The sequence below is a fragment of the Cuculus canorus genome, chromosome 4, assembly GCF_017976375.1.
Source record: "Cuculus canorus isolate bCucCan1 chromosome 4, bCucCan1.pri, whole genome shotgun sequence".
NCBI classification, from domain to species: Eukaryota; Metazoa; Chordata; class Aves; order Cuculiformes; family Cuculidae; genus Cuculus; species Cuculus canorus.
Genome location: NC_071404.1, coordinates 29,715,056 through 29,787,144, shown reverse-complemented (window position 1 = coordinate 29,787,144; position 72,089 = coordinate 29,715,056). Strand labels below are relative to the sequence as shown.

The 72,089-nt window shown below is 42.3% G+C and overlaps 1 protein-coding gene across 1 annotated transcript; it reads right to left on the bottom strand.

Moving 5' to 3' along the window:
• Positions 1-34,498: 34,498 nt before the first annotated feature.
• On the bottom strand, positions 34,499-69,007 carry PDGFRA (platelet derived growth factor receptor alpha). Its single transcript, XM_009569848.2, has 23 exons — positions 68,746-69,007; positions 61,662-61,722; positions 59,955-60,269; positions 56,701-56,964; positions 55,858-55,988; positions 54,315-54,486; positions 54,022-54,211; positions 53,398-53,513; positions 52,816-52,942; positions 51,716-51,909; positions 51,164-51,258; positions 50,921-51,053; positions 46,904-47,008; positions 46,093-46,203; positions 45,663-45,816; positions 44,381-44,547; positions 43,151-43,266; positions 42,495-42,617; positions 41,798-41,909; positions 39,921-40,020; positions 39,694-39,799; positions 38,777-39,012; positions 34,499-37,821 (listed from the first exon to the last, which is right to left on the bottom strand). The coding sequence occupies exons 2-23, from the start codon at positions 61,708-61,710 to the stop codon at positions 37,674-37,676; spliced, it is 3,264 nt and encodes a 1,087-aa protein (XP_009568143.2). The 5' UTR covers positions 61,711-61,722; positions 68,746-69,007; the 3' UTR covers positions 34,499-37,673.
• Between the last annotated feature and the right edge of the window lie 3,082 nt (positions 69,008-72,089).

Here is a 72,089-nt window from a genome sequence, read left to right as displayed (position 1 = left end):
ATCTGTTCATCAGATAGCGTTATTTGTGTATCTGTTATCTGGCGTGTTTTCCCTTGTTGCTCTGTGTGGGTCTTTCACACAACAGAAAAGAGAGCTGAAAGAGACTAAAGAAAGAAAAATATAGAGCCTCATAATTTAACAGAAGGGTTCAAAAGGAGGTGAGAAGCCAACAAGCTTAAAATCTGGTTTAATCTCTCTACTGCTTTCATGATACAGGTCTTTAAATAACTTGTGGGCTCAGTGACTTTTTAATTCCAAGATTCTTATCACACCTATATCTCTTTTATTTCAGGGTCCAAATGTTGAAGATCACAGCTGTGTTTTCATAAGAAAAGCTTGAAACTTCTAGCCCTCAGGACATGCCCAACCATGTGGCAAAATACAGCCCTGTTATCCTTTATTCTGAGCCTTCAGGAGACAGACAGCAAAAACTGACAGATGTATTTCAGGGACAAAATATGTCCACATTCCGTCTTTTTTACTTCAGCCACCCCTCACTGAAGGAGAATTTAAATTTCACTTGTTTTGTTACTGCTCTCCACATGCATTTCTTGTATCAGAATTCTGCTTTACCTACACTAGACTCTCTTGGGAACAAGGATCACGTTAGATCATATGCTTGCAGAGCATCAGGCTTGAGGGCTAGTGCGCTATTACTATGGGGAAAAAAATGTTAGGAAGTTAGAGGAAAAGCTGGCTGAAATAGATAGTGAAGGGGAGGGGAGAAGAACGGCCTCTTTTTTGTACTAAGGACACAGGGAAGCAAAGCTTACAGAATCTATATTTGACCTTTAAAAATAAAAAGAAGGGAAAAAATCTGAGATTGTTTGCATGAAACATCAATGCTGGTCTAGAGCAAACTCTCTCTTAGAAACTGAGGATTTGACCTCACTCTGACACACAGTGGAGAAATTTGCAACACTAATAGTCATTTGACTCATAACACACCATGCTGTGTTCACACAGTCAGCCCAGATAAGAGGAAAGTCTCCCTGTCTTATTTCTTGCCTTTTATTCATTCCTTTCATCTTATTTTTCACAAACCTCTCAAGCATTCTTGTGTATTTAACACTAAATGCGCTTCTACCTTTAATAAAATGGGAAAAGGAGCTGCAACAAACTGGGACTGACTTGAAGATGCTGTTTCTATTACACTCATTTAGTCTTTCTTGGAGTGAATGGAATATTCCTATGACAATGTACTCTTTAATCCGCATTAATTTCTTCAGTTACAAAGTAACAGCTGATGCATTGTAGTAATCACTGAAAAATAGACTTGGTTGGAATAGGCAAATTGGGTCTATAACAGAAGGAGAAAAGAAATCTCAAACCAAATAAAATAAAGTCCTAATTCCTGTCTGTGCACCGACAGGATGAACCTGAGCTCAGAACAAAAACATTTCTCTGAATAAGCTGTTTTTGCAAGAACACAGAGCCTGAGACAGAAAAGAGGGAGCCAACTGAGAAATGCTTCCAGAATGAAAAATTCCAGAATTCCAAAGATTGGAGAAGATTCTAAAGCTAAATGGAAAATAAAACTTGTCTGCCCAAATAGTCCTTCATCACTTGCCCAAGTACAGAACGTGCTTCTTGAACTGACCCTAGATGGTCCTCTGACCTCACAACAGTTTACCATATTAAAGAGGAGGAAAACTAAAAGCTAACTGAAATGGACTGTATGAAAATGTAAAATTACTTGTCATTGCAAATGTTTCTCTTCATTTGGCTGTCACAATTGGTTTCAAAAAGTACCTGTATAACTGACTTACTACTTTTATTATGAATAAAGCATAGAATTTCCTTAAAGCCCTAGCAATTAGGCCTCCCAGATCATGTTGGATAGGCCTGAAGTTGCAAAGCATGCTTAAATTAACACGGTTTGGATTATTTTTTATTTGCCTTTTAGGCCTGGTCTGATCTTCTAGGTGAAATCGCTACGTGTTTTGCATTTTTAAAAAAGCTGGAAATGTTATAGAATCTTTATTCCAAGAATGTAAGTTTTAAGAAATGCATAAAAAATCATGAAACTTGAAATTAAAACATGAGACTTGGCAACAGTAGTGAGCAGTAATTCACTCTTCCAAGAACTTCCTCACCCTTTCAAATAGAAATTGCTAATTGTGAGAAAAAAAATCATAAACGCAAATTTGTAAAGCACAGATCAAGCCAGTAACATGTAATTAGTTCTTTTTCTTTTTTTTCTCCACATTTACACCAAATGTAACATTAATTTCACTCATCCATCTTCCATTTCTCAGCACTGGTCTTAAAACACACGTAGAGGACGAGTCCAACTTAGCACCACAATGCCCTTGTCTTGTCCAAATCTGTGTAAGTTCAGCAGCAAGAGATAACCTGCTGTTTGTAGACAAATTGAAGACTATTGACTTCCTTTTCTTTAGTTGTCTCCTATGTATTATGCAAAATTCAACAGGCAAATATTATAATCAGCACATTAGTCACTGAGCAGACACTTCCAATTTCCTTGTAGCCTCCCAAAGTCACATTCTGCTGTTGTTATGAACCTCAAGAATTTTGTGGAGTTGGCATCTCGGTGTATGATGAACCAGGACAAAATGAACATGCTGTGATACAATGGACAACTTCTGCTGATCCTCAGATGCACAGTGTTTAATTTGACCCTTTGCCATCTGCATCAGAGGAGAAGTTGCAGGAGCCCTGCAAAGATTGGAAGGATCATCCTCTCATGGCCAGTTTGGACTGCACCAAATAATAACATTTTCCTGGCCATATACTTCTAGACTTGCTGGCAGTGTGAAAACTCAGAGTCTACCCACAGTTTTCACTGAAGAGTCTTGTTCTGACAGAGCTTAGGGGTGATGGTATCTGAAACTCCGGTGCCTTTGCTGTTACGTAATGCCTGCACAGCACTCACTGGTGACTTTTCAATTGCTTGCTGCTTCAAAAATTTCCTAGAGTAGCCAGGAGAATGGCAGGATCAGGGAAGGAGAGTACTACACTGCAAATTTAGAGGCTGAGCACTCTGGAAATCAGGCAAAGCCCCTCTCTGCTTCTGGCATCAGCTACTGATGCTTCTCACTGAAACGGCAGAAACTTCATCCCATCAGCTGTTTCTGGTACCCACCCAGGGGAAGTCAGTCATCAGACCTACAAGCCAGAGATTTTGGCAGTCAGAAGTAAATCATCATCCATTGGTTGCCCCTGCTTGTTGCACGAATTCAACTGCTTTGCCTTTATGGAGATGCTCTCGAGATGTTAATGGAAGTCTGGTTCCCATGCCTCAGAGATTCTTTTCCTCATCTCCAACTATGTGCTTTCCTGTTGAGAAGAGAAGCAGAGCTGAGTACTGTCCTCCTTTCTGCTTAGAGAAACACTCTGGGAAGTGGTGCCATATGCCAGAATTTGAAGGATTTACCTAGAGGATCATGAGAGTGTGACTAAGCTCCTCAGGGTGTCTAGAAACACCTTGATTTTCTTTTAAATGTTGCAAAACCTGCTGTACTTCCATTTCTGTGCTTGGAGTACATAAGTAGACCAGGGCTGGGGCAGCTGCTCCTGCTCCTGGAGTGTTACTGTGCCTCCAACTTGGGGGGCTGGCATGGATAAGCGAGAGAGCCACCAACCCTCTAGGCAGCCTGGCTGCTTGTGCTGACACACGGGCAGCCACCGTGATATCTCATTTTTCTCATTAATAGGAGAATATTATGTTCTGTTTAAGAATTTCAGTTGATGCATTATCTCAACACTGTTCTGCAGAAGTAGGATTCCTAGGAAACGCTATTAAAACAGCAACGAATGCCCCCTTCATGCTGATTAATCCAACTAAGAGGTTTTTCCAGTGGTTATTCTCTTGTCTAGAGCCCAATCAAAAACACACCAAAACACTCCATTCAGTTTTAATGGGTAAAGGTTAGAGACCTTATCTTTTAAGACAAGCTGAAATACTTATCTTAAGGTTAGCCACACTGATCTGAAACTTCAAGCTTGAGAAATCTGTCTGCAAATCTCTTACATTCAGACTTCATTTTTTTATCTAGATTTCTGATACTTCCTGGTCTATTCAGAGGAAAATACCACCAAATCCACTTCATTTCCCTCTCAGTATGCCTTTGCCATAGCTAATCAAAACTGGGAAGTGTAGAAATGAGAAAATTGCAGTGTGGGGACAGGGAAAGGTGAAATTCTGCTGGGTATGTTCTCATCAAAGGTTCAGAAGTACTCCTTCGTTTTGGTTATCATTATAATTTACAAATTTCCAGAAACTTGTCCTTAGAAAAACTTGTCCTCAAGAATGATCATATTCCATGTTAAAATTATTTTCTGACATCTTCTGTGTAAGAAAACTAACTTCCAGCAGCCTAAAGATGTGAGCATTTTTCCAAGCTTCTTTTTACTGAACTGTAATTACTACAAAACATTTTAAGTTCTTATAAAGATTTATATATTTTCTTTTGACTTCTGCTATATTTTGATAGCATAGATGGCAAAATGTTTTACTGTAGATAAATGTGACTGTGGGTTTGTGACTTTACTAATGATCATGAGTCAATATGTCTCGTGAAACCTACAGTAGTTTGCTAGATAGAGGAATATACTGATGTTTATCTCTCAGTAATGCTGACTGTCCCTCAGTTTTGCATAGTTTAAGTTTATGACAGGTCTGTTTAAAGCTAAATGCAAATCCAGCTGCCAATAGCTGCAACTCATTCCATATTCTCTGCTAAAAAAATCCCTTCTGAAATATCTGGTGCTACTGTTTCACCAATACTAAATATTGCCTGCCAGCTTAATCCTAGAAGTAGTAGAAAAGGAGTGCGAAATTATGTTTTTAGAAAATGTTCCTTTTTTATTTTCTCTTTTCAGAGGCAAAATGTTGACTCTGAAAATCTGCAAAAATGAACTACTGAAGAAAGACAAATGTGCTTTGTTTTATGGATCACCTTGAAGAGAATTATCTTTTAGCTGAAAGAGTTTGAAGGAAGCTGGGAGGAGGAGTTATGGGCCATTAAGTAAACCTAAGCAGCTTATACTACCTTACGTTTATTTAGACATGGATGGGATTAGCTACCAGCTGATTAAAGGAGACTACAGAGAAGGAGGCAGTGGGAGACAGTGTGGGTAAAGGAGGAGGTGCTACAGATCCAGCCATGCTGCAGGAGATTTGAGCAGCACTTAGCTGGGACAAAAGGCTTGTGCATTAGCAGTCCTGCAGTACTGCATGGAAGTCCTGGAAGTGGAGTTGACACTTCTTGGGGTTCGGAAATTGGAGCTGAGAGGTTCCTCCATGTGGCAAAGAAACATTCAGGCTCACCTAGTGCATAAGCCATCTGTGCCTTGGGGAGCAACCTGAGCTTCCTTGGGCTTTCCTAAACAACATGAGGGCTAGGGTTGGGAAGAAGGCCTGAGAGAGCATCAGAAGGCTGGAGGGTGAGTGGTGTGTAGCTGTGCCACCTTAAAAATAACCTAAAAGGAAGGTACCCCTAAAAAAATACATGTGCAGCAGTTACTCAAATTCCTCCTCTGTAATTGGTTCCCAAGGCAATCTGCCTCCCACAGTATGAGAATTTGCATACAGCCCATTTTTTTCCACAATAACCATCTCTCTACTTATTATGCAAATCAGATACCCTGAAGCAAAAAGTACACAACTACTGTCGTGGAGTTACAACTACTGTTATAACTCAGGAAAAGAGGCATCTCTGCATCCGATGAAGTAACTCTGTCACAGTAGGAAGGCAAGGTTTGATGAATGCATCTGCAACCAATTCAGAAAAGGGCCAGCTGGATTCCTAGCAGATCTGCAAAGCCTGAGCAGGGATAGTCCTGTTTCTGCTAGACCAAACTGTGAATCTCCCATGAAATTCATCAGGAATTGCCAATAATGTCATATAAAAGTACATAGGAGAGAAAAAAAAAAAGCAACAAACTTTATTTCTCAGCTGACCAGAAACAAGACTATCTGTTTTTTCATGGAGATTTTTAATAAAATTTTACAGCTGTTTGCTGGGAACTCTCTACTGTTGGTTCATTCTTGAGAATAGCGTTTGTTGTTTATTCAAACTGCTCTGTCTCAGCACTATCCCAAATTATCAGACAGGAGAGCCGACAGGGATGTACCATTGTTTTCTTCTTCCTGAGTTTTCTCTTCTTAAAGACGCACAGCTGAAATATGTCAAAGGAGAAATGTGATGGGCAGCTGAGCTGTTGTACATTTTCCAGGAGCTCTGTTAGTGACTGTCAAAGTGGAATCACCTGTGAGCCAGGGAAAGTGGGCGGAGCAGAACTACCAGCAGTTTCAGAAAGCAGATCTTCAGGCTTAGGAGACCCTGGAAGACAACCTTTCCTCTTGTGATTTCTTTGAATTCTGATTTCTGTAGGCTTGCCTTTGTTTGAGAATTTAAAGGGAGGTAAGACTGGGTTGGACCTTTTTATCTAGAAATCAGAAGCGTTTTGCTCTTGGATACCACATCTCAGTGCATTACTGAGGAGCTACAAGAACACCTCCTCCTCTTCGGATGTGGAACAGTGGTTTTCTGCTGATGATCTTGGTAAATTTTCTAGTGGAAATGCAGATCTCAATAAGCTGAGCATGCCCAGATCAACACATTCCCTATACGAGCTGGCTTTGACTGCTCACATTCGAAACATTTTACTGGTATCCAGGGGTTCACAGATACGTTCAAAGCAAAACCCCACTGTCACAGAGCGAGGTCCTCAGCACAGAAACACAGCCAGTTTTGCTTTGCTAGACAGCAGAGGCTGTGATTTTGGCCATGTTTTCCATTCAGGTGCGCCTGTACCCATTCCTGCACCACCATTTGCTGCACACTCCGCAAAACCCTTTCTCCTTGTGACACCAGAAAACCAGTGACATTTAAAATAAATGGGCAAGGTGGGTTTTGGGAAGTGATTTGTTTCCCAAACACTAGATGGAGCTGGGCAATTGAGGTTCATTTCAAGCCTCTCTGCAGGCTGTGGGTGGTGGAGGAGCAGAGGGAGGCAGTGGGGTTGGCAGTCATTCACCCCACCACCTCCTAAAAGCTGGTTCTAGGGCTCTGTAATAGGGTTTGCTTTTCTTTATTAGTAACAATAGCCTTATACAGCAAGGCTAGCCTCATCATGACATTACATTAAATAGGTCAGTATTTGGACAGACAGATTTATTGTGCAGTTTGCATTTAAGCTCAACGGTTAAAATAAATAGTTCTTTTCTTCCCTTGGGAGCTGATGAGCCAGGCTCACTTCCAAACAACTGAAGACTTCTGTACTTTTTGACGAACACAGTTCTCCAATTAAGAACAGTAAATAGGATTATACAGTCTGAAAAGGCTCTTTATCACTAGAAAGTTTGTATGTGGGAAGTGGGGGTCTCCTTTAGCGTTCATTATAATTCTTTTAAAATACAAACTAATGATTTTGTCACATCCAGAGTTCAGGGTTTTCAAAGGGAAATACTGCTTAAAGGCAGCCAGCCTTCTGAAGGAAGAGATCTGCATCTGTGTGACTAATTCTGTATAATATATGCAGAATTAATATATATTTTTCAATCAAAGTCTTTAAGATGCAATCTTTGCTTTAAGACACACAAAGAAATGAGTCATATTTATTTTTCTTTCAGGAGAGATCTTTATTTTGTGAGGTTGAGATATGTATATATACACACACATATTTGTCTTTAAATCAAAGTGGAATAAGTGACACAGGTCAGAAAAGGCCAAATACTTTCACACATTCAGAACTCAGTGTGATGGCTGTCTGCCAGGTGCTTTAAAGATACCGCAAACTCCGTGCAGAGGAGATAGAAAATAACCTGTTAGTAAGAGAAGTTTGATCCAAAATTCCAGAAGTGAGTACCTGGGTGATACTGTACAACATGAAAGCTTCCATCCTATATCACATGGCTGCAGATGTGCATATCATGTATACAATCATCTAATCTCTCTTGACTCTGAAACATCTGTGACATAGATTAATTATGCATTGTGTAAAGACAAAGCATGATGATTTAATTAGTTTTCTGATTACTGATTTTTGGTTCCATTGGCTCCCTCTCTTGTTCTTGTAATATGAAACAGGATTTAGCAGTTTATTTTCCATTTTTTTTCCTTCCCCTACAACCCAGCTTTCTCACCAGGACCATTTTCTCTGTACTCTTCTCATTTTTGTCACTTCTCTATGTCCCTTCCTTTTCTGCTATTTCTTTGAGATTAAGGGGATAGAAATGTAAATATTAATCTAGGTGGAGGGAATACCATCTGTTTCCAGTTTAGTATCCTTGGCTTTGTTGCATTCCAGATGTAGAATGATGACATGAATTGCAGTATGCAGAAAATACAGTGATGATGTTATTGTAAAACAGGCAAATGATGCCCTGGACTTGCTACAGTATAATGTACACTGACATAAATTGCATTAATGCCCTTTCTATTGGAAAGAAATATCCTTTTTTGTTTTCCTAAGAATTCTTTAGAAGTTCGGGTGATATTTGCAAATTTGTCATTTAGCTACAATTTTGCAAGATTTCTTTTATTCTCCAGTTCTGTTTTTCTCTAGGGACAGATACACCTCTTAGAGCTTGTTATTAGCTGATTTTGCAGCCTCTCACAATTGTAATTTACAGCCAAATTTGAACCATTTTCTTCCGTTTTTGAGGTGCTTCAGGTCTGCTGGGCATTGAGATGACATGGTAATTCTGATCTTTTTCTCCTGCTCCGAATTTCTCCTCTGAAATTGTTTTATGAACCATCACTTTAGTCAAATGATGAGAAATAAAAAGTGAAAAATAAGCTATTAAAAAAAAAAAGTGAATCCAGACACTGTTTAGTTTTGGTATTTATCTACTGCTCTTTGCCTTCTCTACACTTCTGCACAAACAGGGAGGGGTCTGATGAAAGATACTAGGGTCTAAGTACTTTCACGGCTCATTTCACATGTGGGAATACGTACATTTTCAGTGCTGAGCGAAGAATCTGCATATGCTTTAGAAGAGATTGCGTTTTGCATTTTTACTGTAATTCCACAACTTGCTTGTACTTGGAACATGTCCTCTTTCTTAGATAAAGGAGAAAAAACCCAGTCAGTGTAGGAAAGTGGAGCTCAGTGTGGAGTAAGGCACATTGCAGCTGCAGTTGTTGGAAATAGTCTTTTATGGTCCTGGCTTGATGCCCCTGTTTTCTTGGTGCCCAAGGCAGTTTCACACATTTCCTAGCAATCCATCTGTGAAAGAAACGTAGCAACAATGCTCAATGCACAAGCATCACCAAAGACAGAGGAAGAGCCTTTACTCCCAATGACTGAGCCCAGTAAGACACTGAGAAATTCATTCAGTTCGGTTGACACATGCTGCAAAGCAAAAGGATGTTTAGGAAAAAAACCTTTACAACACACTATAAAATACACATCTGCAAGTGACTAATCACTAAGGTACCTCTGTACCAACACAGATTTGTAGAAAACTACGGTTTTGTAAAGGAGGTTGAAGAAAAAGTGGTGGCTGACTGCAGAACAGGTTTTTATTTATAGGTATCAATTGGAACTAGGAAATTACAGAATTGTATTTTGACACTATTAAAAGCCACCACTGCTCTCTTGGAAGGTGAATTTTCAGTACATGTGTCCTCAGTGACTTTCGATTAGAGTATTTCAATTTTACCTAAAGTCTGTGTGGTAAAATATTTATCATTACCCTCAGGGACTTAGGATCTTGTTATTTGAAATAAATAAAAAATGTGGCCTGTTTGCTTAGCACCCAATACTTACTTTAATAGATGAGAAATATCCTTTTCATCTATAATTAATTCCTCTAGTGCCTTTCAGCTTTGAGAAGCATCATCTGTAGAAGAACCGGATGTTGAGTTTAGCTGGGGGATTTTCATGAAAGCAGGGATTATACTAACCAGTACAAGAATGATTTGAAACTACATCTATAGGCTATCTATACTTGAAGGACAGCTTTTTGCTTTTTTTTCCCTATGAGTTTGTTTTTTTCAAACTCTACCTCAAAGGCCACTCAAGGTATACCTATCTATTTCAATGGTATTGACTATTCATTCAGTATTTGGTGTATTCTACCAGAAGCCTGCTGAGGCTAAGACCCCACGTAATAGGGTCAGTGGCTACATTGGGGTTTTTGCTGTGTGCAACACAACGCAACATCCAAAATCCATCGGCTTCTGCTCCCAAAGGAAAGCATTGCCATAAGGGGGCTTCTGCATAAGTCATCAGGGCTGTTACTGTAAACAGCTTTATGGTAAATCATACCCGTCAGTGTAACCCTGCAAAGAGATTCCTTCTGGTGCAGCTCAAACAGGAGATGATACACAGCTACTGAATCATTTCTCGTGGTGCTTCTCCAGCCCTGCCAACCAGTGCAAGGCCCTCCTTTGCAGGGTCTGCCTCTCTGGGCTCTGCAAGGATCTGGTGTTATTCCTACCCAAGGACACAGGAGGAAGATTTGTGACCAAGCAAACGGGGAGCCACTGCAGAGCTGTGAGCACCACCAACCCTCCTTGGATGACACTGCTACACGCAACAAGTTAAGCAGGACTCGGTGGAAAGAGCTCACTGTGTCAGGCAAAAGGCAGAGAAGCAGCCCACACAACCCAAAAGCACTTGCCATAAATCATGCGGCTGGTTTCTGGGACTGAAAAAAAAAAAAACAACAAACTTTATATGCTGAGAGTGCACCTCTGACTTCTGAGCTGGGTGGAAGTGAATGTGAAGTGCCACTTGCCAAAGGGATTGAGATATCGCCTCAGCCTCAAAGTCAGGGTGATATCCGAGGGATGCTTCTTGAAGTGAGCTAGATGTACTTCCAGGTAGAATTCAAGAAGTATGAGTTTCACACGGAAAACACACAGTTAAATAAATGAAGAAAATTTACGAATAGACTTTTCAAGACTTTTATACTTCCATAATCCCAGGGAAGCCTGTTTTGTAGACAGGGAGCCAGATTCTTGTTTGGGCTCCAGGTAGTCAAGATGAACCTTGGTTATTTTAGTGTACTTTAGTGAAGAGTCTTACTGGTAATGGGGCTAAGCTATACAACTCATATATATCATTTGGAAAAACCTATCTTTGCTGATACGAAGGTCATACTCTATTAACACCATGTTTCCATAATGCAGAAAAGCTTAAGGCTGGAAGCACGGGATGGATGGAAATGGGGATGTACCCAACAGTGTACTACCACCCTTGCAACTTTTTCAGACCTCAGCAATGCTGACGCAAAGGCATATCAGAAGACTGAAGTTGTCAGGACAAACACTGAAAACTGACAAATGCTTCCTCTGTTTAAATTAAACCAAGAGATGATCTTCAAGGAGCATTTTCTGATACAACTAGAAGCTTTGTGCTGAAGGAGTGCAGTATTTCAGTTAGGATGGGCAAAAGCTCTTATACAGTGTCCAGCATGAAAATATGACTGAGACTTCGCAGCCATAAGTGAGAGGCAGTATTAATATTGGTGTGTAGGATGCTTTTTAATGTTGCTTCGCATCAAAGGGCCTTGGTTAGATATTCACTACTTGACCATGAAGATCCAGGAATGAGCAGAATATTCAAGATTATTAACTTCACTGAACCCTGAAATGAGAAGTTATTACCTACTTTACAGTCTCTTTCTGAGATGGTAGTGCAGATTTCCCTTATAACTCTTCCCTTCTCTTTGTGATTTTTTGTTGTTTTCCCTTTTTTGCCCCTTCAGATTTCCCTCAATTAAGTAATTCTGCAGTGCCAGTAATTAAAACTTTTCTTGACGAAGTTAATCTTTATCGATGTGGTATAAACGATTGTAAATCAATCTGCATTCATGCTTTTAATACTTGCTACTGTAAGATGCTTCTCAGCAGAAGTAGTAAAGTCATTAACATTACCACCTGGAGTTCCTGAAATATCCGTTTTTCTCCCAGTTCAGAAAATCTTTGCCCTCTGAGGATGGAAGAGAAGGGAAAAATTGGGTTTTCCCATTTGTATTTTTAACAGGCTAGAAAACCCAATGGGTTTATTATAATTGCAATGCATTTAGCGTTTCGTACAGTTATGGCTAATGCTACAAAGTTGACTTAAATTAGAGTTATATTACTGGGATTTATATGTATTTCAGGCCAGGAGTGCAGGAAGGTACAGAGGCCCCATCAGTACTGCTAATATCCAAACCCTTCACTGCCAAACTTTATTTGACTGTGAGGAGGGATATCAGTGTATAGCATGGATTCTCTGAGCTTGACTGTGTGTTCTGAGTGCGTGTATTGCTGCCTATCATTACAGATAGATCTGCCAGTGAAGACAGAGCAGGATGCCAAACTAGCAGCTAATATTGTCTTTAACTTGAGGGTTTGCTGTGACGTCTTAGTTGACAAACATGTTTGTTAGAATACATAGCAGGCAGCAACATCCTAGGAGGGAAGCAAGAACAAGGAAATTAAGACAATTTGCTTGACATGTGAATTACCATCTGAGCTCTAACGAGCTTCTGAAAAACATACACTCTATAAAAATGACACACACAAGAGAATACACAGTAGCCTCATTTTATTTTCAGACAACTGCTGTTCCATTTTTTCATAGCATTTAAGGTAAACTCCGTTCTTTCCTAAGTATATTATTCCGGATTTTCTTTACACACATAAGCTTTTCTCTCCACAGCTGCAATTTTCTGTCTTGTTCTTCTTTTGTTCTTCTTTCTTCTCTTGGGTTGTAATTGATTCTGTAAGGTGTACTTCTTATAGTACTGTAATCTGATATCATGGAAACTCTGGAATCAGTCAAAAGGAAAGTGATTCAGAAGTTGGACCTCATTAAATGGCACAATGGATATTTTCTAGAAACAAAGGTTTTGAAATTTGAGACTTACATGAAGACACAGAAACAAATCTCTATTAAGCAATGTCCAGCACATACACAAGCTGACATTTTCCCTGAGAGTTTTGCAGTGATAGAGGCCTGGACCAAATGCTACCAACTCTGGTAACAAAGTGCTCCCAGGAACTGATATTTCATATTACCTAACACTTAAGCAACTGGGACTATTCAAGGTTAACAAAACTTAGTATGAAAAATATTTGGTTTGGGCTAAATTCTTCATTACTCAACTTTGGGTTGAAGCTGAATTTATAAGGTGAATCTACAACTTTTATGAAATGAAGCTGTAGTAAAAATGCCATACATGTGTATAAAAGATATTGTTTCACAAAGGAAGTGATTTGATTTGCATTAATGCAATAGACTACGGCAGAAGAAAAGAGTCACAAATTAATGGCTATGCTTTTCAACAAATTGAATCTTCTATAGCAGCACCTTTCATAAATGCATATTAGGTATAGAGACTTCCATACTAAGAAGCAAAACTGAACACAGAGAAGGAAATATCCTATACCTTTCTGCTATAATCTTAGTATTACATTGTTGCAATTGAATTGTGCAAATGAAGCAACAAATATGTCCTTTTAAGAGTAACAATAAGGAACACGGATGGCAAGCGTGCAATTCATAAGAAAGAAATATATTTTGTGACCAAAAATATGTCTGAAATTTAGTGTATCAAAACTAGTTTTTCTCAAGATTGATTTACATAGAATAAAGTTTAAATTAAAGGCCTTCTCTAGCTAAAAAAAAAGAAAAAAAAAAATCCCTAGTTCTCTCTGTTCCTGAAACAGCTGGACTCAGAAACAAAACTCAGAAATACATCTTAGTGCAGGGTTTCAGGGCACTTAGCAAAAGGCAAGTGCCCAAGGAAAATTAGCAAAAAGCCTTTACCAATTCTTGCGCTTGGACTCACTCTGGAAATGGCCTCATTTCCACCCATTTCCACCACACTGGACCTCTGAAGTAGTACCTTAGCCTAATAGCTGAAGACCATCAGGTCAAAGGGAGTTCATGGTGATTTTCCTGATTTTTGCTGTAGCCTTCAAGCACCAATAGCACCAGAGTCATCCCTGATAGCTGCTTAACCAGCACGATTTAACCACCACTGCTCTGGTGACATTTATTATCTGTGGTCACAATTCTTGGATTCTATCCTTCCCTTAGTAGTGATCTCAGTGTGAGTTTTAACTGTATCTCGGTGGAAGCAGCAGGCTTTACGTGATACTTCTGGCAGTAGATCTCTCTTCAAAACTCCAGCTCTCATTTAGTTTCTTCACTTGACTGTGTCCTTTTCTTTGTGGTGATTTGACCCAAGTTCACTGCAAGCAAGAAACTGGCACTGATTAGGTGTTTTTCACTTGTAACTCTTTGAAATAATGGTGGTGTGCTATTTGGGCCACCCTGATGTCAGCATCTCTTTTGCTTTTGGCATTTTAGACACTGAGGTGTAATTTTCACAGTCGGTACTTACCACCGATGTGACTGACATAAAGTAACTGTCAGTCATCTGGTGGTACCCACATATCAGACACTGAAGTGTCTAGATTGAATTAACTCTCCAATGCTTAATTGTGGATATAACATTTATCCCTGCAATTTATTTACTGCAAATTCTGCAACATCCTTAAGATCATGGGACTTAAATAGCTCATGTTCAGGTTTTTCTCTTTCCCAGTTTTTTCTTCTCTCAGCTTGTATTTTTGCCTTTTTCTTTTCAGGCTCAGTAGTGTTTTCAGAAGGGCAAAGCTGGCTTCATAGTCTTCACTCAAGTTAGTCATTTCTGTGCAGGATCTCACTTATTTAAGTATTAACTTGCAGGTGCAATGCTTTGCAGGTTTGGGCTCCTTTTCAGCAGAAGGTACTAACCAGCAGTAATCTTTTCCCAGCACATGACAAAACCCAAACACTATCAGGAAGGATGCATTTACTTTGTAATATGAAAAACAACGAAATTAAATGAAAAGTCATGAGGCATCCATGAGACAACAGCAGGCGACTGTGGGGTATTTTTTCCTCTTTCAAAACATGAAGATTATGTCCAGGAGAAACAAAATCATGATGCCGAATGTTCTCTGAGGAAGCTATACTTGCCTAATGCTGGGGTCAGCACTCAGAGTGATCTGCTATGGTAATGGCCTATGTTTTTCCCACTTGTGTTTTATTATAAGCATTTGTATAAAACAAGAAAATACCTGTAGATAAATTGTTAATTAAAAGGCATTATCTGTCTTACTTATATTATTTTTTTTTTCTACACAGTAGCATGCTTTAGAGGTGCATTGAATGTAAATATTTTCCCCAAATTGACACAGCTGCATCACAGAGATATGCTTGGTGCAGTTACCTTGCTTGTCAGAGGATTCACAGCTTCTTTTTAATTCCTTTTCTGCTATGGCACCACGCACACCCTCTCTCATTTCCCTGGCAAGCAAACCAGGGACTTTGGGCTCTTAGGGCTGATCCCAGTCCTATGGAACCTGGGCTGACTTTCTTGTCTCTGTGTGCTGGCTTGAAGTCACTCCGATAACGTTACTGTGGTGAGTTTCTGCCAGAACAATGTCACCCTATCACTGCATGTGAAAGTAATTTCATGTGCCAAGGGAAGGCTCTGCAACATGCAAGCTAAAGTGTACTTCATTGAATATGCTTCCTCTAATTAATCTGCATGGCCAAAACTCAGTTATGTTGCTGCAAAACCTTGAGTCATTCCTGGAGTCTGTACATGAACAAAACTAGCCATTCGCTGCTGAGGATGGAATTTTTCAATGCAAATAAATTTGCCATGAGAAACTGATTCCAGCTTAAATGAATTAATACATCTCAAATTGATTCCCTGCTTTTCTTGAACAGATCTTGGTGTGTAAGGATTTGCCAGGTACAGCTGCCCAGCTGGTGGGCAGCTCAGCCACAGACTCCTTCCACCATCCACCAGCTCCACCAAGTCACCAGTACTCCTTCTCCTGGGACCTAGTGAGACAAGGGAGGCAAGTTGATATGAGAACTGCTCTCATCACCATGAGTCTTCAGCCCTTGCAAGTACAAGGCATACAGGAACCCCTAACCGTGCTGTACACCCAATCACAAACTCAAGGGGCTACTCTTCATACATTGTAGTGTGGATATTTTCACCTCTGCCCATGGAAAATATTCACAGATTGGCTCATCTTCTATTTGTTTAGCTCTGCCGCTTCTGTGCTTACGTGGTGGAGGTGGGGAGGGAAGGGGCAGATAGCCAAGGAGGTGAAAACCAGTGAGGGCAAATTAGCCCCTGCGAAGCTCTGTGCTGCCATAGGTAGACAACAGACATGTACTGCAGGTCATTGCTCACCTCGGTCTTAACCTGCTTTCTAGGTAATTAGAAACACTGTATCACCTTGTCGATTAAGTTCTCAGTCCTCAATATACTAAAGTTTCTTCCCACCATTTTAAGAAGAAAGATTTTTCACCAGTGAAGGAGGAATGTCTGATACATTCAAATTTGCTTTTTGGCCACCTGCAACCTGTCCCTGAGGATAAATAGCTGCCAACTTTTCTTTAACTTTCTGCTGACCACAACAGTCCTATATTTTATAGGATAATGGCTTCACATTGTCTGTGTCAGAGGTAGAAGGATTGCTGAGAACACTGGTGCAGGATGAATTTGTTTGTATTTTGTGTATGCTTGGTGCAACGGCTGAAAAGTAAGTGATGAGTAACAAGCCGCCTGCTTAAGTCAGTCTCTCTGAGTGTATCCACCTAACTTTAAATAGTGAAGTGTGGAGGAAAAAAGGGTTATTCACCAAATACGGTTTCCAAGTGAGTGTCTCTGGTGTATCTGCTTTTTTACATACACTGTAAATCATTTGGGATTTGTTAGGCGGTATTATTTTTACTGAAATGATATTTTGCATTCTACAACTTCCCGTTTCCTGTAAAGGAAAATTATCTTAAAATATATAGCTAAGCCACAGGGAGACAGGAACAAGCTAATGCATAGACTGGCTCCACCTGTGCAAGCCAGAATTTTTTAAAAAAACAACAGCAAACAAAAAGTCACAAAGATGAAGTTAAAGCAGACAGCCTCCCTTCTTAAAAGCTGAAATTTTTTCACTTCCAAGTGTCAGGAAGCACAAGACCATACTCTGTGTAGGCTTTTGAGCTCAATTCTCACCAGACGTGGCCTTTTATTCCTTCCATAGTCTTTCTGGCTCTGAAATAATTTCTTCTGGAAAAGTAATATCTGGCACAAGGGTGCAGAGCCGAGGGAAGCTGTGAATCACAGGGTAACAGGCAGCTGCTCCAGGGAAGCAATGTGCAGGTATACAGAACTGACCTGGTCTGGCCAGCTTTGAATAAACACTGCAAGTTCCCTTGCTTCACCGCAGCTTTGACAGCAAGGTGGCTTTGTAATTTCTAATACAGTCATGTGTTCATTTTGTCTCCTCTGTGCATCACCAGCTTTGTGTGGGCATGAGCAGATGAGAAAGAAAGAAAAAGACTTTTTACCAGTGTCTTTGATACAGGACAAGGGGGAACACATTTAAGCTTAAAGAGGATAAATTTAGATTGAATATAAGGAAGAATAGTTTTACAGTGAGGGTGGTGAGAACACCGGAACATGTAGTCCAGAGAAGCTGTGGATGCCCCATCACTGGAAGTGTTGAAGATCCACTTGGATGAGTCTGAGAAACCTGATCTAGTTTAAGATGTGAGGGAGTTGGACTAGATGATCTTTGAAAAGCCCTTCCAACTTAATCTATTCTATGGTTCTGTGATTCTACGTCAGACAAAGAAAGAAGACCATTGACAGTGAAAACAGTAGAGATGTTTTTCATCACCCTGGCTGTGCTGGGAGGCTCCTACCTCCCAACTAGGTAGATACACAGTCAAAAAAAAGTTAGCAATCCTGTCTAAAATAAGAATTAAATAAAGTATTGCCAGTACAAAGCAATCTCTAACTCTCTGGAAAAGCTATGGACAAAGTCACATCAATCTATGGAGAAACTTGGCTGTTAAAGGGCAAAGTCCTTGAAGCTCCCTTCTCACTGGAAGCCAGGCTGAAAATCCCAATGTACTCGATAGAAAACAGAGGACATGAATCAGAAGGTGGTGTCCTCACTGAGACTTTCCCTTCCATGCTGGGAGCAATGCCGTTGTTGGTGAGTCACGCTTGTCACTGGTTCCTGCACACATCCAGTTAGTGCTGGCACATGAGCTGCATCTGAAAAATTGCTTCTGACTTCTGCTAGTGCAGAATTCATCTTGAATTGATGATCCTTAAAAGGCTAGGACTGGACTACCTCAGACACCTTGTCCCCATCTGTGATAACTGAGCACTTTGGTACCGTGGTAGGTGTTACTGGTAACAAGGAGGATGGTATTTTCAGTTTACGCAAGGCAAAGTCCTATTAGAGAACCCGAGAGGCTAGAAGAGGAAATAAAAACCTGAGAACAGGTGTATCCCAGAGCACAAGAGTCTGTTTCTGTCTCATGTCTTTGCCTTTGCTGCGACTTCTGCCTTCACTGATTACAGAATCAGCTTCTTGATTTTTCTGACATTTAGATGTTGTTTTCTTTGTTTGTGGCTTCTTAGACATGGCTTCCAGTTCTGAATTTGTCAAGCTAGGCATCTCAGAAATCTTTTTTAACATCAAGTGTACTTCCTACTTTGTTAGCAATCCTCTTCTGGTTTTCTTTACCGCTTTTTCCTGTGCCCCGGGATGTCAAGAATCTGTAGTGTCCCCATTTCCCTTCTCTCAGATATTTGTTTATGAGGGGTCTCTTGAGTTGGAAACAACTTTTTTCCTGCTTCATAACAATGAATAAAAAATACCATTATGTTTTCAGAAAGCAGTGGATGCAAGAAAATAGCTGTCATACTAAATGAACATACAGGCTGGTAGACCACATGAGGTCTCCAAGCCCTTCGGTGTGGTTGCAGTCACCTCTATGACTGCTGCACCGGGATTGCAGATTGCATGAGGTGTAAGGAGAATGACTGAAATCCCTTGCAACACATGAAACCTAGAAAGAGAGTGATCCTACAATTCAGATTATCCAGTGTCCTCCCAAGACAGTGAGCACTCTGCAAAATCAGCTGTCTTTGCATCAGGGCCTGGCTACCTTCCTGCCGGTCTATAAGAAACAAGAAGGGCCAAGTAGCCACAAGAAACCCATCACTTATGGTGAGGGTCTACATACACAAAGCAGAGCTACACACAGATATATGTGTGCATGTGTGTGAAAGAGTTATTCTGCTATGGGAAGTTAATTTAAACTGACTTTTTAAACAGAATTAAAACCAGAAGGTTTTTCCAACTTCAAATATTTATATGAACAGGAGTACTGCACTATGTCAATCAAACACTTGTGGACTAAAGACATCTTGAAATCTATGTACCTGATCTCTCAGAGAGCTCTGCAAGCTGCTTGAATCTAGTTTATGTCAAAAAAAAAACCAAAAAACAAAAAAAACCCAAAAAACAAAAAACCCAACACCCTAGCCCAAATGGCAATAGCAGAGCTTGTTAGTTCTCTGTTTACACTGTGTGAACTTAAGTTACCAGCACGACAGGAGAGGATGTGTATTTTAGATAACACAATCTGGTTTCTATCTTTTGTATTTTTAGATTTTAATCCCAGCAGTCTCTTAGCCAAGTAACTAAGTATCAGGTTTAGCTGTTGTTGTATAGAGGGTAGAATCCCAGCTTGTCTTAAAAAAAAGCAAAAGGCTTGAGTATAAAAAATTGTTAAACCTAATAATTCCACTTGGAAACTGAGTCAAATTGCTCAGACTCCTCTTTTAGTTCATGAACCTTGCCGTGATAATATAAAACAAAATGAATTTGTAGAATTTTTGGTTCTGTCGCATGCCTTTTTGTCCCTCGTGAACAGAAATAGACTCTGAGAACTGCCTTCTACAGGAATTATTTCTCAGCAATTTCCATAACATTTCAAGTAAAACATCCACTTTTCTCTGCCTGCCCTGTAAACACCAATCTGAGAGTCAAGCCAGATTCTCTGCTCTTTCTGTGTGGTTGTAGAGCCCAGTCTCGTGCCCAGAGCAGCTCCAGGGGCAGCAGGACTTTCTGGGAGCACCTATGCTGCACAAACGGGTCGCCTTTATTTTCTACCTCTCTTACTGCTGCTTTACCTCACTTTCCTGCTCTCTGAAACAACTTTTCAAGCTAATAAGTCTACTTTTGATCTACTGAGAAAAAAATCAGGGCCTTGGAAGATTTGTTAGTCACAGAGGAAGTAACAGGGCAATAGTGTTGGAGTTGCAAACTAGTTTGGGGCAGAGCACCTTTTGCAAAGATCTGGCTGCTCTTTGGCAAACAGTAGACAGAGAATATGGGCCTAATTACCTGTGGAAATCCACTGGTACCATATGGCAGTAATTGTACCCTGAAACCCCTCAGCACCAAACATGTGGATAACAAGGAATCAGTGAAGCACTGCCGTCATTGAAAAAAATCTTACGTATTCCTAAGGAAAGATGCATCACTACATGAAGCTAAGGCCACCTCTGCACGTTGAAAGCCATCCTGCTGTCCCAGGAGAATGAGCAGGTCTCCAAGATGATCTTACCTCCTTGTGCCTGAGATTCAGGAGCTGGCTATGGCCAGGCGGTTTCCCTCCCTGTTACTTCCATATCTGTCACGATAACCACTACCTGCACTGGGCGAGCAAGGATAACTTGGTTAAAGAAGGTTAACATCGCAGTCTGTGCAGGTCAGGATATTAACTAAGTTGATTTCCATCAAAGCAATCAAAACCAGGAGCTGAGTGCCTGAATGAAACAATGGGAATTTTGCCTGAGTAAGGTTTGTAGCTCAGGCCTTTAATACAAACCAAGTCAAGGAAAATGTGTTTGACTCAGCACTAGGCTGGCTATTTTAAAAGCTTTAAACGACACCTCTGATGTGACTGTTCTTGAAGAAATTTGTTATTATAGTGCCATCAGCCAAAAACGTTAGAATTCCTGCAGAGGCTTTGCAGGGTGGTTTCTTAGGAAGTTTATAGCAGGTGGTAGCAAAAGCAGCAAAAGCATTTCAGATCAGCAGCTAAGTAGATCCAGACTTGCGTTTTTCAGTAGGTGTAAAACATAGAGACAGAGAAAGAGCAGGAAAAAATCTGTTCTACATAAAGAATAGTACTTATTAATAGATAGTATACCATTAACGCAAGCTTAATTTCTGAGGGATGATAGGTAGCTAATAACTGTTGCGTATAACAACTGTCACAGTTTTTACCAGTGGACTTCAACTTGCCAGGAGGACAGACTAGGAATCTGAGTGCTCTGTCATTTCTCCCTCTGCCAGCACATTCCTTGAATAGGCTTTCTCTGCTTTCTATAGCAATGCACGCTTCTGCCCTCCTTCCCAGCCACCACAGCCCATCCTCGCTCCTCCCCAACTGCACCACTCATCCTAATGCAAGGTTTGAGGTTCTCAGCTCCTATTTTTCACCTCTCACCTCACATATCTGCCAATAAAGATCCTGATATATCATCTTTCAGCCACTTAATAACCCTTTCAAAACAATGCCTTAAACATACCTCCATGTAAAGAAGAGAAAAAAAATATTTGGGGTTGGTTCCACCTCCAAAGGGATTTTGGAAAAAGTATCTGCAAGCACTGGCAGGGTCTCCCTCATGGGTTTCTTTACCCATATTCATTACCACCAATGTATTTAGTATTGTTACTCCTGCACAATCATGTCAAACTTTGGTAATGCCTTAGAAACCACAGGAAGATTTCTGAAGTTTGCTCAGCCTGTGTCTTCTTCCTCTTCCTCCTGCGGCGACCTCTGGCACCCCATGAGCCGCAGCACCCATGGCACCACCACCAGCGCTGCCTGATGGATCGATAGGCAGTGCAGGAAGCCCTGAGGGAGGCTGAATTCATACTGATTCTGGGACTTCTGGGTACTCTAGATAACCTTACCGCAAGCCTATGCTGACTTTTCTTCTGTGGTGGCAATGCTCTGCTGTCCCCATCCCCCTGCCTGCTTTCAGCCCTGTTACTTAATCTGTGGGGTGATTTATGATCTCTGCTCTGCTCAGCATAAGGAGCACTACTGATAAAAGGAGAGGGGGAAGGGTCTTTAGAAGAGTCAGATGATTACGGCCCTGTATCAAAAGCCTGAAGACTTTTGAAGACTTCTCCAGAGAACAAATGAGGTATCAGATGTCATCCTAGGAACACGTTGACCTACGCATTTCAAGATACCAAAAAATTAACTGCCTTTTCCTCATGTGGCACTGTAAGTGCTTCATATTCATGTTTCCATAGTTTCATATTTTCCTGCAACCACATATACTTATACCTGCTTAGCAATAATAAATACAGTACTTGTTGCATCCACAGCCACAGGATCTCAAAGCATTATTGAAGACTGATGGTTTGGTTGATCTTCAAAATCCTCTAGATACAGTATCTACCTGTGGCATCCTTCAATTTAATATGTTGAAAGTGAGATAAGAGGCAGAGGCACTGCCTAGAAGCTCGAAACACAAATATCTGTGTGCTTCATTCCTTTTTGGCACTTAAACTCTTGTTGGTTTCAGCAGAAATTTAGTCACCACTACATCATCTCTCTTTGCAAAACCTGAATGGAGCCACATGCAGGGCAAATAAACGGATTATTTGCTCAGTATGCTCATCTCATGCCTTGTAACACAGGAGCAAATGGGCTGTTCTCAGTATCCTTAATTTTTTCAGTACTAGCTTTTGTGCAAAGAGTGCCACAGCTTCTCCCCTGACTGCAGCAGGGCCCAAGGACCATCGCATCCCTGATACTGCACTCAGGGAGATGCCCAAAGCCAGCCTGGACATACTGGAGTGCAGGTATGTCCAAGGCATGGGATGGAGAAAGCCAGGAGACATGTCTGAGATGAAGGAAGGTTGAAATCCAGAAACAAGAGTGGGTTAGAAAAGGAGGAAAGCAAGACGGATGAATCACTAAATGAACAGCAGCACACTGTCTCTCTTTTCATACCCCACTTGCAAAAGGATGTGATTTTCTAATTAGACATCATGGAACAGATCAGAGGCTAGCCAACAAGTGACTTACATAATAAGCTTACACTAAAGGATATGATGCCAAAACCCCCTGTAACAAAGATAGTAGAGAACAGTTTTAATAACATATTCCAAACTTCCTGAAGTTGTTTATACCTTACTTCAGGCTGATGAAAAGCTTTTTCTTATATGTGGACTGGTGTAAAATACCTTTTAGCTAGTGCTAGAAAATCTGGGAGCAGAACATAACACACGCTTTCTCAGCTAAGGACAGAAGAATTGCCTCTGTACCTCAAGGGGGGAAAAAAGCCATGCAATTACAAGATTTGGAGTTTATTCCAAAGATTTTCCTTCTATACATTAGCAACTCAAACAGGAGATTAACTGTTATTTTTAGAGTAATTTTATGGTACAGTTGTTATCCTGCAGCTTTTTCTTTCTCAGACCTAAGAAGGGTTCTGAGAATAGACGAAGAGCTGTTAAACATCAAATGGAAATAATTTGTCTGACCAGAAAGAGAGCCAGATTCGCTTCTTCACCCCAGGTATATGCTCATGCAAACCCCACTGACAGTGGCACAAAGCTCAAGAGTTACAATCATGAATCAGACCCAGAGTCACTGCAGATTGAAACTAGTTACTAATGAATGGCTTGTTTGGTGAGCCATATGAAAAAAGATGGTGTTTTCAGTACAGATCCTAGAAGACAGATGCCCACATTTCAGAAATTACTTCCAAACTGGCACTCCTTGGCACTCTCAGAAGACAGAAAAAAAGATTTAAAAGAACACTTTTAATCTAAAAACATATTTGTGTCTGAACTATATTTACCCACTATGGCCTGTGAGCTTTTGAAGGGAAGACTCAGTTCTGCAGTTGTGTTGTTGATTGTGACAGTATCTAGACCTCAGAAATTCTTTAATGCATCTCACCTGAACTGATAAAAGCTGAAAAAGCACAACTATTTCTAGTTCAGTTACCTCACTGACTGTTGGGTACCTATACCCCAGCATCTCCTCCACTTGTTTTCAGCTTTTCTGATTCACTGAAATCCCCTAAAGTTGCCAGATGAGAACCCTAGTACAAAGGATTTAAAATCTTCCCTACAGGCTCAGGCTTCTTAAATACTTTCCATGTCCCTTTGCGCAATTTAGAGACTGGAGAAATCTCCACACCCAAAGGGGAACCCCACAGAGCCTCAGGCTCGTCACGTATTCAGGGTAAAGGAAAACCCAGTTTTGCCCTGCTTTCCTCTGCACAGGGAGGTTTGCACCTGCAGCCTTTCCCCAGGAGACTGTCTCAGCCCCTCACAACAAACTGTTGTGCAGCACCAAAAGTCTTCTGCAGCCTCTCTTCTTGATGTGGGTATCACTTTGCCTGTTACATTTGAACACAAATTGTTCCAGAGGGAGCATTACAGTGTAGTGATTAGGGCAACCGGGTGGGAGCTGGGACTCATGGGATCATCAGTGCTAATAAATATTTAATCTTTGTATGCAAAGTCTAACAGTGTCAGTGAGAGAGACTCTGCACTGCCAGCCCTGGCCAGCCCTGCTCAACCCAAAGCCTGCTCAACCAGGACTGCGGGAAAACGAGGTTTCAAGCAGATGGTAGAGTTGAACTTGGATCTCCCAAAGCATAAGCATTTGCTTCAGTCAATCTGCACAATCAGCCCAATTAGTGAATCATGCCAGATCCACCAAAGTCACGTTTTTCTCATGCTAAATGGCTGATCAAAGCAAAAGAAAACATCTCACCCAGGCTCACCAGTCAGGCTTGCTGCTGATCACGGCTCCACAGACAGTGCCAGTGTTTCACAACAGTCTCTTTCTTCCGCTGTCAGCGTGCATCCTTTAGACTTCAGCAGGAAATAAAGCATAAAACTGGAGACAGGAAATTGTTTAATGACAGAAATTGGCAAAGACAGGTGTAATCCTCAAGCTACTTTTAACTCATTTTGGGAAACAAGCAGGTATCATTTTGACAGCATCCCTTTAGCAAACAAAGTTCTGATGCTAAGATGTGGTCTTCTTAGAGAACCCTGTCCTCATTTGTTGGTAAACAGAGAGTGCCATCTTTATCACAGTTGGGATGGGAGTTTTTGTGAAATTAGTCTAGAAAGTACATTTTAAATACAGCTTTTTGTGACATTTACTGTTATTCTTAAATGATGTCTATAATGTGATACAAATTCAAGGATGCCTATTAGTATCTGCCCTTGATTTCACAGCTGCTGTATAAACATCAGCTTTGTCTCTGGTATTGCCATTTCCTTACCTTCAGCTGTTCCTTTGGTGCAAACTTTGGGCCAGGTTTAACTTTGGTTCAGCGCCTTCCCTACCTGTGGACTTACCTCTGCTATTTTCTTGCCTTTTCTCATTAGCCTGAAACACATGGTTTTACTTCTTAGTTCTTTATTCCTCTTTTTATTCTCTTTTTTTTTTTTTTTTTTTTTTTTTTAAGAGCCTCCAGGATGCCCCAAATTTAAACCAGGGAGATTATTTCCATACTGGGAAGAGTTCAAGGTTCACACTCCTCTAGTGCTCCTCACTATATCCAAGAGTCCTGCAACCTCGCTGACAGCTTCCATCCACATACACAGCTAGGGTAACTACAGGGAAAATAAAGGACAAATACCACCCCTCCCCAGCTGTGCCTTCATATACACAGACAAATCCTGCTAGGAAATGACAAGGAGCAGCTAAAGGATATGGACTTCAGAGATACAAAATGTTCATCGCTGCCTGCCTAGGAATGGGAGAGATGAAAGAGGAAGTGTCAAATCTAAACCAGACCCTGCACGTACACCTGCAACTGTATACACGCAGCCGTCTGAACCTGAAGAAGACAAAAAGCAGGCAAAATACTCAACTTGATAAGGGAATATGGGTATATGTTATTAGATATTAGTGACTCTACATAAACCAGCATATAATCCTGACCTTTGTGATAATAGGGGAGATAAATGGAAGTTAATCATCATTTTCTTGCAGCTTGGTTTTATGGATGTGAATATTTGAGACTGAAGACAGTGCCTGGATCTCCTATGGAGTATAGCCCTTGAACTTTCTTCTGATTTTATTCAAATTGCTGCTATTAAAGCTTACCCAGGTAAACTCTAGTACTGTTGAGCAACAGCTTCTAGGATTCTCATGTTTTAAAAGTTACTGGCAAATTGGATGGGACAAGGGCAAGTTTTTTTTGCCTGCCAAAACATGTAACCGTGTACATAGTTCTGCTTAATCAGCTGAATGATGGTGATTTTCCCAGAAAATGAAGTTCTGGAGAAGGAGCCCCAAAATCTTCTGTGAACTCCTGTATACTTCTGTGCTGGCAGAAGAGTTGGACTGGCCTTATGCTGTGTCAGATTGCTCTGCCACGCCTTTGCAATGAACAGTGAGGTCCTCGCTGCTGGAATCGCAGATTCCTCACTTTCTTTTGTACACAATGTGTTGCTAGCTCTAATCATTGCAGATAAATATAACCATGTGAAGCAAGCACAACTTGAAGAACAAAGCATGTTTTGCCTTGTTTTATATCATGCCTTGGGGGATCAGCCTACGATTTTTATTTAGGTTTTTTTCCTAAGCACTATCATAATTTTGCCCCCTAGATATCTCCCAGGGCTAAAATGGTCAGCCAATGAAGTGTATATCTCACACTGTGTAATCAAGACAGACTTTTAAGTCAAAATCCTTCTGCGCCATTAGGAATCTTTCCAGATTTGTATGAGAAGATGAATAAGGATGAAATAGCATGTGAGGACATTTTGGATAAATCTTTGATAATCATAGAATTATAGAATGGTTTGGGTTGGAAGGGACCTTAAATATCATCTAGTTCCCAAAAATTTTTGGTGGGGTATTTTAATGAAATAAAAAAATAAAGAAAATGTTTTGTTTTCATTTCATGAAAGATGCAGAGGATAAATTTCAGTGTGCCAGATGACCAGTATTTGGAATGCCTGGCCATTCAAAGAGAGAAGAAGGTAAGTTTATTTATATGTGAATATAAGCAATCAAATCTCATTACATTACATCCGTTTCAACAATATAAGTATTGTAAGATCATAATTTGTTGGTATTCTAGCCTCTACATGGCTATTTAATGTAAAACTCTAGCTAAAAAGAACAATAGGTGGTTTGGGGAGCTGACAGGAGGATCAGTTGTCAGCTGTTCAAATCTAGTCCACGTTATCAACAGCAACAATGATAGTAATGGAACTTCCACAGCTATTAACTTCTGGCAGCTGTTTAACTTAAGTACAATAAGTCAATGGATTACCCCAATAGTTTTAAGTTACCTATCTCTCTGGTTTTTAGGCAGTGCCATAAAAGCCCTCAGAACACTCCTTAGAAGAGAGGTGTCAGTGCACAAAACTCCGTGACGGTGTCTTGAGTAATGATGAGTACACCTAGAAGCAGGAAACCTCAAGCCAGAACCACAGAATTCTCCAAGCCATAAAAGACCTTCCTACAGTGCAGGGCTGGGACAAAGTGGCTGCTTTTGTGGTTTTCTGGAGTTCTCCTGGTGATTTCCTCAAGGTTAAATCCTCAATTTTCTCTCTAGGTGGTCCTTGAGTGTCAAACTTTTAGATTTCCTGGTCTTGGCCAGACCCTTGCTCAATACCCCCATGTGAATGAGAACAGAGGTGCTTTGTCCTGGACAATGGTGACAAGGTTCTGTCCTTGCTAAGACTGTAGGGTGTGTTATGTGATGACATTTACCCTGTCCTAGTGCTTGCATGATCCCATTGCCTCTCCCACCATATACAGTCTTACAGAGTCCTTCTACCTCTTTCGGCCACAGCTGATTCAGGGCTACCTCCTGTTGTTGTAGGGGTCTCCTGGGCCAGTTACTGTTCCCCCCAGGGCATGAGTCAGACTGATCTCAGCAGCAGGGGCAGCAGCAAGCGTGTGGCTGGAGGACTGTCACTGTTGAACCCCAGCTGGCTAATAAGCTCCACGCAGCTGCCCCTTCACTCTTCTCATCCACTCAGTGGGATGGGGAGGAGAACAGAAAAAAAGAGGAAAACTCATGGGCTCAGATAAAAACAGTTTAATATGACAGCAAATGAAGAGATAATAATAGAATTTACAAAATTAGCGATACAGAATGCAATTGCTCACTACCCACTGAACAATGCCCAGCCTGTTCCTGAGCAACAATACCAGCCCTCAGGTCAACTACTCCCAGTATAAATACCAAGGATGACATCACATGGTATGGAATATCCCTTTGGCGAATTTGGGTCAGCTGTCCTGCCAATGGTCCCTCCCAGCTTCTTGTGCACCTCCTTGCTGAGAGAGCATGGGAAGTTGAATAGTCCTTGACTTAGTATAAGAACTACTTTACAGCAACTGAAACATCACTGCGTTACCAACATTAGTTTCATATCAGCTATTAAGAAGAAAATTAACTCTAACCCAGCTGAAATCAGGACAGGAACCTCACCAGTAGCCTGGGGACAGCACGGCAGACAAGTTGATGGGGCACGACATAGTGTTGGGCAGAGGAGAAGACGGGGAGAGAGGTTTGCCATGAGCTACATCACTGCCCTTCAGTAGGTGGGCATGAAAACTTCCTTTCAGCTGACTTAGCACTCTCACAAGGCCCTTGCTTACTCTTTGGTGCAGGAGAATAAGATGACCTAAGCAGCGCTATGACAAAACTCAGTGCTGGCACAGAGGAGCTCCCGTAGCTATGATGGTCTAAAGATTGATGCAGAGCAGGTTCGTAGAGAGAGGTGATATGTTTCACAAGACCTGTTCACGTGGCTGGCAAAACCCAGGCAGCACCAGCAGTGTCCCAGCCCAGTGTGAAGTTGCAAGGCCAAGCTGGGGCTCAGACCACCTCCTTCCCATTTCTCCTGGGACATAAAGCTGAATGCCCCATGGGCAGGCAGCAGGCAAGTAGGAAAGTGGGCAGGTAGACAGATATGTGCCTGCACGCAAGTGTTGCAGTAGTCTCGTTCATGTGTGTGAGCCCTTGTATGAGTGATGCTCCCTAGAAAGGAGGCTCTCACCAGCTCCCATAGCCGACTGACACAGGGCAAAGCAGAGAAACAAAATGCCCAGGTAGGCTGTGCTCTCATCTGCCCACTGTCAGAGCAGCATCCTGGTGGGGCACCCTCATCCTGTGCCAACATTTCTTTGGGAAGCTGACAGGATAAAAAATCCTGCTAAATACTTCCCTGGAGTCGCAAGGCAACTTCTAACAGCTGTTCCTATGAAAGGTCCTTGTAGTGGTGCAGTCTCAGTCTCAGCACAAGATGTCATAACACATGGGATGGGAAGGGGGGTCCTTTTCAGGAAGGAGGAGGTTAAAGTGGATTTCAACAGGGGAGAAAAAAAAAAAAAAGAAAACCTTGCTTTCTACGTACTCCATAGTGAACATGGCATTTTCAGGAGAAAATCTGAATACCAAAATATTCGAGCCAAAAAATAAAGTTTTTAATTTTTGGCAGCTCAGTACAGGTTTAGGCTGCTCAGTTTTTGACAGTAAAGCAACATATATTCGCACCATTTTTTTTCTTCTTCTTCTACAGAATGCTGACATTTTCAAATGCATTTTCTCTCAAAATGCAGTTTCTCTTGAACATTTTCAACAATGCTTTTTCACAGTATTTAATTCTGAGGGCTTCTCACTGCCAGGGGAACAGTGAGGATTCAGGGAGGAGCTGTGGAAACACATTAACTATGCAGACTCTCAGGAGTGGCTTAAAGCAGCACTGGGCCCCTTCGACCCTGGCTTTTGGCAGCAACTGGTGTTGTCCGAGTCTGAAGCAGGGCAGGGATACGGCAGACCTCCCAGCCTGCTTCTCTGGGAGGGAAGTTGAAAAGGGTGGGTGGAAAGAAAATGGGCCAAGTCAAATGCACCTTTGAAAAAATTCTATAGTCTTAGCAAGACAGCCGAAAAAGAACAGAACATGTCATGCCCCAGCATCGTCTCACTACTGGTGCCAAGCCTTGCAGCCAGGGAGAGCATCTCCCAACCATCCCACAGTTGTAATAGAGCATGGACAGTCCCCTGTGCTTGCAGCCAAAGGCAGTGGCCGACACCTCTGTGTTCCCACATTGTGTTGTAGCTGGGATTGATCTAGAGGGTTCTCTGTCCGTTCCTGCTTTTGCATACACAAAAGCCAAGTGCAGGCTGCTCTGACTGAAGCCCTAGGGGGAGGTTGGCAGAGGCATTCCTCCTACTCTGCTCAGAGTGATGTCCCTGGAAAATGGGGAGGCATAGCTTGGAAAAGTATGAGAAGGTCTTGTGACAGAGAAGGAAAACACTCTCATTTAACTGAATTCACTCATATTTTCTCACTGGGTATAAATGTTATACCACTATTTTGGCTACAGGCAACTTTTCTTCTTCAGGCCAGTCCACCTCTGCTAACTTCCAGCCAGAGGAACTCCCGTTTCATACACAGAGCATCATATTATTTTATACACAAGACAAAAACTACCAAAGACAGCCACTAAAACTACACTGAAAGTGATTGAAATATGTTGATGAAATCCCACTCCTCTGCTCATCCACCCATCAGACTGGAAACGATGGCGAACAGGTTTCTGAGCTTCTCTGAGCAAACAGTGTGTATATAAAAGTCTTGGTTTGGTGCATGCCCAGAGTGTTGAACTAATAACATTTGTCTCATATGTAAGCAGCTGCAAAACCTGATATTTACACAAGGATTCACAGACATGAGAAAAGACTGGTTTTTTTCCTTGATGACAGGCTCTGGTTCAAATGGGAATTAATTTGGGAAAACCCTCTGGTCTGTGTCATAGAGCATGCCAGTTCACATGACGACAGAAGAATCTTTTTTTCATATGCTTAAAGATTGGCTTTAATGCCTTGATGTTGTTTCCACATCAATGCAGCAGCATATTTACCTACCAAAGCACCCATCATTTTGCATGTCAAATAGTGTTTGAGGAAAACAAAACTCTACCTTTGAAAGCAATCAATGATCTCACAAATGCACTTGGTATCAATACAAATGTGCCCAAATACACTTGCTACTGGGAGCCACTTTGTCACAGAGCTGTCACAGGTAACGCAGACTTCCTTGGCTCACCATTGACAAGGAGGCTCCGATTTCAAAGCTTAGAGCTGCCTTTAAATAGGCATTTCTAAGACTTGGGCATCAGCTGGTGCATGCTACTGCTGGCAACACAATGGTTTGTTTCTTAGCAATCCAGAAGTATTAAGCAGAAGATGTATTTTATGAGGCCAATTAGTAGAGCCAGAAAGGACAGCCCAGCTTTTAAATATCCAAGCCCTACCACCAGTCCTGATGTGAGTTACTTTTCATTTTTTCTTAGCTATCTCAGCTGGTCTAATAAATCACATCCCCCTTCTCACAAAGCTTGCACCACTTTGAGAAATTATAAGGCAGGTGATGCTCCTGCTGGTGGATCACAGCAGTGCTGATGGCAAGGTGGATTTAGCAATGTCTGATACCTCAGATGGCTACAGCATTTGGAATAGCTTTGCAAACTCGAACTAACTCTCAAACCTGCATGCCTTCTAGGGATTAGAGTTTGAGGATCTGTCTATATGCATTAGAGTGGTCCCAACTCTTTTTTTTCTTTTTGATACCACAAAGGCACAATAATATGGCTCTTGATTCAGGAGTGCTTCTGGCTCCTCACCTAACATCAGCCAACACTAAGCCAACAAAAGAATGAATTCAGAAGAGATGGAGAGAGTCACAACTGAGTTTGGGATACCTAAGGTCTCACTCTTCAGTATATTTGAAATCACATTTTATTCTCAATCTCAAGTTTTTGAGGCAAAAGGCAGAGTGTCCTTCAGCACCATCACAGATAGCATGGCAGATGACAGTGAAGTTGCTAGATTTGCATAATTTGGGCAATATGCTGTAACACAAAATGGATAACCATGGCCCAGAAAAAAAAACAGGCGACTTCCATGATGCTGTTTCACTTTTCCCTTTGGTAAGAGTATGCGTGAGCACATATTTAATTTGTCTGCTGCAGGTCTCATCCTGTGGAAAACTATAGTTATTATAACAATTCAAAGTTCTTCCAAAAAAACATTTGGAGTGGACAGGCACTGTGTGTGTATTTCTTTCCCTTCTATTGCTGTAAAGGCTCCAGCTGCTCTGATTCTGCAGCGGCAGCATACCTGTGCAGCTGTGGAAACAAAATCTGAGAAGGGAGGAAAAAGAGTTATTTAAGAACAGATTTTTGTCTGATGCTTCCATCTTGTGGCCATTGGGAAAAGAAAAGGTTGGTTCGTTTTTTTCAGTAGAGGTATTAACAAATATAATGAAATATCGGACTATTTGAACATTCCAAATCCTTACCTTAAGTTACATGGATGGAGGTGAATTGGGTTGGAAGTTAGATAAGTTTTCCCTTTGAAAGACATTGAACATCGATGCCAGCAGAGGAAGGGGCTGGTGCCTCCTCCACCCCTGCGTGTTTTGCTCTCACACAAGCTGCCCATGCCAAGGAGTGCAGGACAGAGATGGGGCCAGGTGGACAATCGCATGAGTGATTGTCACTGAATCACATGAGCCCAACCCTTCACCTTGCTGTAGGCAGCAGTGGTGGGACTTCCACAGTGTATGCACTCTGCTTCAGCTGCTGGCTTTGTGGTTCAGCCAAGGTCCATGAGATGACTTTCCCTCTTCTTTGCTTTTGGCCGTGAAAAAGTCTTCCCTTTATTTCCCTCTAATCTTTCCCAGAGATCACACCAGCACACAGCTCCCATCCCACACAACTTCTAATGATAAGGATAAGGTGGTGGACCCTCTTGCTGAGATAGTTGCAAGGGCACCATGCCTCAGGTTCCCAGAGCCACTGGAAGCATCTCAGGGTGGCTGGATTACTTGCTTCTGGCTGCAGACACCACTCACATCAATCCAGAAGCTTAGTCAAAGGTCTGATTACCCGCATAAACTGAAGGCTCCTGCATAGGCCTCAGTGTGGAAAGCCATTCCCTACCTTTCCCTTCCCAACTTGGCCAGGAGCCCATCTCTCTCTGCTCTTCTGGGCACACTGCCACTCTCCCCGCAAGTCCTCTCTCCCAGCCTCTACTGGATGCCAGTGTGCTCCCTTGGTACTTTTCCAGCCAGATAGTTGCAGAGGCCTTGAGACAGGGAGCAAGACAACGAGTCTCTCACCAGACACCCAGACTGTGGTTGTCAGAAGTGTGAGGAGTTAGGCTTTTGTGCAAAAATGGGTCTACTTCAGCAAGAGGGTGAGACACTCACAATCCATGCTCCCCAGCATGGGCATACATGCTCACACATACACGCAACCATACCCTACACACAGGAGATTGCATCCCTGCTCTGCAAAGGGGAAGAGGAAGATGGAGAACTAAATCTGAGCTCTGTATCCAGCTGTAAGCTCTTGTACAGAGAGGGATTTTGGTACCACTGATCTTTACCATGTACAGCAAGAATTTTTTCATCAGTCTTAAGGTCTTACACATTAAGAACTTACAGAAGAGAAAGTGCATGGCTGAGCAGGACAGATGTAAGGACACAAGCTCTGCCACAACTCTTTCCGGAACCCCTGAGGTGTTAGGAAGTGTTGCATGTCTACACAGTGCTGTGGGGCTATCTGGCTTTGCTCTTTGGCAAAGACACAAAGGAGAAGGAACATGCTCTAACTCTTATCTAAGGCCCAGGCTGATGCACTCTATTTAAAGTGAGGAGGGGTTTTGCTTTGTGAGGAAGTGGTGAAGGAGAGGGAACTATTAGACAGTGAGTTCATCTCCAGGCATGTTTTTACAGCATTGATCACTGCATGCAGGCTGCTAACCCGCATGTTCCCGAGGCTTTTCCCATGGCCAGGCTTGCCTAGCTCCTGCTGCAAACCAGGACAGGCTCCAGTGCAGGAAGTACAGCTGACAACTTTAACTCTGTTTTCAGGCTGATATCTTGCAGTTCCTCCCAAATTCACCTTCAGATAGATCTACTGTATAAACTTGATTACCGTGGGAGCACAGATCCATAGGACAAAATCTAGTCTGGTTTAGAAACACGAAGAATTTGTAGCCATAGCCAGAGGACAAACTATGTCCTACTAAAGGTGGGGACCTCTAATCCTCAATAATCATCAAGACCTTTAGGCTAAAGACTGAAACAAGGCACTTTTAGTACCTTGTTGAAAGCAACCCTTTTATTGTACTCCTGTGCTAGAAAGAACAAAGAATGCAGGCATGAGGCACAAAATGTACATTATTTGCATCCCTTGTCCCTTCTTTCCTAGATATGTACAGACCAGCAAGCATTGAACCTCCCAGCACACATAGTGCTAAGGCCAAGAAGTTTCATCTTGTGCAGGGAGCTTGGTGCCCACCTAGACAAATGACCAGGCAGCAGTTGCTGGAGCACCACACTACCATGTTTTTAGGGACAACACAGCTCTCTACAGATATCCCTTGCTATCCAGGTCATTTGCAGCAGGCACTTCCTCACTGTGCCCACTGAGAAGGCTCAGAAACCTGCTTCTCATCACTACTTGATGGCTTTGCAGAGCATTCAATTTACCAAAAAGATTTTTTTGTGGGAAAGAAAACCCAAGTAAGACTGATTCTTTGTAACCATCTTTCAATAAGCAAGTATAGACCCCTCACATTTCCTTAAATTATATATCATTTATTGAAATATAGAGATCTTAATTTACAGGATTTTTTCAAAGACAAAATATCAACTGGGGCATTTTTGAAACACATTTTATGCCTAGCATCACTCAGGCCAGTTTGACCTTCTTCAAATATTTCACAACAGCCACCATTTTGGAAACATTTCCTTTTTTATTATTCTAAAATATAAATTTTGGACATTCAAAGTGCAACAGTTAACGTGCCTGTGGAATATATCACAGTAAAAAAAATATAAACAAAGGCAGTGATATAGCTGTCATAAATGTTTTGGCAGTATTCTAAAAGTCTATATAAAAATACTTATATACATATTGATGTATAACATCATCATATCTCACGTCCTTCATCATGTAATAGGACCATTTTGTACAAGTTGCAGACCACACTGTAAGGAATTGGTTGGCCAATCCAAATCAAAAGCTGTGTTTCGTAGGCTAATGCTGATTGTCACTATAAAATTACTGTAGTGAAAGGTTTGGGAATGTCTCTTCCAGTGGCTTCTCAAAAATTAAGCCATAAAAGAAAAAGTCTGTAATACTGATACTATTGAGAAACTAAACAAATCATCCTCTCACATTTCTCCTTCTCTAGTAAAATCTCCTCTCTTCCTCTGCTTCTCATTCCAGTTTTCAGGCCATCTTATCTGATTCCAAGCCTGCAGTGAGCTGGGTTTGGATAGACCCCTGCTGTGGATGCAGTTCATCTGCATATTAGTCATGACAGGATGGAGAATCAACATTACCACGCATTGGAAAGTGAGCCAGCTCTGGTTCACGTCCACCATTTGGGTCAAGTCCAGAGATGCACTGCGGGATACAGAATGAAACCAAAGAGGGGAAAGAGAGACCACATGAAACTGTCCTTAGATTCCAGTAACTGGTATAATAAAACATGCTGGGGCTGATTTTCAAACCCTGAAGAACACTAGGCCATGTGCAAAAATGCAGGTGAAATTACTTGCCCAATTTAAATACATACTTGCAATGACTACACATGCAAAATAAGGCATGTGTGGTCTCAAGTGGCCATTCAGATATCTGGGATATCCAACAGACAATTTATGTTTCCTCAGTTTATAGTTCAAAGCTGGAGGGAGACTTTACATCATCACATTTGTCCTGGCTATTTCAAGAGTCTATTTTTCACAGTTGTTCCCGTACAGAGCTCAGTGACATCGAGCTTGATCTTGATCTGTTGACTGCAAGAAATGAAGGATGTGCCAGCACTCATGGCTCCTTCTGATTGTCAGCCTCCATCAGGTTTAAAAATGTAAGTGACTCCATGCAGGTCCAGTTTCACATCTGCAGTATGCTTGTACATTGCCTCAGCCAGGTGACATTTTGACACCCAAACACAGAATTATTTGCCTGTAACACTGACAACATCACATTTGCTTTCATTTGATCCACAACTACCCACAACAAATGAATTCAAGGGACTTGTGTAGCTTCAGGGCCATTTCAATTTAAATCGTAGTTTAATGTGGCAGTGTGTTCTGTGGGTCACTGGTGGTCCAAACCTCACACCTCCTAGGAAAAGTACTGCAACACAGGGATGAGTTTGCACTGTGTTGGCGTTGGTTGTGTTGTATCAGAGGCTGAGCATGCCCCATAAGGCGCTTATCACACTAAATTAAGGTCAAATTTGAAAGCTGATCACCAGAAAGCATGAGGCCCTTCACAGTGATGTAATTTTTTCACATGTAAGTAAGTCTTCCAAAGCATCATATCTCAATAACACATTTTACAGTGATAGCAGTAATCATAAAACTTTCTTCAGTTAAGCGGTGTCAAAAAATAACTATTGCAGGCTGAAAGCAGGTTCATTTTCATGCACCTTCTTCTGAAAAACACCATTTGTCACTACAGTCTGCAAAGATAATAGTCAGAGTTTTCTGTTTCTGTTTAAACCTGAAAACTAAGACAAGAATATTTGCAGCAGAATTATTTCTTCGTATTTAATCTGAAGTTCCTGCTGGGAGAGATGTCTTTGTTCCTTGAGCAGTTCAAATACCAAATTGATTCTTCACAGCTAACCCCAGGAAAAGATTTCTTTTGAGTACCCATGAAACACTAGTAACGGGATGTTGCAGGTGGTTTATCATAACCTTCCATTCTTGAGGATCTTGGAAATCTGGCATAAATTATTTATTTTTAAATTCAATTTTTATACCTCACTTAATCAGAGAACAATAATTGCTTCTAGTATATCTGATTAGGAAAACCACTCAGCTCATTACAGAATAATAAATCTTGAATTTTTCTTTGTGTTAGATTTAGCTAGCCAGAGCAGTTACCATCCTGTGAACAGCCAAATAAAATAATTGTTTCATAAAAATTTTTAAGTCGTAAATTTTATCCTTGTACTTAAAAAAGCTTCTTGAGACTGTGCTTTTACTGAAGGACAATGAATTATAAAATATACAATTAGTGTTACTGAAAACAGTAGTAGTATTACCTTGAAGACCGCTATCTTCTATAGTTAATAAAGACTTACTAGGTTCCTAACACCTATTATTGACTGGTTTTTAATTATTATTATTAATATTATTATTATTATCGTTCCTCTTTACTTGCATTAATGGTAAAAATTAACATGTTTTGTAGTACCGGTCAGTTCCTTGTGGTTTTAGACCTTTATTGGTCCAGAAGTGGTTTAAGCGTGTTCTTCAATTCACATGATAGTTCAACAGCAGCTGACATTGAGATTGAGGGAGGAAGTACACAAAATTCATGAACAATCTCCTCTAAATTCCATGGCATGTATTCAATGTGCACCTCAAAAGATCCTTGAGTAGGCAGTTATTTACATAATTACAATGGTGAAGTATTGCTGCAGTGGAAATTTGATCCATTAAAGTCACATGAATGCCCTTGAAACACAAAACTGGTCTGTTTGTGGCCTTTTCCTTCATCCTCCTACCAGTTCAAATGGCAAACAACACTGAGATGCTACTGAAGTACTGCAAGAAGCAACACTAAAAAAATCCATCTTCAACATGTCTCTTTCATTCATAATCAGGCTGATTCCTCTGCCCATTGCTGAGAGTTTCTCTGTACAAATCCACCTTCTCTTCTCGGCCTTGACATTGCAATAAAGTGGTTTTCTCTGTGGAGCAGAAGTCTGTAGGTGACACGGCAAGCTTCCCCGTGTGCAGAGCTGGAAGGTGTCTGTGGGGTTACAGGAAGCTGTCCTCCACCAGGTCTGAAGAGTCGACCCCAATGTCATCCATCATGTCAATGTCCTCAATGGTCTCATCCTCTCTCTTGATGAAAGTAGAGCTACTGGAACCAGTTTCAATGGCACTTTCTTCAGATGTCTGGGAACTAGAAGAGACAAACATCTCAGAGATAAAATACGCAGTGAATGTGGCTGAGTAAGTACTCCAGTCTTTAGCAGAACTGAACACTGTCTCCTCACATGTTTTCTGACCCACAGAGCCATCTTAGGTGGCTCTAACCCCTTATTTCTTAGGACATGAAACATTTTGTGATTCAAGAGCAATGAACCACCTTGGAATTCAGAGGAGTGGGTTGTTCATATGTTCCTCCAAGGACTTTCTGCCAGAGACTCATTAAGAAATACTTTTATGACACTGATGTGACCATAGGTCACTTAGGTAAATCTAGGGAGGTCATGTGAAAATAAGATAACAATAATAGACAATAAGACAATAATAACAGAGAGAGATAATAAATCTTAATCTGTATATTATTAATTAAGTGCTGAATTAAATCCCTGCCATTCACAGTAAGGATTACACAGTGTTGTGCTGTTGTGGAATCAGTCACACAAATTTACAAGGGAGAGTAAAAAGTCCTGGATACCCTGCTGTCAATGCAAATAATACCATGGAAGAGATTAAAAACAATATCTCCCAAATTCTGGAGCTGGTCTTATACAGAAAAATCAAACCCTTCAGATCTCATATGCATCTCCAAGACATTGGGCTGAAAGGGCAAGATGTGTTGTAAAATGTACCCATGGAACCACCAGACAGCCACTGTGATTTGGCCAAGCTAGCAAGGGAGTCCCAGTGACACACAGGAGCACCCTACCAGCAGTTCCCTTCCCCTGGCAGTCGCAAAAGAGGCCAAATTAGTTTTTTTCATTGAAAACACTGTGGTCAGTCATACTACCATATTTACATGGGACTTCCCTAATAAGTAGTTTGAATAGAGCTAAAGAAACCATTTGCAGGGTAGGATAACAAAAAGTGTTAATGCACTTTGCCAAACATGACCGTGACTATGAGCTACATGATCTGTAAACCGCACCTACCTGTGTCTGTTTCTTTTGCCAAGCTCATCTTCAGAAACAGGGTCAATGTCAGGCAGGGGGATGATATATCCACTGTCAGCACTCAGCCTCTGCTCATCAAATCCGCTCTCCCTGTCCTTTAGTTTGTCTTCATTCTTGTAGGTAACACCAATGTAAGCATTGTCACAGTCCCCTCTGATGCGTGTGACAGCTGGGTGATCACTTTTCAGAAAGTCCAGGTGAATCTTCTCGTAGCTCTGAAAATATTAATTTCAAACCTCTCATTAGATGCTTTTCACTAAGGCTGCCTTTCTTCAGATGGGTAGCTGTGATTCATTAACCCAGTAAATATTCTGCCCTATGAGCCAGCAACACTGAATAGAGAAGCCCAGCGTCATCAAACGATTTGAAGCGATAAGCAGCATGCAAGTTTTAGAATGTGCAAGAGTGAGTGTGGCAGCACAGAGCAAACATAGATATGAAAGAGAGGGAAGTGAGTGAAGGCAAGTGGGAAAAACATGAGGCAGGCAAAGCTTGTCCAGAGCTATCAGAAATATGAGGGAGAAACTTGCTAGTGTCAGAGTCCAAAGAGGGAGATAAGGAGATAATACAAATGGGTCAAGTAGCCCCTTTTCTGGAATTTTTTCACAGCCTAGAAAATCCTATGAAACTATACAAAACTCATTATCCAGTAGAAAAATTGAGTTGGTAGAATTTCATTAGAAACTGAGAGTTCTGCTTCCCAGCTAGTACTGCAGAACTGCTTCTCTCAGTAAGCTTGCATGCAGAAACCAAATATGCAAAGTCCCTGTCCAAATCACATAATTCAAGTAGATTAGGATGTGCCAGTTCAGTGCTCATGGCTCTGATGGCTGTAACAACACTTACAATTGGCTCTAAAACAGACTATGGGAAACATAGAATTCCAAAGAACAAACCTTTTTGTACTCTCCAGGCAACAAACTCTCCACAATTTCACTCAAATGGTAAAAAGAAGGTCTTTTCTCTGGTTCACTGTTCCAGCACTTCACCATGATCTCATACCTGCAGAAAAGATGGAAACCGATTTAACCAACTGGTAAAGGAAATTGAGTAACCAAACAGAAACTAAAGCCAAAATTGTCCAGAGACTGGCCAGGTGCGGAAAAGCCAAATGCACACGTACACTTCATTGGTAGCATGATCGGGTTTGGCCATTCGGTATCCACTCTTGATCTTATTGTAGAAAGTAGAATCAACCATCATACCAGGATATGGGGTGCCACCTGCAGATAAAAGAGAAGGAAAAATACTGCTCTGTACTTGACTATTCATGCAGAGTTCCCAAATATTGTCTCACTGTTCATGTCAAGAAGTATTAGTGCTGTAATTTGACATGCTATCAAAATTAATCTTTTCTATCCAGTGTTCAACATCAGAACTATTGTCTTGACCACATTAACGGTGGTGTGAAATGTTGTCTAGGAATTATTGAAGTAAGTACTACTTAGAAAAAAAAATCCTTCTACAGTATTTATAGAATATATTGAGTGGGCACAGAGGTTAGATGATAACTGGATCAGGTCATCAGCCTGCATTTGGCAGATCTGAGGTCATGGCTCTACTCTGCCACTGACTTTCCATGCAACCTTAGGCAAGTCACTTGCTCTGTCTGGTTTTATTGCCCTTGGCATCTGCACAACATCTGAGAATGATGTGGCTGGAGTTACTTGCCTTATCCCACCTGTAAAGGCAAAGCCTTGGAGTAAGCCAGTACCCTCCACACCCAGGTCTTCCCTCCTGAGCTGGCTTTAGATGACAGCTTACATGTCCGGTGCGTGGATTGTCAAAAAGTTTGGACTCAGCTGACACAGTTAAGTGATATTTGGGGCCACAGCATATAGATGTCACTGATGTGTAAAAACATTCCTCAAGCTGACATCAGTGTTGCACCAAGCTGTGAAAGCTGACTTTCTTAATAAACACCACTGAGTGTATGTTTTCGTTTCTGAGAAACATCATCTTTCTCAGGTGAAGGAAGCATATTGTAATATCTACACCAGAAACCTCAACCCTTTCAAAATCAAGATTTTTGCCTAAAATTTGGCTTCAGAACCTTCCTTACAGATAAGGCAGTGAAGCACAGGCTTAGCTATGCCCCAGTTCCTGAGCTAGCTAACAGCACTTCTATGCCTCCCAGGGATGATGGTGGATGGATATTTACAGGATCCTATGATGCCCAGAGATTACTGTAACCAATACCGTAAATAGTGGTACAACTGCTGTTTTCCGAGAAGTAGTTATACGACAACTTTTTCTAGAAATTAATATTAGGGTTGGGGTTGCTCTGGGGCAGTAGTAGATACCATACGGGCATGATTAATTCTGCTCAGCGTAAATCTGAGCAATGCATGCTTATTGAAGCAGACCAGCCACACACTCAGGAAGCTAATTAATCAGGCTGAGGAAAGAGCCAGGCTGTTTCCAGCTGGGAACTGTACATTGTCTGTAACTGCTATACATTGTCATAACCACTTTATGCAGCCATAAACCAACTGTGTGAACAGTGCTGACCTGGAAATGAGAAATCGGCATCCCAGAACACTAACATTTGTTTTCATTCTGTAATGGGACTAAGAAGGGATTTTTTGAAATGTATATGAAGACATTATTTTAAACCAGCCACCAGGCTGAGCTGCAGCTCCAAGTACCCCATTGCACCGGGGAAGCATGTTCGTGCTCATTAGTCAGAAACTGCTCCTTGGGCCAGCACACCAATACTTTTTCAGAAAGCATTTCCAAAAGATTTTCACTCAGTGCTTTCAGTTTTCTAGCAAAAAAAAAAAAAAAAAAGTATTTTGGGAAAAAAATTCTAAGGAAAACTTTAGGAGAGTATGGACATTTTACTTCACACCTAGTGCTGAGATCTGAAACCACTTGTAGAAGAATAACAGTTGATTTCACACATGTATTTTTACTGTAGAATTTGAAATACATTACATAGAACAGCTTGAACTGGAAAAGCTTAATCAATACACATGAGAAGGTGTTCATAGTACATACCAAGAGAAAATATTTCCCACAGCAGAATGCCATAAGACCAGACATCACTTAATGTTGTGTACAGATTGTCAAAAATGCTTTCAGGTGCCATCCATTTTACTGGGAGGAAAGTCTGTAGCAAGAGAAAGGAAGCCCCCACCCCCCCAATTAGTCATTAAAGAAATGTTTGCCATTACAACTGCTGTTTGATAGCCAGGATTAACTTCTCTCTAACAACAAAAGTTCTTTTAACCTGGCTAGTGCTTATTTTTAATTCCACATATCACAGAGATACAGCGATTATAAGGAATGCTACTATTCGCTCCCCACAAAAACAAATTAATTTTCTTACTAGCAAATGGCCAGCCTGACTGAAGGTATGATATAAAAGCTGGCACTACCAGTCTGGGTCTGACCAATGTATCGCTACTCTACATATCACAGTGACAGTACCTTACTAATTTATCCAGTTGCAAAATTTGCTAGTTAAAACATAAGCCTGTGAGATGCTAAGTGTGGCCAAGTATTCTGCAGCTTTAAAGCAGAAATAGGAAAGTTACAAGGATTAATGAACTGAAGAAAAATGATTCTCAGAAACATTCATCCCAATGACCAATTAGTGTAACCAACACTGACTGACAAGAACATTAAACAGCATTTAAGACTGACACTTCTCATTTCAGTTAAAGCTGAACTTGAGAGATTAAGAAGTACATACGCTGCCCTTGGAGACATAATTGGAATCATGCATGATGTCTCTAGCCAGTCCAAAGTCACAGATCTTCACGATTTTTCCTTGAGCCAGGAGGACATTTCGAGCTGCCAAGTCACGGTGCACACACTATATGGAGAGAAATTAAGTTGTTCAAGGACTTGCTAATTCCACAAGGGCCATTTCCTTTTCAAAAATCCCTGATAAAGATCTGGTTGACTTTCTGAGCACACTCTTAACAAGGCAGGGAGGCACCAGTCCCTGGAACCAGTGAGGGTTCACGCAGACATACTGCAGTGGGGAGAAGAAAAAAGTCATACCACCCTCTCCCCTTCTGCCTATTGTGTACTAATGACATCTATGCTTCTAACTGTGCTGGCCTGTGGCAGTATGGACCCTCCATCTGGACCCTGCCTAGATCTACCACCATCTCTAGCATATTGCCTTCATGAATGTCACAGGCTGCAATGAGAGAACGGGACTGCTGCTTTGATTTTTCCAGCCATGGAGATCTCAGTTACCAGTTAGGTCAGAAAGCCATCTACAGCCCCCAAAGGGGTATTATGCTGTGCCCCGTTCTCAGAATCTAAATTCAAACCCATAGATGGAGATGAAATTGTTTCTACATTTTCTTATATTTTATTTTTTTTTTATTTACTTACATTTTTAGAAGCCAAGAATTCCATTCCCCGCGCAACCTGGTATGTGAAGCTCAGCAAGTCCAGTAGGCTCAGGCCCTCCGAACTGTCATCTGAAAGAAGGTTTTTTACTTCTAATTCTATTGAAAAAGAGAGAAAAATGTATTTTTGCTGTGGAGTGTGAAAGCAACATCCATTTCCCTCTACCTATTATGATTCTGAACTGATGACTTTATAATAGAGTACTGGTCTGAACCAGTGTTTTCATAATAACTAATCATTTTTAGTGTCTGCACCAGTCACTGACACACACTGCATTCTTAAAAACATTCAGTATTATATATAGGGTTTGATTTTTCTCTTGTCTATTTTTTCCCCAGAGAACTGCAGAAAAAGTGAAGTTAAAAAGGCCCACTGTAGTGTTTTACAGGTTATTTATAATACCCGCTGTGTGGTACAAAAACTTTTATTTAGAGGTAGTGCCTTCACTAGGTTCTTGTGTGTGTAAGTACAGTCTTATCTGTTCACTTTTGCTGAACACTGTTCTGTTTCCCAGCAAGTATTCACTGGGACTAATCCAATCCCAGCAAAAAGGGTCAGAAATTCTATGGCAACAGTTCTTATTTTTTTATGAAACTCATCAGCAAAAATATAGTAAAAATTCAGTGACTGATTTATCTCAACTCTCCTAGAGCACAATATGAGTACGTTAATCTACCATGTAAATCTGGGACTAGATATAATTCTGCTTCTGAGGCCTACAGGCTATTTTTAAAGCAAGGCATGTCTAGTTTCTGAGAATAGGGCCAAGGAATGGGATTTGTTCATTTTCTTCATTACATAATCCAGGAAAGTATTTGGGTGTGTTCCGCTTGACAAGTGTCAGCTAATGTGAAATGTAAGTGGAAACAGAGCAATATAAAATTATTAAAATTGTTGTTTATTGCTATTGCTCAAAAACTTGCAAACTACAAGGCTGATAAAATCACTGCCTCCAAAGAGCGCCTACAGCCCCGCTGCACAGCACAGCTACTCCGCACTTCAGCAGGGAAGCAAATACACGTTGGGACCCCTTCTGCTCCAGGAGCACACGCTCATCCTCAGAGCAGAATGAAGAACTTGTAGCTTATACTGATACACTTGCAGAACACAGCTGAGTAGTTTATGTCCATACAGAGGGTCAAAATAAGATATGTAACTATGCAAGAATTAAGTGTACTAATGATGTATACAGGAGGGACAATTCTACTTTACCTGATATAGATTTCTTCTTATAGGAAGCCGGACGATCATACACAGATCTCTGAATATCAGAGTATTTAGAGCCCTCCTTCCTTTCCAGCATAGGCACATACTGAGTTGTATCGGCTTGTTTCATGTCCATGTATTCTCCAGTGTTTTCAAATGATAATATCACATAACTAAAATTGGAAAGAAAACACAGATGTATGAGCTAGTATTGTCCAAGCGGCTCCCCCGCTACAGCAGCCTGCAGAACTAGCAGTTCTGTTATGGTGTATTATTGTATTGCTGTGAAGTATAAGAGCTGTCTTCTTAATATAGAATACATAAAGATCGTGTATAGTAACACAACCAGATATTATTGCAGTAGTATGTGTTACCATGTATCACTGTAATCAAACGCAAGTTCTTCAAACTCACCCCTTTGTCAATAGTCAAGCATATAAACATATATTGTCTGACTTCCAAAAATCCCACTGAATCCAACTATTGCTGCCTAGGGCTTCTAGTCCAAGGTATTCCAAATAATAGATGTAATTTGTTCACAGACAGTTTGCAACAAATCCAGTCCTGCTGAGCAAACTCATGCTCATGTTAATAGTCTTGGGTCTACTCAGCAACTGAGTCAGTTGATCTATTTGCCTGAATGATTTTTTTGAAGGAATATCCATTCACCTTCTAAATTCCGGCTAATTTTATGACATTGCTTTATTGATGAATATATGATGACAAGCTTCCTCCACCATCATCTGGAAAAAGCTGAGATTAACCATTGAGAAACTATTGAGACTTGTTAAGTCATTGGTAGATAAAGGAGAGTACCTGCAAGGTTGCAAGGTTGTTTGAAGCAACTCTGCAAGGTTGTTTGAAGGGAAGAAGTTTTAGACAGTGGAAATTCCCCAAACAGGGATACAATGAAATCAGGTAATTGTGTTTTACTTTTAAAATTTGGGTAAGTAGAAGCAAAATGATATTTTTAATGAACAGAGAGACACTGAGCTCTGCTTTATTAATAGAAATGTTCTTTGGGACCCGGGGATGTCTGTGGAGAACCCATGGTGGTCCTGGGACTGCAGGTATCTCTACACAGGGGCAAGATGGATCTAGGACACATGTCAGGAAGACCAAAAAAAAAGTGCTGAAACCTTCCCAGATCTATGAAAACTGATAAATAGAAGTCTAATGAGAAGAATTAAGGAAGGCTCTAGACGGATGAATGGGAGGAATGGAGTAAGGTTTAGTAAAGATTTTTTTTTAAGTTGCAGGTCATGGGGCTTTTTTCCTTTTTCCCCACCTTCTTGTGCTTTCATCAGCTGGGTTCATCCCAAAGATATCCAAATCTTTCTTTGGCTTCTCTGGGTGTCGACTTAGGAAATTATCCCTGTTCTTATGCAGATAGTTCACCAAATCACCATAAAAGCAGTATTCGGTGATGATGTAAATAGGACCTGAATGAAATAAAGCAAAACAATGCACTAATGCGTGGAATAGTAAAAATAAATACTAAAAAAATAGTAGAAAATATAGTATAAAACATTAAAACTATTGTGGTTTAACAGATTTTTATTTACTACGACTGTAACTATTACCAAATATCGAGTAGGTCTCTGAATTTTTTTATATGTTTATATTTCTTGTTAAGTTCTTTACTTTGAAGTTATGTGATTGTTAAATACCAAATGATAGCTCCACAGCAACCATCCATTCTTGTCAGCCAAACTCACCTGATTTTGTACAAGCTCCAAGCAGATTCACAATATTGAGGTGGGGCCCAAGATGTGTCATTATCTTCAGTTCAGACATGAGTGCCTGTTTTTCACTGGATCTAGCTGTAGCTGTTAAAAAAAATACACCAGCTACTCAATGAGAGCAATCAACTTTTTCACGATAACAAATTATTTCTCCTTGCTTGCCTCATTAGAGCATTGCTACAATGGTCTTTTGAAGAAGGCTCTTTCCTTTACTTGATAAGGGGCCTTCTTAAGACTTGGAGAGGAGTCACAAATCACTAATAAAAGGCTCATTTGTTGCAGCTCAGTAGCTGACCCAGTCTGTTTGTCCCTGTCCAGGGGTAGGTTGAATTGCCCAAGTGGCACAAAGGCACCTTACAACATGTTGGTTTCAACATAAAAAAGCTCCTGACTCTTCCTCCAGAATCACTGTATCAGGTTCTTAGTTCTCATGAAAGAGGAAGTCTCCAGTGAACTTAAGATTCTCCCAGAAGCCCTGTCTTTCTCTTTTGTTGTACTGCTTTCACTTGTTCACAAACATTTGTAGTTATTTTATCTTTCCTGAATTATTGTGGCTGCTATAGTCCGTACAGCTAAAACCAAACTTTGGATGTTTTCAGCAGCCTGGATACTTCCAGTCCTGAAATGCCATGAAGCAATCTAAAGTATAATTTTAAGTATCAGTCATACCGCAGTTCATTTCCAACTTCAGATATGGAGAATCTATTTATACACAACCAATGCTTAAATAACCCTGTGGGAACATGCCTTACCTAGCTTGGGAAACGGAACCACAACAACTTACGTTTTAGCATCTTCACAGCTACTTTCATCACTGGTTGAGAGCGACTCAATCCGTACGCAGTCCCTTCAACTACTTTTCCAAATGCACCAGAACCAAGGATTCGACCTGAAGATAACAAAGAGCATTATGTTTCAGAAAGTAACAGCAATTCACCTAATTTCCTTCTGCCATTCCTCTGTAGGTTCCAATTTTTCTGCAGAAAGAGCACACTCAGTTGGACCACCAGCAGTATTATTATTACTGTTGTTGTTAAGCAGAAAAGGCAAATACACTTTAAAGAAATGTCATAATTTAGTACAATTCTTAAAACACGGAAGAAAATATCAGGAGCACATCAGAGCTTTTAGGAAAGGGACTCCAAGGAACAACTCTACTCATTCAAATTTTAATTCCACTCCGCCCTGCCACCCTCTGCTTATCCTTTCTAAATACCTATTCTCCTATGATTAAGTTAACCTCTCTACCTCAGTCGGTACCTGACCACAATACACTTGTGTCCTTCACTTGAAAATCTGAATTGAACTCCTTAGCTGTAGTTTCAGGCTGTTATATCAATGCTGAATACATGGAGTAGTGTTATAGACTGAAACACATCAGCAACACATTTAGAAATAGACAGGCAGGACCATCAGTGATCCGCAAGCAGCCGAAATACATGTTGACCACATATGAGGGGAAGTTTCTCTGAAGTTTAATGTACAAACGTGCTTCATAGGCTTGAATAAATTTCATTGCATATTTCCAAGTACTATAAGTAAATGGAAATGGTTAATGTTTATACACCCTTTACTCTTCCAACAAATCAATTTAGACAAAAATTTTGGATAATCATACCCTACATCCTGATACAATAGAGTATGCAGAAAAATTGTGTACAGATTGAGTGAGATTTTTAGAGAAATATGAACTGTACAAAAGTGCTCAAAATACTGTGTTCCATAGGATCCAAATTAAAAGCAAGTTCATTAAGGCAAAACTTATTCAGTGAACCAACGCATATATGAGCTGCACATGCCAGAATATCTTCATATTCCTGATAAGATCTGTATTTTATTTTATGTTACTTTTTAACTCCCGGCACAGGAAGAATAAGCAGTGAATTTAACTATGAAGATATATGACATTTTGTTTTAGATGCTTGTTTGTAGTTTGAACTTCCCATCTTTTTTTCTGAAGATGTTACCGGCCATGCAATGCTGTATGTTTCTGCCATTCTCTAGCTACAGCCTCCACTTTTATTGTATACACACTTCTAAAAGAAAATGTCCAGCCAAATATTGTCTGCATCATTAACAAGCACAAGACACAGTTAAAGTATGCTTACTTGATTTACCACTGAAGAACCTCTCCAAGACTATGATAGCATAGTTTGTCATGCACACAAAAACTAAGTGATTTCTTTTCAAGATTCCTGTCTCCAAAAGTCATTCTTCCCAGTCAGGATGTGAGAAAGCTTCCCACTAAATTTCAGACTAATTCAAACAACCTGAGTCTGAAATTTCGCTCCTGAAACTTTTCAGACCTAATGTCTGGGAACCACATGGCAGGATGCAGCCCTTCAGAATGTGATGGTATTTGCTGATGCTCCTTGATCTTCTTGTCTCCACAAGCCAATTTCTCCCCAAGCCACATTGTTGGCTGAGTACAAGGCGCACATCTCCCTCTCTATCACTTCTGCTGCTCCAGGGTGCATTTGGAGAGGGTGAGAGCGCTTCCGGAGTGGCGGAGAGCAATTGCTGCCATTTCCCCTTTTCACCCCTCTCCACAGACATAGCCCAAGCCCCATGTGTTTTACACTTGAAATTTGGAGCCAGGTGGGAGCTGACTGCTTAAAAGCTGGAGGCATCTATAATGCCATCACATTCTTGATGTCAAGGGCTTCAGTGGAGCCCAAAAGTATAGTGTGTGTTTACTTTTCTAGGTATAAAGTCGCCATAGTGATCTGCCCACCAGAGGAACAGCACCGCTTCTCTGCCACAGACGGACTGCGCAGACACAGCAGCAGTTCAAGGCTTCTCAGACTAATGGAGGAACAGTGCTTGGGGGTGAGAGCTATTTTAGCCTCTCTTACCCATCCATGGATTTTATCTACTGAGTCTGTCAGAGAGGTGAGGTTTTTCTGCCTGGAGGGACACAAATACAAAGATGAAGTCTGCGAATTTGTTCCAGATAAAACCATCTGAACTGGATGCTTCTTTGGTGAAAATTGGACTGGGATGATCAGCCTACCCCAAATTAAACCATAACGCTCTTAGTCTGCATCAAAAGCCAAACAAGCGACAAACTTTATAATCTACATCCAATTTCTAGGCTCATTTCCAGGCTCATGAGAAATTAGGTACCACATCACAAAAAAGCTGTGTAACTTGAATCTTAAATTGTCTTTTGCAAATAAGGGTGAATCCTATTCTGCATCAAACCAACATTTCATTTTATTAAGGCCACTAGGATATTCTTATTCTGCTAAGTGTCTCCCAGTTCTGCATTGGCTGCTGAGTGCTGTAAACAGCAGTGCATTACATGCATTCTGGAGGGATGATAGCAAAGGGAAATTGGCAGTGTAACCCAAGTTTATCAACTGAAGCTCCATCCAGACAATGTTCAGAGTTGCATTTAATGCAGCACTGCAATCTAGGTACTACTAGCTAGAAACACAAATAAATGCTAGCTGGCTTACATGGCTAGGATGGGAAGTGGTCATCTGGCTGAGTCAAAATTGGTTTGCATCCTGCTTCAGAGCCTCCCTGAGCTAAAGGTGTAATTGCTTTGCTATTATGTCCCATTTCAATAAAAGAAAACCCGCACAAACCAGAATTATCAACCCCAGAAGCAAAAGAGGTCCCCACCAGCAAGCGTCTCATGTGGCAAAACTGCCAGCAGATAAATGATAACTATGTCAAGAATGTCTGTGCAATCCAATTCACTAAAAGGACATGTAGCATTAGTTTTTAAAGCACTGACTATCCTGTATATACTTGTAAACAGGAAGACCGGTGCTCGTGAGTCAGAGGGAGACAAAGTCACAGTGGTGGTCTGTTAACAACTCAGATCTGACAAATCCTATTTAAGCTCATAATTAAAGTCAGGGTTGTAATAAAATAATTCCATTAAATATCGACACTCCTCTGGTTTTAAATTAGCAACATGAATTTAATTAAGGGATATCATTCCTGAACCAGAAATTTTTTTGCTGCTTCTTTCAAGAATTAACATCAATTCTTTCTTTCTGATAGAGAAGGAGAGCTACACCAGGGGAGTATGTTTCTTAAAATATATCAAACAAAAAACATGTTTCATCTTCTTCCCCTGTGTTTTGTGATACAACTTGGTTCACAGAAACCTCCAAGAGAGGGAAGCCTTATTTATTTAAAGGACTATCTGGATAAAACATTAAAATTTTCTACAACCATTACACTTTGAATTGACATAAATGACAGATTAGGCCAGTTTTAAAGAAGGAACTGCAACTGAATTCTGTATGAACTCAAATGCAGGAATAACAAAGCAAGAAAGCATAAGTGGAAGGAAGAAGGACAGTGTCCACAAAAGTAACTTACACACTTACTTAGCACTGATACGTTCACAGACCGGATTAATAATTTAAAAAATATTTTTAATAAAACTATATGACTGCTTACAGATTTCCCTTGGCCTCTGCACATGAGTATGTTTATGTCTTGCAAATAAGAAATGCTGATGCACTTCTTGTGTGTGCTTTAGCAGAAGTGAGCGTTGAAGTGGGCATTTAATGCTGGGAGAGGCCACCTAAGCCATATGGAGGTGGGCATTGCACATGGTACATCTGGAGGAGAGCTGTAACAGAGGCATGGGAGACACTAACACAAGGAGCTTAAGGCTGACACCACTGTAGGAGCGGACAATGAGGAAGAAGAACTGAGGAGAATAGACAGGTACAGAGACACTCATGAATTTACATCACAAATTCCAGTAGCAGAAACCGCAAAGTTGTCCTGAATTGCCAGGAAGGATGAGATTAGTCCCTCAGAGGAAACTTACCCAGCACTAATCCATCTCGAGGAAACTCCCATCTGGAGTCATAAGGCAGTTGCATTGGGTCCACATAGATGTATTCATGGCCATCGGGGCTGATAGACTCAATGACTCTCCATCTTATCTCATACCTTGGCTTCTGCAAAGCACATTGAATACAAAACCAGCCATTAGTCCCCTACCTGACTTCAGAGCAGATCAAAGCCCAGCAGGCCTCAGCATCCAAACTGAAAAATTTTTCTACCTTACCTGTTTCCATATGATGACCAGGACAATCAGTGAAATTATCACAATGACTAGCAGCACTAAGACTGCAGCGGCCACTGTTAGTTCTGATCGCAAGGCTGTGGAGTAAAAAGACAGACCACATTTTCCTGCTGAGCCACAAGGAACATGACACACACGTAAGACACCCACCTCCCCTACCATCACAGTTCCCATGTCCTGCAGATGTAGCAGGAGCAGTTCCTAAGGCTGGTGACTGTAAAGTCTTTCCAAGTGCAGATCTGCTCTGCCTTCCTGCTTCAAAAGCAAATGCAGAGATTTTCTAGAACATCTCATAGCCACTGGCCATAAAATGATAAAGTGAATCATGGAATCACATAATAAACAAAAAACAGATGCACCTTAAAGACTTGTAGAATAACTCATCCTCAGATGTTCCAGAGTGGAAAAAAAATCCATTTTCATTTACTTTTATCTTCAACAATTCATATTTTTATCTATTATACTAAACAGGGTTGTGTTACAGAGTGGTCAAGCTAGCTGCTGTAATTCCACAGCAGGACAAAACAAACTCACTTGGAGCCACAAGCTTCAGTTCCCGAGTAACAGCACCAAGGTCATTCCTTGCCACACATCTCACAGCCAGGGTTTCCTCTACCTTCTGGAAGGTCACCTGGCTTTCCAGCATATTTTTCTCATCCAGGTGGGCTTCCATGTGTATATCAGAGACATTGTTAGTCAAAAGAGTCCATGAGGTGTCATTGCTGCACCTGCAGAGAAGAATGATCCTTTTAAAGACCAGAAGTGCTTAAGACCACCTCTATGAGAAGCCTATATCTTTCTTCCTTCAGAATAATTTGCCTTCTGTTCCTCCTTACTGCTGCTGCTTTGAGAACCTGACAATGCAGCCCATCAGGTCTGGTACACATGGATCCTGGTGTCACTATGTATCCCACAGAGTATAGTACTGGATGGATCTCTAAATCTTCCTGAATCCTTAGCGCTGTACAAGGCTCCCTGGGGCAGAACTAGGAGGGCAACTGTCCCACCAGGCAGTAAGAGGTTTTAGCAAATAAGAACAGAACGCAGCTGGGAGGTACCTAGGGATCCTAGCCTTCTTCCATGCATGGTCTCCCTCACCCTGGTGGATAACCTCTCAGGGAAAAAAGCAGCCTCCCAGTAGCCACGGAAAGAGCCAGTCTAGAACTAGTAAAAATGGAAGTAATTACTCCACGTGTCTAAAATACATTGGAGGTGAAAATTATAATTAGGGGGGAAATAATTAGAAGTGAAAATTTAGAGGCATGCAAGAGTGTTAATGAGGTGGGGTGAGATATCTGTGAAATGATAAGAACTCCCTGAATGGAAGGACAACTGCTTCTTGAGATCCTTACTCAAATTGGGACTGAGAAATCTGCTGAGTTCACTTATTGAACACAAAGCTTATATGAGAGAAACCTCCTGAATTGATGCACTGTGTCTTCTGCTACAGAACATGATAGCGTGGGCACTGACAACCTCTCTTGAAATACAAGCAACATGCCTCTAAAATGAAAAAAATAGCTAGAGCTTACTGGCCCTTGATGAGGAAAAGGTTGTACAGTAACCCATAATGTTAATCTCATCAAGGACACAAGAAGTCATATTTTGGACAAGAAAGCACCAACTCCTCTTACTTTTTAATGTCCTTGCAAACCAGCCACTCAACTTCAGGAAGCGGGGTCCCCTCTGCCAAGCACCTCACTGTCTGCCCACCTGCAGAGCCATGGTGATCATCCATGAGGTCTAAGATCAGGGCTGGAACTGGAAAGGAGTCAAGATTTTGTTAAAATGTTTGTCAAGGTCTACAAATTAAAACAGCCCAAACTTTCAAATAAAGCAGGACAGGTGTTGTCTGGCCAACAGCTTAACAACAGCTAGAGACCTAGACTCCTGCAGGAGGTCATCGTCTCCTGTAGGACAGAGCTGATCCTAGTCTAGATCCATGAAAAGGAAGTGCTGTGGTTATGCCACGTCCTCATGCCATATGAAATGAGCTGTCATCCCTGCTGTCAGCTGGAATAATTTAGGCAGGAGGATAAAGTTTCTTTTTGGCTCAAGGCCAGCGCAGAAGTGAAAGCCAGGATCTGGGTAGGAGAGCTCCAAAGACTCGGCATGCACACAACCCTCCAGACACCCTGGTTCACGACATATTCCAGGCAATCTGATGTGTAAGTAGATCTAGTCTTTGCTTTGTGCAAGGCTTTGGGGATCCTTACCTTGTATTAGCAAGGAGAAGGTGTATCTTTTAATCTCATCTTCATTTTCAGCAACCAAAGTGTAGTATCCACTGTCTTCTTCCTTGGCCCGGATCAATTTTAATATACTCTGAAACCTGCAGAAATGAGAGGTTTTGTTTAAAGCAGGCATAAAAAAAAATCACTTTTGTGCAACATGTAATCTGGGTATGTGGAGATTATAATGTAGTGACATTCAGCATTTCTAGCATGCCTTTAACTGAAGTCATTACTCAAGCAGTAAATAACTACCAACATACAACTGAGAAACAAGTGGACATAGTTATATTCTACAGGGATCTGACAAACCCCCTGATATTACTGGAAACAGCTAGAAATTATTGGTGTGGAGATATGTTAGAGGGATTGAAGAGGCTCAGTGCTCAGAAACCAAGATCTCTATGGTTTGGAGAGGTTGATGTTATGAAAGCAGTAAGAAGAGGTAGATTAGGCATTGCCCTTTAGAGTAGAAAACAAAATTATTTTTAAATGCCACTGAGGAAGAAGAACAAACTGAGGAGAAGAGAGTGCAGCAACAGTGCCCACGTTTCTGGGGAAGAAACTCAAGTCAACATGGCAAAGTATGGGTCAGAAGAATATTTTTACCTTGTTTCCTGGACTCTGTTAGAACTAGTAACAATTTCAGTAAGATTTTCAATCAGAGTCACATTATCCTTCAACCAGTACATTTTTGGTGCTGGGTATGCCTGCACATTGACAACAAAGTTTTTGTCTTCATGTAAATTGACAGCTTCCAGAGGGCTAAACTGAGGCTCCAAGTGTACAAAGCCTTTGTCTGTAAATGAAAAAGTCTTGCGTAAACAACACTGTGCAGCATTTTTCAAGAATGGTCTTTTCCAACATGTTAATAATTTTTGGACACTAAAATCAGACTATACCATGAACTGTAATGACTACTTTCTTATTTTCCTTAACCTCCTTGGTTGCATGCCGAGCAGTGCATTCATAATCCCCTGTGTCTTTCACTGATGCCTCTGGAATGGTCAAGGTGTAAACCAGCTTCTGCGATGGGACTTTGATATCATCAAGTTTTATCAGACCTTTTTCTTTCTGTAGTTTGGAGAAGGAAAAAAAACCTTACTTAAGTAACTGAGCTGAAAGCACATCATTAAGGATCTATGATGCCACTGCAGTGAGAGTAACAATCTAAACCCTGTATGGAAGAAAACTTCACTCAGTCAGGGATGTATTTTCAGCCATAGGCACTAAAAGTGTGTCTATACAACACCCTTTTGGGGGCAGACACAGAAAGGTGAGGAGATTGAGAGGTCATATTTTATGCACTCAAAACAAAATACCATTCAAAAGTTGGATGAGTAGCTCAAAAAGGTGTTTTACCTTTTACACCCTACCTTCTACTCAGACATAAAAGCTGAGAGACTTTATTTTTAATTTTATTTGTTCAGTTCAAATTAAGTAGGGTGAATTTTTATCCCCTCCACCAGACAAAAAGAAGCCATTGCTACAAAAAGTTGCTGGATACTGTGCTCTGCCTGCTCTCAAAACAAGAATAATTTATTGACGAGAGGACTGCTGCAAGTAAAAGTACGATGAGAATGGTAGACCATTATCAGGAGAGGCTGGAACAAAAAATATGCTGGGAACAGTTTTGAAAAGTGGCCTACAGCAAAGATTATAAAGTGCAACATGGAAATCAGAACTAAACCTTCTCAAATAATTTTTTCTCCTAGGCTCTTAACTTACTTAAACAAAAGCTTGGATTTAGGGTCACAATTGGGTAGTGTCTTTAACTACTGCATCTCTTTAGACTTTTTGCACAGGATACTTTGAAATTCTCCACTAACAGGGATGAGATCTAACCAATACAATTTTTCACTGCAGAAGAATGTTAATGCCAGTTTGAAAATTTTGAAGGTTCTTTAAAGTTTTAAGATTTTCCTACCAGCCGGTTCTCATTGGTGAGTAATTACACTGACTGTAGAAGTCATTTTAAGTAACACCTGCATAATGCAGAACAATTATGTCTATGAACTTAATTCTTTATCATCATCTATTATGCCCAAGAATTCAAATTAAGAGAGCCATTTTAGATCTTCAGAACTCCAGCAGCAGACCTGTATGCAGATGTCTGACACATTCCCAGATCTCTCTATTTCCACAAAGTAGGTTTTTTTTTGAATGAGCACAAGGCCTGAAAGGCAGCACTCCCGCCTCAGAGGATGGACTCCTAGTCACATCTCACCTTCCTCTCATGCTTTGCATACTTACTAGCAGCAAGGTCTAGCTTTTGGGACTGACCTTCTTTTGTGGTAACATAAAAGTAAAAGCAATTACTTTCTTGTCTCTCTTTAGTTGTCCTCATTCAGAGAAGAGAAAAATATTTTCGAACCGCACCTTCTTGCCCACTATGTAACTATAAACATTCCAATCAAAAAATAAAATAAAAAGAGAGATATTTACCACTTTCCCAGGATAATTCCACTGTAAATTAACCACCTCATTGTCAAAGACCACACAAGTTACCACAATGGTCTCGCCTGTTTTGTAGACAGTTTTAAGAGCTTCAATTTCAACTGGCAGCTGTGAAGTAGCTAAGAGAAGACAGAGAAAGCAGATTTAGTTTTAAAACTACGCAATTTTCGTACTGTGCCATTTCAGCAGGAGGTTACAATTTCACTTCCTCTACCGAGGAATTACCTGGAACATTCAGTGAAAGTTTAAATACACTCTGTGTATTTAAGGCATGAAGTATACAAGCACTGAGTTCTATCTCACAAAGAAATGAACTATGTATAAAATTCCAATTAGGAGTTCCTATCTCAAACGTCCCCACTAAAAAGCACATGGTATAAAAGCAATTTTCCATTTTGCTAATCAGTGACTGTCTTTGAGAATCCATTACTGACCAATAAAAACATTGTTTTCAAAATATTTTAACCATGCTGTTTCTCAAGCTACTCAAAGTCCTATAATTTGAAGCCACTGGGAGACATCAATATTTTAAGTTATGTTTCAGCAAACAGGATGAAAATACATGGATTACAAAAGACTTTTGTTTTAACCATCTGGGAGAGGAGATAAAGGTAAGGATATTTTATTCTCATCAAAATTGCATGTAACCGCTAATTAAAATAGCAACTAAATAGTTAGGAATACCAGCACAGGAGCAAGGAGCTCATCGTTAATAACGTATGTAATACAGCCCTGTGGTGCTGGTGCTAATAAAGCTTTTCAAGTGTGAGGAAATAACTGGGCTGAATATTACTACTACTTTTTATTTTTTAAATGAACAAAACCAGATACCTCTTAAAATATAGATGAGGAACTCATCAGACTTGAACTCCACACCTTCAACCATTGTTTTGCATGTATATGAGCCTGCAGGGAAATTCCCTATGAAGCCTTGTTTGCTGTCATAGAAAGCAAAGACAGCCTTGTCTAAGCTGTTAATTAAAGTCACTTGAGCATCTGGGTCAGTTGTCCGGCAAGGGATGATGGTGGGATCACCTTCTTCTACTAAGATGAACTGGTCTTCTGGCATAGAAGGAACAAAAGGCATATCTGGGTCTGTAAAACAGAAGAGGTAATTAAACACTCTCTTGTTTGTAGTATGTCCACCTACAAGTACTGGAAATCAATAACCACTTATCGATCATATGCAAAATTAGTACAGAGTATTACGCCACTTTTTCAGAGGTAGGGCGTGGTAACTGCACGCAGTATCTTGGTTTTGCTTTTTGATGTGATATGTGGCAAGGCATTTGACCTAAGCACTGAACAGGAAAGGGCTTGGGCTCCTTTGTGACAATTTAGGATACAGAACTAAAAATACAAAAAAATAAAACCCAAAACCACAAAGTATTATTATTCCTCTTTGACCTGATTCTGAGATACTCCTAGTGAGGGGGAGGGAAATGGATGTTAAGTGACAAAAAGCAAGAAAATCACTACTGGGTGTGAAAACATTCATGCAGTTGCTGGGGACTATCATAAAGTTGAATTCACCTTACACAGACAGCTCTATCAAGATATATGTAAGGCAAAGATCTTAAAGAAAAATTTGAACTTAAACATTCTGCTTTTATAACTCAAGATTTGCACTTAGGTGCAACTTTCACTTCACATAAAAATGTGATCCTGCCTTTTGTTGGCACAAATCACTCATCTTCAATGAGAGGTTTTTTCTTCCTTTCATAATAGCAGCTGTCCTATAACCAATAAATAAACGGAGAAGGAGGTGCATAAAAAGAAGAAAAAAAAACCCAAACACTTTCAATGTCAAAAAGTAGAAATTAGTTTCGTGTTGTTTCTGTTGAATACCATTAAAGCCACATTTCATCAAAAATAGTACAAGGCACTTATCTTCATGTGTTTATAACATGTCCAACATTACAGTTATGAGGCACAGTTAATTATGGTCACAGCATGTGGTTTTCAAAATATAGTATTTAACCAGAAAAAAAAAGCAAACAAACACCTGGTAGTCTTATTTCTTTTAAAGTCAACAAAATACATGCCAGCTTTCCTATCTGGTTGATTCAAAGTCTGAGTTTAAAATGTAATTGCATAACATATCAAAATTATCTTCATTTGGCCATTTGGAATAAACAAACAATCCCTGCTAGCCTAAAGCTTCTGTGTGAAGCTTTATAATAAAATTTAATAAATAGTAATCCAAATCCATCCAACAATAGACTTTCTGCTGCACTGGCAGGCTCTTTGTAGCAATATTCCAAACACAGCACTCTGTCCCAAACACACTGCCAACTCCATGTATTCATTTTCCCACTGTAATTTAAAACAGAAACAGGATTCACCTAGTTTGGTTTTCTGTATGCTGTTAGTGAAAATAGGATATTGTGTGAAGTCTCAACATAATCCTCCTTGGCTGAAGTGGGTTGCTGCCACCCATTGCCCTCCTAATTCATTGCAGGAAAAACAATTGTAAAGACAAAGTTTACAGTGGAAACAGAAACATTCTCTATAATTTGAAGAAAAGGATATGTTACTGCATTTATAACATTTTGATGGTTAGTGAATGGAAAAAATTACAGTGTCTGCTCTGCAAAACTGGTAGGCTGATGTCTAGAGGTTTTTAAAAATCTACTCAAAAAGCCCTCTTGAAGAAATCTTCCATCTCTTGCCTTTATATTCCTTCACTGAATAAGTTACAAGACTGCTTAATACCAGCAACATCTTCTGGTAATTCGGTTAAAGCTGTTTGGAAATCGAGATACATGTGCCAAAGCCTGCAGCTTCTGCTGCAATACCTTCTTGCTTCAAGAATGAACACAAACATTTTAGATGTGTTGTGGGAAATGGAGAAAAAATCTTGGAAGAATAACTGTCTTTGAATCACACATTTTGAATTGCAAAAACTTAATGCCACTGCAAAACAGCCTTTCAAACAAGTTCCATCGGTGCTTCTTTTTTCCCCATCTACAGTCTTCCTTGCAGCTGCAGATATCATCTGCTTCACAACATACTGCAGTTTTCCGGGATGATTTGCACTCTCTTTCTCTCTCTTTTGTTTTCTGCTCAAAATATTTACTGCAAATCTGCAGGCTTGATCTTTCCTGGTCCTGCAGCTGTGCCACTCAACTTCTGAACCTCAGTCATTGTCAAGGAAACATCCTGACAAGGCAGTCAGTTGTGGGTCAGTCTCTGGTGCCTATCTCAGCTATGACAATAAAGATCTTCATCTCATGGATAAGGTAGAAAACATTTATAACAGATTTCCAGTCAGAACAAGGGTCTTGGCAGGCAAAGCTGGGGATAGGTACCTCCAAAAAGAAGGGATGCTGTTTCTTCTGAGTCAAACAGGTTTTCCTCCACTAAAGAGAAAAGCTGTGCAGGCCTGGGAAGGCTGTGTTTGCTTTGAAAATTACAGGGCACTGCATGGTAGCACCATATTTTTAATCTTGCATCAGACTGGCCAGCAATAAAACTTCTCATTTCACCCTCGCTCGTGACAGCCAACCCCAAGATGTATCCATTGCTTTACACTTCCCAGGACATGTATTAACATGAGCTTTTTCCAGCTCTCAGTTCAAGCATGATTTAGGTTAAGCATAAGATATGAACTTCCTCATCTGGCAACTGCTTTAGTGTCCGACATGGCACTGGTTAGGTCAGTACAAATCCCAAAATATCCACCTTAGCCACCCCTCAAAGGACTGACACTGATGTTAATGCCTACTTGGGGGCCAAGTAGACCTGAAGGATCTACATTCTCCCAGAGCTGAGCTGACCTGGCCACTAAGGTCTACTACCCAGCCCCTGGTGGTCAGAAGACTTCAGCTCTAAAGTTGTGAATTAATCCCTGTTCTTGAAAATTAAAACTGTCACCAGAAGTGTGGAAAAAACATAGAAAGAAAGATGAACGTATCTTTCTATCTCCCAGGGGCTGATCTTGATTTATATGTTAGGAAATGGGGCTGGGCTAATTTGTCTTCCTCTGGCAGCAAATTACCAGCAGCAATATCCCTCTCCTGAATATTCACAGTTCAGCCCTCCCATCTGAACCTCCAGATTCAACTGAGGCATCCCCCACTTACCAGGCACATAGATGTAGATGTCCTTCCCTTCCACTTCTCCATCCTCCACTTGAGTGTGGTTATAATAGCAAACATACAAGCCTGTATGAGCGGCTGAGGCATTTCCTACTTCAAGCACCGTCACGAAGAGGCCACTGTTGTTTTCTTCATGTCTAATGTCTATCCTGTGGCTTCCCTCGGTCACTGGGTACTGCCAGCTAACTTCGCTGTCCCCGGAGCATTTGAGTGTGAAATTAGAATTCAGCTGTACCACCATTTCATTCTTATTGGGAACAATAGTCGGCAGAGGAAGCTGGCAAAATGTTAGGAATGGTCCTGCAAAAAGACATGAGTAAATAGCATATGAACACACAGAACAGCCTCAGTACAGGGATGTGAAAGAAAGCAGAGAGGAACCACAGCAGCTTTTTTTACTGATATGTCAGACATGCTTATGTCCCAGGAAATTTGCCCTGGTTAAAAGCCCTTTTGCCCAAGGGATGGAAAACAGCTTTGCTTTGAAATGGTAAACGTTTGCTTGCTTACTTTTGTTTGTCAAATCAAGAGGTGAAAGACAGAGGTGAAGTTAGAGATGGCTCACAATCCACACCTCAGCTTCCCAGCTCCAAATAAGGGCACCATTCTGCTACAGGTTTGTGAATCCCACACCCTGGCTGCGGGGTCACGGTCCTTACAGGTCCTTAGAGCAATGATCAGGAAACCAGCAATTCTATCAGCCTTCGAGCAGGCTCAAAACTGAAAGCTACAAACCACTTCCCAAGACCAACACCTGCATTTTACATCTGGCTTCTATTTCTGCAAAGGGCTGGAGTGGGAGATTGGATCCAAAATTTGTAGATCAAGTATACCTTTAGCCAAAATGTACAGAAGGTTTATAGCCAAATAAAACTCTAATTCATTGAATTAGATGTTGTAGATGGCACAGGTTTCCAGATGCAATCCACAGTTAGAGGCTCAGGTTTGCAAGCCTAGGTAATTTGTAGGTGGGCTGGTTCAAGTCCAGCTCCCAGAAGGAAAATTAGAGGATCCACACCCTAGGAAAATAGAGAATTAAACAGAACTGCTGTTTCAGTTTATCAAATGACCTGTACAAAACAGATTGGGTTTCCCATGATAAACAATTACTTATGCCTATGGTGTGAAAGTGAGTTCTGTGCAGTAAACCGGCAGCAGGAATGCAGACCAGCTTTGAAACCAGTTTCTTACTCCTGAACGTGTTATCTCAATCTACAGACACTTTCTATATTTGGCACCCTGTGGCAAACCCTGCCCTCCCCTCCCAGCACCATTCACTCAGCAGATGTTGGGAGGCTCAGCAAACAGCCCCACCGAGTACGGTTAGGTGCTGGTGTGGTGTGGGAGGATGCGGGGAGCCCACACAGGCAGCCTCGCCTGCTGGAGAAAGCCCAGTGTGGCAGGGCTGGGACAGCTGGAGGTACGCAGGCTCACTTTCTCTGCTGGCAGGCAAAGCAGGGAGTAGGTTAGAGCATCTGCAACGGTGCTAAAGTGGCTGGGACAGACTAGCAAAAGTATAGTTATCTCAGTAGTTCTTGTCTTAACCTACCAAAAAGAAGGGCAGAAAAATTTAGCCAGTGGCCAGCTGGCAGCCATTTGGTATTTGTTTTAGTGGTCACAACGAAAGCAAGCTTAAACAAGTATTTACAAAGGAGTAAGGGTGGAGAGGCTTAGAGGACTGAGGAACATTACCTGTGAGAAAACATCCCAGGATCAGGAACATCCGTGGGGAAGTACCCATAGCTACAAACAACTGAAACATAAAGGAGAAGGCAAGAGGGAGCCAGTTAGTGGACTGAAAACAGTATGCGAGTTTGCAAGACCCCTCTCCTGCAATACCCTAGTGCAGCTTCCCTGCCTTCTGCACAGCGCCAAGGAGAGAAACAGCCCTGAGACCCTGTCTCACACCCACAGATTTGTGCAACAACCTCCCCTGAGGCATGTGGGGCCACAGGCACATCACTAGCATAGGGAATGCTGATAAGACACCATAAGACCTTCTCTCCACTGGCAATGTAAAGGAGCCAACTCCTGGTGCATCCTTCTCTCAAACGGCCTGCAAACAGCCCTGCTGCCTGTTGCAGCCTCCAGGACTGAGCCCACAGAAACACCCCTGCAGGGATGCAGTACCCTCACAGGCACCACTGAGAATGTAGCAACTTCTGACCTCTTAACTGCAAGCTTTTATGGGAGAAAAAAGCATATTTAAAAGCTACGTTTAACACAAATAGTACAATCCTGTGTGATATTTTTGTTTTGCCGTTGTACATTTGTATATATATAGCTTACTGAATACAATACAGTACAATAGTGTTTATTGCTTTTTTAGCAAGAATTCTCTTAATTGAGAGACGTGCTATTTAAAACATATGCTGAAATTTTCTAATGGAATAAATCTACGGCAGACTGTAGGCCAGCCCTGCCATTTGCAAAGCATCTCTTCTCCCCAACAGTGTGGAGAGTCATAGATCATATGTAATAATTTCAGCTTTCAAACGCACCATCCTAAGGCATCTGTCTTGAAGAGGCAACAATGGCAACAAGCCTCTATGTAATTCTCATGCCATCTAACATTTTTCCTTAAAACTATTAAGGAGCCTGCTAGATAATTTCCAAAGGAGAAGCTTCTACATCCCCTGCTCCCATTGAAATCAATGGATGTTTTGTTGGTGACTTTAATAGTAACCAGATTTGGCCTAAAGCCAGTATAGATTTAAAAAAAGACTGCATGGAATAACTCCTAATCTGAAACATGGATCAAGGAGTAAAATAAAGGATGATGTGCTAACACAGGGACTACTTTTCAAAGGTTCTGGAGAGTTTCTGTTCACCCTCTGGTATTCAGCTCCTGATGTTGCAATAGGAAAGCACATCGGTACATCTAGTTATCACTACTATACCAGTGCTATATGGAACTTAAATTATTGCATGCCAAGGAGTGTTTCTGAACCGGTCCTTCTTTCCCTTTGCAACATGTGGAGCAGACAGTGTGCTTTTGCAAAGAAAAAAGTATTTGATACTCGACTCCAACATGAAGGTCTTAGAAGCAAGATTAGAAGACTTACAGCCCCTGAAAACATACACAAACAACTTTGGAAATTCAGCTGACAACATTCTAGAACAAACAAGGCATTTTGCCTGATTCTTCAGTTATCAATAATTGCCATGTATTTATGTATCTGTCTCCCATTGATAACAGATCCTCGGACATCAAAGAAGTCCCTCATTCTCAGTCTTTTTACTCATTTTTATCACATTTATATCCTGTATCTTTTTTCTGATAAAGTAACTCACTGTAGATCTTTAAAGACTTGCCATGGTCGGCTTTATTGATCTGACAACCTCCCAAGGTCCACAGCACAATTTTACCCCACTGTCTGCCAAGTTTCCTTCTGCATTTCTCTCTGAAAAGGCAGATCTCTGCCCCTTTTGCGTTGTTTTTGTGGACTACTCAGTGCAAGTGATGCAGCACAGAAGGAAAAGAACACAGAGCTAGCTCAGCTCCTGCACATCAGTCTGCAGAAACTCTGCTGACGTGAACTTGCAGATCCGTGTGTGTAAGTGAGAATTGAAGCCCCATGACCATACTGATGTAAGTACAGATGGTGGCATTTCCAAAGTGCTACTTCAGATTTGCTGTCCTGCTTGGGCTGCTAAAAAATCAACAAGGGCCGAGTGCCTCAATCTACGGCTGCCGATTAAAACCACCACGACTTAACTAAACGTGCGTTTTCCTGCTGGCTATTCTTTCACAGCCCAGAGCTTTGATCTTTCCTCGATGATCCGTTAATCTCATCAAGACCTAGAGAAACACTTTCTCACTGTGAAAGACAGAATAATGCACTAAGGATTCACCATCGTCTGTACACAAAATCTGTTTAAATTGGACTTAATTACATCATACATCTGATTTAAGCATGCTGGGGTCCCATCTAGAGCATATCTTCGCATGTCAGTGCTGGACTCAACTTGATGCACGATGGCAGGTACAATTTCACACTTCTCATTCCCACACCACCAGTTAACTACGCTCACCACGGGTTTGCATATTCACAGTCACCTATTTTTTTTTTTTTAATGCACTCATTTGGCTTTTTTACCTTCCTTATGGCAGAACAGGTCTCTGTGTCCTAAATCACCCAAACCTCAGCCCTTAATAAATACATCAGGTTCAATTCTTAATACTGCTCCATCAAACCGTAAATTCGTGTGACCTCAATGAATCCAGTAGATTTGTGCAAGCTGAAGTCCAGTATTGACAGCACACATACAACCTAACTTTGAGCCAACCTTAATTTCTTGCAGTCCTTGAACATCACTAGCTAAAACAGTCCTGTATAGTGAGAGATAAATGATGCCATAAGGGGTTTACCAAACTCTCTGCTGATTGCTCAGGTTAAAACAGTCACTGCATCTACTTTAAACGCTGCGTTTTGAAAGGATTCTGCTGAAATTTTGGTATCTGTCTTCTGTGCTGCAGTGATAAAAACGTCAGGAAAAGAACATCTGAAGAACTGTTATCAGCAAGGAGTCAATCTTCTAAACACTCGCTGCCAAGTGCTGGCTTCCTACCAAGAAAGCTTTCATTGATTGTACCGTAGAAGACAAAGCAAAATCAATATAAAAAAAAAAAGACAATGGAAATATGTGTTTAGAAAATTATGCTATTCCTAGGTGATTGGTCTCTATGACCTAGAGATAAAGCACGGTGGTGGACCAACAAAAGCCAGCAATTTATACTTTTTTCATACTGCTGTAAATCAAAGACCTATTTCAAGACAGAAATCTAGCCCGTCTACCAGGAGGCTGGGAATGTAACGAACGTCTCCTGCCAGCTCCCCAGTCGTACAGTTCATGTTCTTGGCCACTTGATGGCAATGTTGATCCACATTGAAGAGCCCCATCTCTCGTCAAGCAGAAAGCAACGCCAGTCACTGCAGCGGATGGAATCCTAACTAGGCCTCCTGGATCAACTTAAAATTAAAAATTCTTATATTCTAATTCAATGCGAGTTCACTGATTTAAAAAAAAATAATATAACCAAACTGGTCCTTATTGCTGTTTATTTACATAAGTGATAGGACAGTAGTTGCATTGTAAATCTTGGCACGTAATGATGTGATTACGTGAAAGGACTGGATACTTTCAGTGGTGATTTTGTCAGAGTGGCAGACTGTCCTTCTGGGAAGAGTGATCTTTTCCAGGAAAAGCTAAGGCCGGCCCAAGAAAAAGAGGGTAACCTTTTTCTCCTTGTGGTATGTGTCACTAGCTGAATGTAAATGTTCGGACAGGACCTCCTGAAACATTTCTTGGTTCTCAGTTCCCAAATCGTAAACTCAGTTCTCCACAAAGCAGAGCTGCCCCACAGCACTAAAAGTGGGTCTGAAAGTTTCACTAGGGAAAAAAGGCACAAACAACAAAAGAAAGTCTCTTTAATGATAGAGACTGGTATAAATGTTCTCCTGAAATGAGGCTTGTTCCACAGCCCTTCATGAGTATATGCGTCCAGCAGAACCCATGCGTAGAAATAACTACAGACCATGACAAGCTCAGCACTGGGCTCCTTTGGAGGGCTTTGGGTTCTGCAGGACACACAGGATGGCTGCTACCCAGTGAGCCTTCCAGTCAGCCCAGATTCTTCAGCTTAACCCTCGAGGACATTCTCCATCAGTCTAGAAGCTAAAGGCAGAAGGATATTTGCAGAAGTCTAAACTTCCCTGCTCAGTCCCAAAAGGAATTTCCAGACTGTTTCAGCAAACAAATAAAAAGACTGGCACTTCCAACGAATATATGTCATGTACGTTCTCAGGATCATATCAAAAAAATACCTCAGATCCCAACTCAAGTTCTCAGAAGCATGGCATGGAAAAAACAGTCCATCTCTTTGCCTGCAGGAGCTAGGAAGTCTAGTTGTTGCAAACTTTTCTTTTGGGTGTCCATGCAAGGCTTATTGGCTTGAAGGACATGAGTCAACCAGGAGAGCAAGGCAAGAGGGAGAGAAAGGATTGCTCGTTGACTTGCTCATTTTTTTAAAATTATCAGCAATTCTTGCCACCACTAGGAAAAATAATCTCTCAGAAGTCACTCCCTGGTCTTTAAAACAAGTGAAACAAACATTTCCCATTAAAATTTTTTAGTTCAGAAGTATTGCCACTATGGCCATAAAGATCTATGGATGCAAGCGAGGCGAAGATTGTACAAGGTCATATATTTCACCCTCATTTTTAGACAAAATGGTAGAGCTGGAAATAACCAGCAAGGTCTGGGATATGTGAGATTTTTTGGTCTGTATGCATTGTATTCAAATCCTAGCTCAATACTGTAGTACTGTGAAGATATTTCATTAAAATATTTATTACTTCCTGCTTTCTTGAAACTTAATACCTTTATATTACTCTCACTGCCACATGAAGATTTCCCACACATCAATGTTCAAATAACAGCAAAGGTGGCCCCAGTGCCCAATGGCAGCTGAACTGGCACATCTCCTGTCCCTTAGTGCCTGGAGAGGAGTACCAGAACAAGGGCAGTGGGAGAGCAGTGGGAAAGCATCTGCAGGCTGGGAGAGCTGGTTTGCTTGTGAACTCCTAAATCCCAGTGCTTTGTGCGGTCTCGTTTTGCTTCAAACTTTTTTTTCAAGCTTTGAGGTTGGCTAAACCACTGTTTAGCTGAGGGCCTTTCTAAAATGCTCTTTGTTAACTAGAAACTAAAACCAAAGTCTCTTGCTGGGAGATCTTTCCCTGTCATTTCTAGATCCAGAGTTAAAAGTTGGATCTCCACAGTTCAGATTTTGATCAGTCGATGACAGGGGAACTTTTGATGCCTGTCTGTGTGCTTTGATCCCATCTCTTGACCTATCCAGGGATGTGGCGTTAAGGCAGGCGAGCTGAGACCCCAGCTGGGCTCTGCGTTGGCCCTGGGAGATGCCCAGGGCATAACAAGCCCCCCTTCGCCTGCTGCGCCCCGTCGGGGGGACAGGAAGCCGAGACTGCGGTGGGGATGCAGGGGGGGAACGGGACACTACGTTCACACTCCGCAGCCCCCATCAGGCTCAGGAGCTTGTGCTGCCCGCGGGGAGCCCAGCGGCAGCCCCCAGGGAGGGGAAAGCGGCGATGCTCGGCTCCTCCTCGGCGGAGCCCGATGTCTGGGACCGCTGCGGATCAAAGGCTGCCCGGGACACCGAGCAAACGTAGCAGAGATGGCAACTCCCAAACACTTCTCTGTTTGTCTGGGAAACAATAGGAAAGCCTTTGCCAAGCTGGAGCGATTTTTTTTTCCCCCTAATGCAAGGTAGCCAGGAAAAAGAAAAGCAGAATAGGGGAGATGGAGAGGGTCAGGGTGAAGCCGTGTTTGCCTCTGAGGGTGGCTAATCCTGCTGGCGCTGTGACTCGACCGAGGGCTTCTCGTCCAGGCACGAACCCCGAGGAAGAGAGGTCGGGGGAGGGGGTGGGAGCCTTCGCGGGGGGCAGATGTTGTGCCCTGGCTCGGAGCTGTAGCACCGACGGAGAGCAACGCGCCCACAGCCCTGAGGACGGGTCCGTCGGTCCCCGCTCTGGCCGAGGGGATGCTCTGGCTCCCGGAGCGTGCAACCTCAGGCCCTGGAGGAGCTCCAGGGAGCTGGAGCGCTTGCAAGAGACGCGCCGAAAATGCCGTCGAGGGGCGCTGGAAACGTGCCCCGGGCATCGCCCCCGCCTCTGCACCGCAGCCGCCGGGATGCGGGCAAGCTCCGGGGCCCCGTGGCTGCGCCCCGAGGCTGCTGCTGCCTCCCTGCATCTGTCGTTGCTGGCTCCAGAAAAAGCTGTCCAAGTCCTGTTCTCTGGAACGGCTCCTGGGCTGCTGGATCCTCGTCCAAAAATGTTGAGCAATGCCTCGAACAGCCAAAAAGCCATTTCCTACTTGCTCCTAGGACTTTTCCAGGGGACTCCAGCCTGGCAGAGGCTGGCAAGTTTGCAACCTTCGCGCTCGACAAAATCCAAACGGTGGCCGCGAAGGCTTTGCCCTGCTCCGGGGCAGGAGGCGGTGGGCTCCCGCTGGCGTTCCCGTGGCGAGAGGAGGCTGTAAGCTGGAAAGGCTTCAGGTACCAGTCCCGCCTAAATTCAGCATCTTCCCTTCCACTGAGACGCGTAGAAAAAGACGGGACGTGCGGGGATGGAGATCGGGTTGCCGGGGAAGGGAGGGTGTGAGTTCGTGTCCCTGCCCGGGATTTTGGGGCGTTTTAGGCTACCCAGTCCTGGGGAAGGGGGATCTGAAGACGGGAAGGTGATGAAAAACAAAGGGTGGGGGAAGGGAAGGGAGAGCAGCTGGACGAAGGCAGCCAAGGATACGAGAAAAAAAGGGGGAACCTCTGCGCGCTACCCTACCTTACTCTGTCGGTGCGCGTTCCCCTGTCCCCCCCGGCGGGTCGCTCCCGCCCCCGCGGCAGGAATGCGGCGCGGTGGCCCCTCCGTCCCAATGTGTTTGTCATTAGCGCTGCCCGCGCCCCTCGCCGCCGCGCCCCGACGGCCCGAGGAGGGCAGGGACCGCGCTGCCCTCCGCCCGGAGCCCCCGAGGGAGGGAGCCCGGCTCAGAGCATCAGGAGAAAGGGGAAAAAATAAACTAAACCAACAACAACTTAAAAAAAAAAATAGAAACAGAGAAAGGAAAAGATGATTAAAAAAAAAACAAGCGGGAGAAAAAGTGGGAAAACAAAAAAAAAAAAGGTGAAAACAAAAAAGATGGGACAACAAAAAAGATGGGGAAAACAAAAAAGGTGGGGAAACCGCCCCTCACCTCTTACCTTCTCCTTTATAATCCGCAGTCCCAATGCTGCAGATTGTAAAATATCCAAAATATGTCCACGTCTTTTGTGACTTTCCCCGCTCAGCCGCGCTCTAGCCCTCCCACTCGTCCTCCCTCCCGATCTGACTGTAATGGTCTCACAAACCACGTCCCGTAATTGATTCAATGTTATAGTCCATCCTTCCAAAACTAATCATTTGCTTTAAGTAAATAGCTGTCAGGAAATGAAGCCCCCCTCCGGCCCCTTCAGAATAAGAGCCGCCCTGGCTCGGCCGGCGCCCCCAGCCCCGCGGCCGGAGGCGGGCGAACCGGTGGGAGGCTCTTACGCAGGCAGGGGGGCCAGTCTCTGCCTCCAGATTTCACCAGCCGTGCAGGGGAGGGGGGAGGTTGGCCATATGGCAGGGGCGGGGGGGAGGAGAGAGGGGGGAGCGGGGAGTTTTGCACTGCAGGGGGAGAAAATAATAATAATAAAAAAAAGCCTCAACCCAAAAAAACTTTCATGAAAACTCCGAGTGCTCCTAATTTCATGAATGAGCTTTCCCTTCTCAGACCCTCCAGGACGGCGGGTCGAGCGCAGGGCTCGGTGTCCACGGTCACAGTGGGAGTTTATGGATGGGGAGTTTGATCTGGAAACGAATTTGCGGCTTCCTCGTGTTCTTTGTACACTGCTGAGCGTGGGCTTAGGCTAGAGAGCTGCATGGACGGCGGGAGCCAGCCAGGAGCCGGCGGCACTGAGAGAGAGGGGGAGAGACTCATCACTAATATTTATGAATGAAAGACACAACGAAAGGTAACCTTCGCCAGCAGCCAGCCCCGCCAGACCCCGCCGCTCCGACGGGACCGGGAAAGCGCTTCTCTCCCTCGGTGCCTTTGCTTTCCCCGGGGCAAATAAACCCCGGTAATAACGAAGCCAGTGGGCACGGAGAGGTCCAGAGGTTCCTGCGGAGGAGAGAGCAGCGCACGTCCGAGCCCGTCCTGTTTGAACACGCTCCAGACGGAGCTTTGATCCCCGCCGGGGAGCCAGCACCGGGTATCTCTGCTTTGTTGGCCTTCGCTATCTGCTGGCGATAAGAGGTGGCCGGGGAGCTGCCGGCGAGCTGCCCTCGCGTCCCTTCTGCTGCGGAGCGGGACGATGCGGCGGCCGCGGGAGAGGGGGCAGTGCAGCCCCAGGAAAGGAGCTCTGCCCGCCCGCTGCCGGCCAGGGCACCAGCCCGGGAACTGCGTCCTCCCCTCCCGAGCCTGGTCCTCCTCTCCCGCCCCAAATCTCTCTCTTTTTTTTTTTTTTTTTTCTTTTAGTATTAAACAGAAGAAAAGTTTGTCCTCGAAGTCAAGCGCCAGGATGCGGTGGCTTTTTCTCTTTCCTAAGGGAAGGAGAATTAAGGCTCTCAAGCGAAGATGCCCCGAAGGAGGAGGGTGGCAGAAACGATTCCTTCGGCAAGCGTGCCGGGGCGGTGGTGCCCCTGGCTGGTGCTCCCGGCCCCTTACACGCCCGCAGCTAGCGCATCCTCGGCTCGGGGGAGCGCACAACCTCGCTATTGCTTCCACATGTTGCTCCAGGAAATCATCGGAGTCAGATCTGTGACCAGCTCCTGGTCGGAATGCGAACAGGATACCGTAATGCTTGTGAATAAACAACAGGCTCCTAGTGAGTCTAAAGATATGGCAAAACAAACAAAAAAAAACAAACAAACAAAAAACCCACCTCAAAACAACAACAAAAAACCAAACAACCCAAGAAAAAAATAAAACCAAAACGCTGAACCCTGGAACTCTCTGCCTGCGGGGGGTGGGGCACCCAGCAACCTCAAGCCCTTAATTTGTGGAGGGGAAGCTCCTATCTTGACTGGGGTCGGAGATGCAGATTTAAGACCCGCGAAGATGAGCGGTTCAGACCGACGGCAGCGGCGGCCCCTGAGCTTCAAGGCGATCCCGCCTGGCTCGGGCCGGGATTGACCGGCGTGAACGGATTGGGTTTAACGTGCCGTGCAGTGGAGGTGATTCCTGGCCAAGTACCGTCAAGATGGGACATAATGCGAGAGTTACTCTTGCAAAAGGAAAGGAGCAAAAGGAAGGAAAGGAGGCGCCTTCTGGTTGCAATTACCTGCCTCATTTGAATAATGCCTTTGTCATGATCATTATCAAGCGGTCGTTAACAGCTTTCACGTGGGATCTCACAAGAACTAGAGAAAAATAAAAATTGCAAATTCGAGGGCAGCCAAAGCTCTCTCTGCGGGCGAGGAGCCCGGCGGCCTCTGCGGGGTCTGGGGCGGCAGTGCCCGCTTGCCCAGGGCACCTCCGGGACACCAGTGTCACTGTCCTCGACGTAGCGCCCCCTTTCCCACGCCGAGGACCGAGCCGTCCCCTCCGAGGCGGCAGCTGCTGGGCCGATCCCTCTCCGAAGTGCCGGCCTATGGATTGGTCCCGCGCAGAGGAGGTGGTAGTGAAAATAAACCTTCCAGGACGGCTGCTGAGCTCTGCCCCCCGCCCCGTGTGGCGGAGGGGGTCCCGTGCAGGGAGGCGTGGGGGACTCGGGGTTAGCGAGAGGACAGGCTGGGAATGGGGGGATGTTCTCCACTGCAGCCCCCTCTCCTTTCCTCCCGCCCTCCCCTCCCCCAGGAAGGGCTGGAGCATAAGGCATCCAGCTAGCGTGTGTTTATGTGGCAACAGATGGAAGCCGCACATCTTAAACAAAACTGCGGCGCCCGGGCTAGAGCCGCTCTCGCCTGTTTGTGCTCCCAGCCTGCCTCCCGGGGCAAAGAATCCCTCTCCGGGCCAGCAGCGGCGGCAGGGTGCGGGCAGTGAGCATCGACGGGGTGGGCAGACGCGGCTGGGAGCCTGCAAGCCGTCCCGCTTAGCATCCCCTCTCCCCGGGAGAACTCCCAGTTTGCTGCAAGTAACGAGCCCCTTCCCTTGGTTCTCTCCCCACGGTGAGCCAGGCGGCGTTTAGCTGGCTGAGGCTATAGGGCAGCCTAATAGGTGACTCATTTGGGGTGCAAGCGGGCTATATGGGGTGGTGGAGGGCAAGAGGGGTGCCCTGTCTCGGGGCCCCATGGGAAGCCCCGCCGTGGGGCAGCAGCCTTTTGTCTCAGTGAGAAGGCAGATCTGGGTTTGATTATCCTTACCCACATTGCACAGTGTGGGGGTCAACCACAGTCTGCTCAGTGTTTTGGAGCAGGAGTCCCAGAGTGCTAAAAAGCAGCTCCAGCTGCAGCAGAGACCCCTCAAACCCGAGAGAGAGAGTGAGAAAGCAGAGCGGCCTCTCATCGTTGTGATAAATCTGTGCTCACATCTATTGCAGAGGGAGGACAACACAGCCGTGGGGGCTTCCTGAGACAGAAAAGG

Bases quoted from the DNA above. Each gene is read 5' to 3' on its own strand.
- PDGFRA (XM_009569848.2), bottom strand. From the start codon at position 61,710: ATGGGTACTTCCCCACGGATGTTCCTGATCCTGGGATGTTTTCTCACA. The intron at 52,943-53,397 runs GTAAGGATCCCC...ACTCCTTTCCAG, and splicing joins CTTCTCCTTGCTAATACAAG to TTCCAGCCCTGATCTTAGAC. The intron at 51,910-52,815 runs GTAAGAGGAGTT...TCTTCTCTGCAG, and splicing joins GTTTGCAAGGACATTAAAAA to GTGCAGCAATGACACCTCAT.